A 72,089-nucleotide genomic window follows, 5' to 3' on the forward strand; every position below is an offset into this window, starting at 1 on the left:
AAGGAGTATAGTTTCTGACCGAGATACTAAATTTGTGGGGTATTTCTGGAGGACATTGTGGAAGAAGTTGAGAATAGACTTGAAATTCAGTTCCACGCATCACCCACAGACTGATGGCCAAATAGAAGTGGTAAATAGAAGTCTGGGCAATTTGCTGAGATGTTTAGTTGGAGATAAGCCTAAGGGATGGGATTTGATTCTACCACAGGCAGAGTTTTCTTATAATAACTCTGTAAATAGGAGTACTGGAAAATCACCATTTCAAATTGTATATGGAAATAGCCCAAGGACTGCACCAGAATTGAGGAAGATAGAACAAGGGGAGAGAACAAGTGCTGAAGCTGAGGAATTTGCTGAACACATCAAGCGTCTACATGAGGAGGTTCAAGCACACATTATCAAGATGAATCAAGAGTATAAAGCTAGGGCTGATGCAAGGAGAAGACATAAGGAATTCCAAGTAGGGGATCTTGTCATGGTACACTTAAGAAAAGAAAGATTTCCAGTTGGTACTTACAACAAGCTGAAAATGAAGAAATTTGGCCCTTGCAAAATTTTGAAGAAACATAACTCAGGAAATGCATATGAGGTGGAGCTGCCAGATGGTATTCACATTTCTCCCATTTTCAACATTGCAGATTTGACAGAGTATCATGATGATGGTGCTGATGAGGAGCTGGCTTTAGAGCCATGTCCAATTCCTGCTTCTAAGAAGGAGGAGATAGAAGACATTCTAGATCATCGTGTGGGTAGGAGTACCAGAAACAGGCAGTATGAAGAGTATTTGGTCAAATGGAAAGGACGACCAATTGAGGACTCAACTTTGATTTTAGCAGCTGAGGTTTCCCATTTGGGATTTCCTCTACCATCCATAAAGTGACAGGGTCACTTTTCAATCTACCCTGGGTGTCTGATGCAGGAGCATCCAGAGGTATAAGGGCAATCCTGTGTCACCCAAAAAATGTACTTAGACTTAGTTTCTATTTTATGTCTTTGCATTTTTGGATACCCATTTGGCTCAAATAAAGGTTCCAACTCTCATAGTTCAACTATCAGTGCATTTAAAAATCCTGAAAAAATAGGAGCATGCAATTTGACCATCATTTTGGTGACCTAGAAGGTGTGAGTTGGCCAGATGAATGTAATCGAGATTTAGAGCATTCCAGAAAAAGAATCAGGTCAAAAGGCCCCACGGTTTGAAAGTTATTACAGTTTTTCGGGTTTTGGAGACCCCCTAAGAATGCTTCAAAGTCAGGTTTGGGGCATTAAATGACCTCAAAAAGGGTCGAAAAATGGGGGACAAGCTAAGCTTGTCCATAGGGCTATAGAGCGCTTCGAGAGCTTTCCGAAAATGTAAACGGTTCATCAATTGGAGTTACGGTTCAAAAGTTATGCCTCCCGGAAGTTCGGCTACCGTTTCTGGAGTCTTCTAGAATTGCACCGACTTCTAACGCAGCTTCCGGAACCTTCTATTTTGTCGGTGGATGCCTACTAGAACTTTCTAGAATGTACTCCTAGTCCTTAACCCTCCGGGGTCTATTTAAGGAGATTTCTGGCATTGTAAAAGGCAGTTCGGATTGGAGCTTGAGAGGAGGTGCTAAAAGGAGAAATATTCTCCAGATTTATGCTATTGTAAGCCCGCAGGGCATGTTTTGAGTTTATTTTCTCTGCACTGTTTGTACCAGCTTATTTTCTTAGTTAATATAATTCCCCTTTCTATTGTGTCTATTCTGGTTGTTGGGTTGTGTCCCCATCACATGTTTCTCATCTCAAGTTGATGCTACACCTCCCACACAATCAGCTCTAAGGAGTGTGATTGAAGACTCTTCATGGCTATGGCACCTCAAGTATGGTCATCTTGGCTATGCTAGTTTAAATTTGTTGTCAAATAAAAGAATGGTAGAAGGTTTGCCATGAATAGGAAATTCATGTGACAAGTGTGAGGCTTGTATTTTGGGTAAGCAACATAGGCTTCCCTTTAATTCTAGAAATTTTAGGAGGGCTAGATATCCATTAGAGTTAGTGCATATTGACCTAGTCGGTCCTATGCAAGCTAATTCCATTGGGGGGAGTACTTATTTCATGACATTTATTGATGATTTTAGTCATAATACATGGTTTTATTTTTTAAAATCTAAATCTGAAGTATTTGATAAGTTTTTGAGTTCAAAGCCTAGGCTAAAAGAGAATGTGGACACTATATCAAGGTCCTAAGATCAAATAGAGGAGGGGAGTATACCTCCAATTCTTTTGTAATTTTTTGCAGGAAACATGGCATAAAGAAAGAGCTCACAGCCAGCTATACACCACCACAGAATGGAGTGGCTGAAAGAAAGAATAGGACCATTGTTGAAATGGAAAGGAGCATGATGAAAGAGAAAGGTCTCCCAACTAAATTTTGGGGAGAGGCTATGGCAACAGCAGTTTAACTAATTAATAGGTGTCCTAAAAAGGTAGTCTATGATAGAATTTCAATGGAAGCATGGTCATGAGGAAGATGGATAGTTGAACACCTAAGGGTGTTTGGATGTGTTGCATATGCGCATGTGCCTAAAGAGCAAAGGTAGAAATTGGATGAAAAAGGTGTGAAGTGCATCTTCACAGGGTACAACTCAGAATAAAAGGCATATAGATTGTATGACCCATTGAACAACAAGATGATTCTCTCAAGAGATGTGTAATTTCTTGAAAATCAGTCATGGTATGGACTAACTGATGAATCACCAAGAACCTCAAGTAAAGTGCTAATTATGAGTGAAGAGGATGTTGATGAATAGCAAGAAGGAGTAGATAGAAGAAAAAGCAAGCAACTTCAGTCATTGTCGAGCTCCTCTAGGCATGACCGAGTGTCAGTGCCAAGTAATAGTGAAGACCGAGCTGGTCGTCAAAGCAGCAATAGTGAATATTTTGATCCCACACTCTCCTCACTATTACCAAGAAAGACCAAAAGTCTTAGGGAGATATAAAAAGATGAAAGGTATGAAAATTATGATGAGAGTGTTAATTTTGCATTATTTTCTTATAGTGATCCAATATATTTTGAAGAAGCTATTAAGGAGAAGAAATGGTGTAAGGCCATGGATGAGGAGATAGATACTATAGAAAGGAATGAGACATGGAAGCTAACTGAATTTCCTCCCAAAAAGAAATTGATTAGAGTGAAATGGGTCTGCAAGACCAAATGCAATACTGAAGGTAAGATCGATAGGCATAAGGCAAGGTTGGTAGTCAAAGGCTACAAACATCAGTATGGTAGAGATTATGTGAGAGATATGCCTCAGTTGCAAGAATGAAAATTGTGCATGAAACTCATAGCAATTGCAGCTCAGCACAAATGGAAAGTATTTCAAATGGATGTGAAGTCTGCTTTCTTGAATGGTGTATTAAAGGAAGAAGTCTATTTGGAGAAGCCACCTAGTTATAAAATTGTAGGTGAAGAACAAAAAGTATATAGATTGAAGAGAGCTCTTTATGGGCTCAAGCAAGCTCCAAGGGCATGGTATAGTAGGATTGACTAATATTTGATGAGCAATGGCTTTAGCAAAAGTAATGGTGAGTCTACTCTCTACATCAAAGTAGCAAATACAAATGTGTTGATTGTTGTCTTGTATGTAGATGATTTGATTTTTACTAGTAATGGCAGGGCTCTAATTGGTGAGTTCAAATAGGCCATAAAAAATGAATTTGAGATGACATACCTTTTTCTACTGAAGTACTTTCTAGGCATAGAAGTAAAACAAAGGCATGATGACATCTTCATCTCTCAAGAAAAATATGCAGGGCAGATCTTGGAGAGATTCAAAATGCAAAACAATAAGCCAACCCCCACACCAATAGCAATAGGTCTAAAGTTGAGCAAGGAAGACTCTAGCAAGAGAGTGGATCCAACACTAGATACAAGAGTATGGTTGGAAGTTTAATGTATTTGACTACAACTCTGCTAAACTTGATGCATGTAGTAAGTTTGATTTTTAGATTTATGGAAACACCAAAGTATTCCCATTGGCAAGCGAGAAAGAGGATCCTAAAGTATGTGAAAGGTACCAAGAGATTTGAAATTTTTTATACTGCAGCAAATGAATTCAAGTTGGTAGGTTATACAAATAGTGATTGGGCTGGAAGTATAGATGATAGGAAGAGCACTTTTGGATATGTATTTCATATGGGATCAGGTGCAATTTCATGGGCATCCAAGAAGCAACCTATTGTTGCTCAATCTACAGTAGAGGGTGAATACATAGCAGCAAATGCAGCAGCATGTCAAGCTATTTGGTTAAGAAGGATCTTGATAGATTTGAATGAAAGGCAAGAGGATGGAACCACAATTTATTGTAACCACATTTCCTCAATTGCCTTTTCCAAGAATCTAGTCTTCCATGGAAGAAGCAAGCATATAGAGATCAGATATCACTTCATCAGAGAGTTGGTGGAGAATGGGGATATCAAAATAGAATTTTGTAAGTCTGAGCAGCAGCTAGGAGACATCTTCACAAAGCCATTAGGCATTGGACCTTTTGTACACCTAAGAGAGAGTCTTGGTATAGTTGATTTGGATCAAGTGTAATCCTAGTTCGTGGGTCTCAAGACAAAGGGGGGGTGTTGGAAATTCGCATAGACTACAAGTTGTCCTCGAGCCCCACGCCCAGCTACCCTATCAGGTTGTTTCTTGCAAGCACCCATGGATGGCAGGCATTTATGTTTGGTAGGTGAATTTGAATTTTTGAACATTGAGAGGGAAAATGGCATACAACCATCAGGAATGGTTCATTCCAAGAGCTGGATTAGTTGCAATAGATTGATAGAGCAGACTTGAAGGAAGAAAAGTTTCAGTGTTCAACAGAACAAAAGGAAGAAGCACGAAGTGTGCAAATCATTTTTGCAAGCAGACAAAAAGGAAGTTCTATAAGTTCATAGTTTTTGGATTTTTCTTATTGAAGCAGTGATTGCTCTAGGCATTGTAGTATGTAGCCATTAGAGCTACAAGTTTGAAGTTTGAAGTTTTAGGTTTTCAAAGTTTACAAGATTCTAGGGTTTTCTAGTTGAAGTGAAATGCTCCTAGATTTTTTTTGTAATAGTTTATAATATTTCAATAGCAAGCAAGAAGGCATAAATATTATTATTTTTCTTCTCCTATCCATCATTGCATATTTTGCAGTTGAAAAGTTCTTTGTTGAATGCTTGGCTTCCTGGTTTTTAATTGTGAAGAAATTTGTATTGGAAGTTTAGCTTATAGGTTCACTTGGCACTTCCTTTGATTGCCAAGCTTACTCAGCTTCCACTTGCTATTGAGCATTGTAATTGATGTTGAGCCTACTCATCTTTGCTTGTGCCAAGCTGCCCTTTGAGAGTCGAGCTCACTCAGCTTCCTCTTGTGCCAAGTTACTCGACACCCTCCTATCACTCAGCTTCCTCTTGTGCCAAGTTACTCGACACCCTCCTATCACTCAGCTTCTATTGGTGCAAAGAAAAATTTTACTCGACACCTTCATGAGAAGAGAAAATTTTTAGGGTTGAGTTTTTAATTTTATTTTATTTCTCTAACATTCACTGTCCTTGGTGTAAGAGTGGATATGACGAATCTAGAGTGTGGTCAACGTTGTCCGATGTGTGTCTTATCTTATGCACTAAACCTGGGAGAGAAGTGTGAGAAGGAGATCGTGAGTCATCCAACTCACCTGCATGTGTGTTGGTATTGACAACAATATCACCTAATTCATACCTAATTAGAGATGTGTGGCAATGATGCACCTATGGCTAAGTATTAGAAGGACCTTGATCAAAGAGACCATGGTGTAAGGAGCTGATACCACAACATTCACCATTGTCTCTATGTGAATCACTATTTTGAGCACGCTATGAATTTTACAAGGAGTTTGGCATCCTTTCTCCAAATGGCACTGCTCTAATGTCTTGACCATTCTGATCTCCTATATTTGATTCTGCAAAGAGGAACAGGTTGGAGAAGTTATGTGCCATAGGAGTATGAATATACATATTATTATTGGTGTAAGCATGCTCTTCACCATGTGTAACAGTTTGTCGAATGTGATTGGAAATTTGCATACTATCATGCGTAGTTTTAGAAATCTTTGTGCCTCCATACTAAAACAAAGAGTTATTATCTTTGTTTTGATTTAAATTTGAGATTGGAGCTTCATGACTGTGATTTCTTAATTCATCAATACTCTATTCACCAATAGTATTAGAGTGACTCCACATGCTGGTAGATGAAGTAGATGGAGAAGCTGGTGCTAAGATAGAAGTAGGTGAAAGAATATTTGGAGAAGTAATGTTCTGAATTCTACTAGCATTAATATTGTTATTGTTTAAAATAGAGAAAGGGACATGTTCACATACCGATTTTTCTTCCGTATTAAAGGTTGGAAATACCTTTTCATTGAAGACTACATTTCTAATCCAGATTATCTTCTTTTCAATTAGATTCCAAATTTTGAAACCAAATTGATCTTCTCCATAACCCTCAAAGACCCTCTTTTTGATTTTGGATCAAGCTTTGTTCTTTTCTCCTTCAGAACATGTGCATAAGCTTCATTGCCAAACACAAGAATGTGAGAATATGATATTCTTTTTACCAACCACTCTTTCTCTGATATGCCAAAGTTCAACTGAGATGATGGACTTTGATTGATCAAATAGATTGCTCTGTTACAAGTCTCTGCCCAAAATTCTTTGCCAAAACCAGCATTAAAGAGCATACATCGAGTTGTCTCAAGGATTGTTTGATTCATCCTCTTCACTACTCTATTTTCTTGGGGGTGAAAGGAGCAATCTTGATTCTACGGATGCCATTATCCACACAAAATGAATCAAATTCCAATGAGCAAAACTTTATACCATTATCTATTTGCAAGCACTTTATTTTCTGGCCAATATGATTCTCAACTAAAGCCTTAAAAACTTTAAACTTGCTAAAAACATTTGATTTCTTATGCAACATGTAAATCCATACATTTCTTGTGCAATCATCAACAAAAGTGAGAAAGTAGTTTTCTCCTCCAATGTACCTTTCCTCAATGGGTTTGAATACGTTGGAATAGACTAGTGCCAAAGGGGTGCCTTTCTTTTCGTGTCTTGTCCTCATGAAGCTAAGCCTTTGATGCCACAATTTTGAATTACTATCTTCAACTACCATGGCTGCCCCCACTTCACTAATATTTTCTACAATAAATAAAGTCTCAATCTTTTCTCCTTTCACAACTAGCATGGACCCTTTTGTGACTTTCCATGAATTGGTTAGAGAAGTTAGAAAACCTTGTGCATATGACTGACTTACGGAAATCAAATTTATTTTTAGTTGTATGCACATCTTTTAATAGTCATTTAACACCTCCTTTCAAGGATAATAAAATATCTCATTTGTCTACTATTTCACATGCATTATTATCACCTAAATATACTTCATGGAGCTTACCTTCTTGATAATTTGAGAAGAATTTTGTACATGGAGAGGCATGCAATTACGTGCCAGAATCCAAAACCCATGAGGCTGAAGTAGTCTTGGTTGTAGATAAAATCAATACACCATCACCTTTGTCATAGATGATGTTGGATTCACTTTCCTGCACTCATTCTTGTTCTCTTTAATAACATCTACAATCTTTCTTCACGTGGCCCATTTTGCCACAAAACCAATAGTCTCTACCTTTCCTTTCCTTTGACTTTGAGTGCCTAGCTGATTTTGATATTCTATGATGGTTGTTTTTTCATTCCTCCACATGATGCAGGAGTCCTGAGTGTTGGCGATAAGTCACAAAAAGTATTAATGTTATTTTATATATTTCAATATTTACCAAATCATGATATATGCCATATGATTTATATTTATCTTATTATTTTTATTTAATATTTATAGATTAATATTAATTATTAATATTACTTTGATTTATATCAAGATTAGTATTAGTAATATCATATTTATTAATTAACAATAGTATTAAGATATTTAAATAATGTGTATGTATTTTTTAAATATATTTGTATATATATATAAAAAGAACAAGCAAACAAATGGTGCCAAATCAAAAGATTGAGTAGAGAAACAAAAATAAATTCCCCAACCTTCTGTGTAATATGAAGGGATAGGAATAGCGATTTCATGGCCATGTCCAAAATTGGGGTAGCATTGGGAAGGGTTATAAACTACATTGAGTACCATGTGGGTTATTTTCTTAGACAAGTGAACAACTCTTTAAAATAATTGGATTAAATGAAATTATTTTTTTGGATAATTGACAAATTTTGATATTGTGGTGAGTAAATTAGTTTTTGTGTTTGCCTTTTTCTCTAACTACTAAAGTGTTGTATTAACATTCATTTTAAACTAAAAGAGGGGTAAAAAATTTATTGACTACCAAAGAGAGCAGAACAACACGGGAAATAAAGGGAACTATAAAGCTTTATCCTGGTCCACAAGTTGAACCAGCATCTGATATAAATCAAGGGGAAGCATCTGATGATCAATAATATTCCAAGCCGACCCTTACTAGAGGCCCATTTAGCCAGACAATCAGCCATACCATTCCACTCACAAGGGATATGCATAAAAGACACAGAATCTAGAGAATTGCATAACTGAATGATTTGCTAAATAACTAGAGCCAAATGCCAATCCATTTGAACAAAGTTTCTTCTATTCAATAAATTCACAACCACTTGCGAGTCAGTCTCATAGATGATTATTTTCCAACCACGTTAACAACACTATTCCAGTGAAACCAAGATAGCCAGGGCTTCCATGAGGTTATTAGTGTAGTAACCCTTGTATATAGAAAACAAAAAATGAATATCACTAGAACTATCATGCCCAACTCCCCCTATACCAGCCAGACCAAGATTTCCACAAGAAGAACCATCAGTGTTGATTTTAAGAATGCTCGCCTCAGGAGGAGACCAATGCCCCTCATGATTAACACGCTAAGAGTGTTGCTTAGCTCTATTCCCAAAATGGGCATGGGGAACTGATGAAGTATAGCCCTGAAGAGGAAAGGAGAGGTGAGAGAAAATACCAACAGTTCCAGGATCAAAACCTCCACCAATGTCACATTTAGCTAGGAGAGTTTCATGAAGAGAATTAACAATTTTCCCTCACAAGTGCCCAATCTCAAATTGCAAATGAAGAAAGATCCTCCTATTCCTCTCAAGCCAAACATGCCATAAAATAAGGGAAGGTTCGATAAACCAAGCAACCAGAATTCAAACAAAGAGTAAACATGCTAGCATGTGCATCCTCGCACACTCCACCAGAAGCACCAAATCTGTTTGGTAAAGGAGCACTTGAAAAAAAGGTGAGATATAGTCTCTTCACTATTGCAACAGAAAACATAGAAGGAAGGACCCTAGAAGCCTCGCTTGCAGAGATTATCCCAAGTAAGACACCAATTGTAAACCAGAATCCAAAGGAAAAAGTTACACTTAGGCCATGAAAAACTATTGCAAACTTTCTTCCACCAAGGGACCTCCAAAAATAATAATATTGCCAGAGATCAAAATTATAAACCTTTGTTGTCCAAAAATATCATATATAGAATTTTAAAATCAGTAAGTTATCTGTATGTTGTATCTAGAGTCAATTGTAGAAACATTTTTCTACATTAACATTTGGGATCACATTTCCGTGATTCATCATACGGATGATAGAGAGCATAAGAAGAAAACTATAATGGATCATAGAGTTTGATTTGGAATATTGATGTTATAAAGAAAAAACTGCTCACACAAATAAATTCAAAAACAATATACAGAACTCATTAGGAATCAAGTCTTATTGGATACAAAACTCTGATATTATAATGAATGGGGTTGAAGTTATTTTACAAAATGAGTACTTTTCCTTCATAGAACTAAAGAAATTCAGCATAAGGCTCTTCTCTTTACTACCAAAACAATTTTATTAAAAAAAAATCCTCTATTACAAATGGTATTTCAGAAACCTAAATTATTTTTTTGAGAGTTATGTATGTTTAAGGCTTCCCAACTACTCTTGTTGTGGGCAATTCCTAATTTGACCTTGAATAAACATATTCTTCACTCATCGTAGTTTTGTTACTAAATCAACTTCCTTTAATAGTCAATAGTTTTATGTATTGCTAACCATCATTAACGGTGCCATCTAATGCAAGGAATTCCCACCTACAACAGAAATAAATCACTGCTTTTGTAATCAAACCATCACAAGAACCATTAGATGAGGAATATTGATTTCATGACTCCATCACCATGGCTGCAATCTCTAGAGGGAAAGCATGTTCTGATAACAGGTGGATCAAGTGGGATTGGACTTGCCATTACCAAAGAGGCTCTCTCTCAAGGAGCATTCATCACTCTTTTAGCCAGAAGCTCCACTAAATTGGAGAAAGCAGAGCAAACTCTTGCCAAAGATGGTGTTACCAAACATAAAATATAAACCAAGAATTTTCTTCATTCCTTCATTTTAAGCTTATCTAAAAACCAAGAAATCTTTATGTCTCATCTAATTATTAATTTTTGAATAGGTTGCAGATGTGGGTGTGTATGAAACATTGGCAAAGGCAATAAAAGAGTCATTTGAGTGGAGGTTTGTTGATGTGCTGGTCTGCAATGTAGGTGTGGCAAAAACTGCACTTCTAGGTGAGGGCAGGATTGAAGATATGCATGCCATCATTCAGACTAACTTGATAGGGGTTGTCAATACTTTGCATGTTGGGATCCCATTGATGAAGCAGAGGTTGAATCCCCACACACCCATGTCCATTGTTCTCATGAACTCCCAGTCAAGAATGGTATGGTATTGCTAATACTAACTATTTGCTTTAACATTTTTATAATTCTATGCTTTAGAATAATGATTTTTTGGGTTGTGCTACTCTTTTTACAGTATCCTTTGTATGGTAACTCTGTGTATGGTGCAACCAAATATGGTCTAAGAGGGCTTGGAGAAACTCTCAAGCTTGAATTGATGGCTTATAATATTCGAATAGGCATTGTCTTTGCTGGATATGTGGAAACCCCTGTTGGGATGAAAAATTGCTTGCTTCATTTTTTAGTCCCATTTTAAAATTTTGAGAAATCAAGCCCCATAAATGCTTGTGTACCCGACTATACATGTAAAGCCCCAGAGGTGTTCAATGTTTCTAATACCTTTCATTCAGTCTGTCTAAGTGTTCCATGGAGTTAAACTAACATTCTGAGTTGTTTTGTGAAGTCTCGTTTTGAGAAAATTTTAAATCTACATTTTCACCTAAGTATCAAACAGCGACAGGAGGCTGTGTTTGTGATTGAATATCTCGAACCCAAAAATGTTTTGTGATTCACCACTTTGAGATTGTCTAGTGTCCATACCTAAGAACCTATGTTTCAGATTTTGAGTCGTTTCAAGTCCATTTGACTAGGTTTTGAATCCCTCAAAGTTGGTCAGTTTCTATTTTCATGCTTTTGCACTTTGCACCTAATTTTGGGAAGCCCTATTTGACAAGTTATAACTTTTGACCAGTTGACCAAATTGTTGAAATTATTTTTACATTGCGTTATAGATGTCAGAGACTTGTCATGTTTCAAGTTTCAACTCGTGACGAATCCGTTTGATGAATTTTCAAATGTGATTCCAAATGGAATTTCTAAAGTTTTACTAGTGACAGTATTTGTAGATTGATTGGAACCCCAAGTCCTGACACCATAACTCAAAATCCATGATTGGCTAGATCAAATGAATTGTACCACTATGATTTACTCCAAAAATACTTTAAGTGTGCCAGTTTGAACATCTTGACGAATCCATTTGCACACTTTTCCAGGTCAATTCCATTTGTAAAAAATTACTTTCTGCCATTTGTTTCAATCTGAAAATCCAAGTAGCCCACTTTGATTGATCGCCATTTGTGCCCTGTTATTCGTCATGAGCCTAAATCGTAGATCTATAATGTCCTCATGATAGAGAAACTACACCCCAATTTTTGTCTTCCCAAGTGTCCATTTGCCCAGTTTTCAAAATCAAATCTGAACCCAATTTATTGCTTTCTGACATGTTTACATGCAGGTAATTCTAAGAGGCAATTTTGATGGTTAATATCTTCTGACCTTGAATTCGTTATGAGACAAGATTTGACAAGTTAAGAGTATGCAGAACAGAGAATCAGTAGGCCAAATTCCAAAGCTTGATCAGGTGTTTGGGTTAGTTTTTAAGGCCAGTCAAAGGACCTCCTGAAGCAAAATTGATAGTTTGAAAAAGAGAGTTAAAATGAGTTTTAATGGATGGTTCAGTGATCGAACTCGATTTTAATCAATTTAAGGTGGTTGATGGATCAGTTTTGCAATTCAGTTGCTCAGAAACAAAAAAAATTTTTAACCGGACCCACTTTCGGGTCCGACTTATTTTATCAAATTGACGGAACTCCAGAGAAGTGAAAATGTTTTCAAGAGGGGACTAGTCAGAGAAGTCTTTTGGAAATAATGGCAAAATTTCCATCAACGAAGCCACCTCTTGGTGTTTTCTTTGCAGCAAACACCCCTCTTTTACAACCCTGCTATTGTTCTATTTCTTCCTCTCCAAGGTTTCTACCCTCTAGGATACATGTTACATGTGCTCTGGTTTGTGGACCCACTCCAATTGGTAGAATTCATAAAGGTTTTTATTCTAACTGGATGAAGAATTCAATATGCGCTGAAGAAAATAATGACTGTAGCTGGGCGCCAGTTTTTGTCGTGCAGTCAAATTTCAAATTGCCTGCAGATTCTTCTATTCCTATTGTTATGGTTGTATATGAGCAATGTTAGTATGCTAATAGAAGCCAAATTTAAATAAAGCTTCTAAAAACTAAACAAAATTCATAAACTTCAAGATAGACTAAGATGAACTCTCAATTGAGAATATGAGCCATTAATGGGCTCTCTCAATGAGAAGCTCTCTTGTTGAGTAGCTTTGTCTAAATAGATAGAATGTATGCTCAAGCTTATGCTTCAAAAAGGGCTTCAAATGGAGTTGGAATTTGGGTGTGAGTGTATGGTTTTTATGTAAAATGGCTTCTCAAAATGGCATTATGACTTTACTTCATGGATTGTGTTATTTTGCAAAGAGGAAGGATCCAATTTATAGGCAAGAGGCTTGAGGGATTGAGGGCTAAGATGCAAGGATGGGAAAAAGCTCATGGAGGGCTCAGATTGCATGAGAGGAGAGCACATGGATTGTGCTTCCTTACAGCCAATCAAGGAGTGACATATGTCACATGGTGAGAAGATGGAGGAAAGGGGAAGGATGAGTCAACAAAGGAGGCTCAAGGGATAAAATCTTCATAAAGACCCTCATAATGACTTGTAAGAGCAATAAAAGGGCTTGGAAGAGTCATTTATGGCCTAGTGGGCTTCATAAAGTTTTATGGTTGAGATATTTTGAGGGAGATGAGAGAAATTTCGACTTGGGCTTTATTAGGAGGGTTTTAATCTTGCTTAGGCTTGTGCAAATGATTAGAGGATGGATTAGGATGGTTTAGGATTAGCTTAGGGATAGGCAAGTGGATGGCATTTAATGAGGGTGGGTGAAGGAGGAGATATTTGTTAACTTTGGCTTGGGTTAGTAATTCTTAACCCATGTTTAGGGAATGTGACAAGGTTAGGAGGGGATTAGGATTAGGTTTAAAGACATCTTCTAGAAGAGTCTAAGCTTTGGATGAGGATAAAGACTTTCTAGAATAGTCTAGAATTTCCTAGGATGAGGATGAAGACTTTCTAGAAGAGTCTAGAACTTCTTAGGATGAGGATAAATTAGATTTTTAGGAAATAAATAAAGTTTTATTTATTTCAAGGGTTTGGGTTGAGGAGATATTTATTAAAACTTTTTTAATAAACATGAGGATTAATATTTAATCTTAATTAAATATTTTGAGTTGGGATTAGGGGTAGGAAATGATGGGATTAGCCTTTAATTAAAATTAAAGAAGGATTAGAAGATTTTGGAAGAGGTTAGTGGTCTTAAAGAAATTGGCCAAGTTTTGGGCAAAAAATAAATTTTTTATTTATTTTGGGTTTTTTGGTCAATTTATTAATTAAATAATTAATAAATAAGGAAATAATGTTTAAATAAGATTTAAACATTTTTGGGAGGGATTCCTTAATTAACTATTTTTAATTAAGATAAAGGGATTTAATGGCATAAAAATAAATTAATTAATTAATAAATGATGATGTCATCAGGACTTTTTCAAAAAATAAAAATACTTTATATTCTAAAGGTTTTTAGGTGTCTACATTTTTCCCCTCTTTGATGTGATGCCGCAAGTGGCATGGCATCAAAGATAAGAAAATAAGATGCCCAAGGCTAGAGCAGAAGAGGAGAGAATGGACTATGAGATGCCCCCTCAAGAAGGCAGTGGGGAGAGAAAGCGAGGCTCGATGGCTTCTTGAAAAGTACAAAAATTTTGGATGAGCAAGGAAACTCAGATTGGCAAAGAGAAGGGGCTAAATTAGCTCAAACTCTCACTATGGGAGAATGATAAAGGAGAATCAGATGCACAAGAGGAAGCAAGCTTAAGACTTTAGGGAAGGTGGAGGATGAAGGAGCAGAGCACTATAAAAAGGAATCCAGGATAGGGAGATGGATGAGGGGATTATAAAGCTGATGCAATAGGATTTCAAAGAGTCATATTGGTGGAAGATGGGTTTCGGAGATCCCTAGGACTAGGATTGTGGATCTTGAAAGATGAGGCTTGGTGGATTGATTTGGATTGGTGGATCCCTAAGACTAGGATTGTGGATCCCTAAACCTAAGAGTGATGAGTGATTCAAAGAGATACTGATGCATAAGCTGGGGTAGGAGAGACAGATGCTGGATATGGATGGGGGATAATGGAGATGAAGGAAAACCATTGAAGCTTTTTGAGCGGGGGGATACTTCAAAGAGAAGTATCACCATGTAGCTGAGCACTAGATTTGCTATAGGACTATTGGTTAATTGCCAAGGTTACCAAGAACATCAAGGCCTTTTCACCAACCGTCCAAAGGACTGATGAACTAACTCAAAGCAAACACGCAAGGATTTCCCCAGCATCACACATGAATCCTAGAGGAAGTAGCATCGAAACAGCACTGGAGAACCCATAAGCAGAAAAGAAAAACAAACGAAAGACTTGATCAAGACCTTACACTCTAATTGCCCCATTCGCAGCATACCATGATATGGAAGATCGTGGCAACCTTGAGGAGGGAACAAGGAGATTGCTTGGAAAAGATACTTCAAGACCCAAAAGGGAAGATCCCAAATCAAAAGAAAGTGAAAATCCAAAAGAGAGTCATTCGCCAACGAGATGGGTAGGACAAGGTACTAACGGACCAAGATCAGACATGAGGAAAGCTATATCCTGCAAGGACCTATCGGAGAGCACCGAAGCAAGTGGATTTGGATGAGTGATGCGTCTGGCAAGCTGAACTAAGAAAGATAACACTTTGGTGATAAGAAATCTAGCTAAAGGATGTGTTGGAATAGCTAACCAAGATGTGTGATGGGTGCAAGATGCTGATCAAGGACGAACTAACATGAACGTTGGATAGATACAATGGTACTAAGCTAAAGAGGATGTACAAGCTGATGGACCAAGATATGTTACAAATGTACAAGTTTGTTCATGTTTTGGTTTTTGTGAGATGGAAATGTTTGTGAAGGATGGGATGTCTATAATAGGTGATAGGTGGATAGGTAGATGGTTTGCGAAAAGCTTAAGTGAAAATGGGGTTTTGTGTGTGCACATGATAGTATACAAGCTAGGATACAAGATTATTTATAGGCTGGAATATGGTACAAACTTTGGACAAGATTCAGATAGACAAGGTATGGTACAAGATTTACAAGGTATAATACAAGCTTTGGTACAAGATTTACAAGCTGTACAGGAGGTATTTACAAGCTTCATCAGATTTTGGATATTTGGTTGGAACACCAAGGGAACAAGAAAGTGTGTCTTATGGGATGGTGGGTGAATGGATGAGGGATAGGATAGTGATAGATAATGGATTAGTCTTTAGTACACAAGGTGCCTGAATTACCAAGTTTTCACCAAGGTACCTATCCAAGGCGCTTGAATTGCCAAGTTTTCACCATTGGACACTTATTTCTCTTTACTATTTTTTTTTGTATTTTTCAAAAGCTAGTTATACCAAGGATCTTCAAGCATAGAACTTCTTGAGATGAATGATGTTAGTAGGATCATTGAAGAGTTATCCTTCCAGTGTAGATAGCTGATAGGCTCCGGAGCCAAAGGAAGCAGTGACAACATAAGGACTAAGCCATGTAGGTTCAAACTTGCCTTTCTTTTCTCGATCTGCTTGGACTTTCATGTTTTCTTTAAGGACCATGTCACCTGGCTGAAAGTGTCATGGAAGCACCTTCTTGTTGAAATTCCTTTTGAGACAAGTTTGATAGACTGTGAGATGATCATAGGCTTGTTGTCGCTTCTTGTCTAAGAAATCTAGCTGGGTGAGCCGAGCTACTCTATATTCTTCATCTGATATTTTCCCTTGCAAAGATATGCACAAGGAGGGAAGTTCAACCTCTATAGGTAGTATCGCCTTGACACCATAGACTAGGGAGTATGGAGTTGTGCTTGTGGATGTACAGAAGGAAGTTCGATAGGCCCATAGGGCTCGATTTATTTGTAGGTGCCAATCACGGCTGAAATCATTAAAAACTTTCTTTAGGATTTTGAGGAGGGTTTTGTTAGTTGCCTCTGCCTGGCCGTTACCTTGTGGGAAATATGGGCTAGAAAAGTGATGATGGATGCAGAGGGAAGTGCATAATTCTTCCATGTTGAGATTTTCAAAGTTACCTCTGTGGTCGGTGAAGATGGTGGATGGGATGCGAAAGTGGCAAACAATGTGGTACAAGATGAACTTAGAGACCTGAACTCCTGTAGCTGAGACTAGGGGGACTACTTCCACCCATTTAGTGAAATAGTCTATAGCTGTTATTATCCATTTATGTCCATCAGATGAGAGGGGTGTGATAGTTCCAACTAGATCAAGGCCCCAACAAGCGAAAGGCCAAGGTGGTGCAATAGGCTGTAGATCTTGTGCTGGAGCGTGCACAAGATTTGCATGTTGCTGACATGGGAGACACTTTCTGACAAAGTCACAGGAATCTTCTTCAATGGTAGGCCAATAGTAGCCTTCTCTAAGGATTTTTTGCGCTAGGAAAATACCACTTGTGTGGGCACCGCAAAGTCCAGAGTGTACTTCCTTTAACACCATCACGGCCTCATTTTGGTCTAAACATCAAGAGAGAGTATCATGATAACCCTGACGATATAGGGTATTGGCTATGATAACATAGCGGGATGATTTTCAGATGAGGTTCTAGCGTTGGGTACGTCTGAGGTGAGGGGATATGATACCATCATTAAGGTAAGCATGAATCTCATGGTACTAAGGGGATCGGGGACTAACCAAGATACAAACACGGTTTGAATCCTCATTCACATAGGCGGGTGTGAGGAGCTGCACCACTAAAAACTCATACTGTGTAGCTACTTGGGGAATTTCCAAGAGCGAGCTTATAGTAGCCATAGCATCTGCTGCTTTGTTCTTTATTCGAGGCACTTGTGTAAACTAAAGATTTGTAAAATGTTGGGTTAGTTGATCAACTAGCTCTTTGTAGGGTAATAGCTTTTCATCTTTGGTTTGATATTCATTTAGGGCTTGCTTGATGATGAGCTAAGAATCGCCAAAGATTTGTAGATCAGCAATGTTCCATTCTGCAGCTATCTTTAATCCTGCTATGAGGGCCTCATATTCAGCTATATTGTTGGTGTTAGGGAATTGTAGCTTGAAGGCTTTTGGAATGTAATATCCTTGAGGTGTGACCAACAATATTCCTGCCCCTGATCCATGAGATGTGTATGAGCCATCAAAACAAAGTTTCCATGGGGGTTGTTCTTCAATTAGACATATATGCTCATCTGGAAATTTTTTGATCAACGGATAAGCATCTATTAGAGGTGCATCAGCTAGGTGATCTACTATAGCTTTCCCTTTGATTGCCTTTCTATCCACATACTGGATGTCAAATTCACTAAGGAGCATAACCCATTTGGCCAAACGGCCTGTAAGTGTTGTTCTAGAGAGCATATACTTGAGAGGGTCAATCTTGGAGACTAGTTGGATGGTATGACTTAGTATGTAATGGCAAAGCTTTTGAGTTGAGAAAACAATTTCCAAACAAGCTTTTTCCATAGGAGTGTAATTGAGTTCATAACCAACTAGGGTTCTACTGATGTAGTAGGTGGCTCTTTCTCTGCTGTAGTCATCAAGCTGTGCTAGAAGTGCCCCTAGAGCAGTAGGTGTTGCTGATATGTACAAAATTAGGGGACGACCAAGAACTGGTGGAACCGAGATAGGGGGATTGATGAGATACTGCTTGAGATGGTCGAAGCTGCGCTAACATAAAGGATCCCACTTGAAGTTCTCATCCTTCTTCAGTAAATGTGAAAATGGTGTACACTTATCTGCAAGCTGGGAGATGAAGCGCCGAATAGATTGGAGCTTTCCTTGAAGAGAGTGAAGCTATCGCAGTGTCTGGGGAGGAGGCATGTCTAAGATAGCCTTGACCTTCTTGGGTTTGATCTCTATACCTCATTTAGAAACTATGAAGCCTAGAAGCTTGCCAGATGTGACCCCAAAGACACATTTCTTGGGATTCAGCATGAGATGATATTTGGCTAACCTATCAAAGACTTTCTCTAGGTCAGCAAGATGATCCATGAAGGTATGAGACTTGACCAAGATATTATCCACATAATCCTCCAAAATGCTATGGATGAGATCATGAAAAATGGTTGTCATAGCTCTTCGATAGGTAGCCCCAGCATTCTTTAGGCAAAAAGGCATCATGTTGTAGCAAAAGGTTCCCCAAGGGGTAGGGAATGATGTCTTATGCTGATCCTCTTCTGCAATCTTGATTTGATTATACCCAGAAAATCCATCCATGAGGGACAAAATTTCATGTCCAGCTGTAAGATCTACAATCATATCTATGTTGGGCAAGGGAAAATCATCTTTTGGACAAGCTTTGTTAAGATCTCTAAAATCAGTGCAGATTCTGATGTCACCAAAAGGCTTAGTGACGGGGACCATGTTGGAGATCCACTCTGAATAGTCGATAGGTCGGATAACCTTAGCAGCTAACATTCTTTCTAATTCAGCTTTGACCAATAATGCCACCTTGGGGTGCATTTTTCTAAGCTTTTGTCTGACGGGCTTGATCTTTGGATCGACTACAAGATTATGAACTACAAGCTTTGGGTCAAGCCCTGGCATCTCCTAATATGACCATGCAAATTGACCAATGTTTTCTCTTAAGACTTCAACGAGGAGATTAGCTTGGTCTTGTGATAGGGATGCAGCAATGTGAACAAGTCTGGGGATCTCTGAAGAACCAATGTTGACTTCTCGAGTATCCTCAATTAGAATAGAAGACACCTCTGGTCGATTATCTTGAGGAGGCAATGCTAAATCCTCATGTTCTTCTTGTGGCTCTAGATTTTCTTGCTGAGGGGTTCCCTTCGCTGCCTTAGCTAGTCTTAGATTCACCTTAGTTCCAATTTTGGGTGTATCGGAACTAGGTTGGGGATTTTCTCCAAAATACCCCTTGGGATCTAGCTTGTAGATATAGGCAAAATCTGGCTTTGTTTTCTTGTGAGGTGTTTTAGCTCCCATGAAATTCAGAAGTGCTTCCTCTGATGTGAACTCATCAATGTGTATGATGCTTGGTTGGTCCCAATCTATGAGTTGTGGATGGGTGATGATATCATCGTAGGCTCTCTTTTCAACTTCCTCAGGAATGTCTTCGATTTCGACAAGGTTGTGGTGAATGTTCAAAAAAGAGTGACCATTTGTATTGGTGCCCTCAGTTGTGGGTATGCCAAAGCCAAGACCTGATTTCGATTCCCACTTGTGTGTGTCGATGGGGCACTGCATGCCTCTTTCTTCTGGTCCTAGACCACCACCTTGATAGTTCCATTTGTCAGTGATGAGCTTATGTTCTTGGGGATACTTTTGGCTGAATTGATCAAGGCGTGCTTGATTTCTTTGAGGTGGATCCTTATGTAACCATTTGTTGATATCTGGAGTGAGCTCCTCATGAAGAGGGATTTTCGAGGATACAAAGGTTGTTGGGCCAAACTGTTTGTATTGAGGAGGTGGAATCTCCTTAGCTTTGTGATATGTCGATCGTCCATGGGCATGTGGATCAAGTGAGAGTGCCCCGGCAACAAATGCATCTGACAGACTATACTCTCCACAACCCTTGTTATTGATCTTCATGGTAGATAGGGTAGAGACGAGGATGGTTTCTGGGTCATTACAAGTGTGGGATGAGCTAGCGATGGATGTGCCGATATCAATTTCAGGGCAATGGTTTGTATATGAAGCTTCAACTGCACCTTGATGCAAAAATTTGATGCACTGATGGTAAGTGGATGGAACGGCTTTCATGACATGAATCCATGGGCGATCGAGGAGGATGTTGAATGGTAGGTTTAGATCAATAACATGGCAAAGTGTTTCTTGGATGACTGGCCCAACCTTGATTGGCAGCAAAATAGTTCCTTCTGTGGTTCTTTCCAAGTTGTCATAAGCTTTGATGGTGATAACATCACTAATGATATCTGCCTCAGTATACCCAACTTTTTTTATGAATTTTAGGGTGCAAATATTCAAGGCTGATCCATTATCTATCATTACTCTTTTCACGGAAAAATTGGATACCATGATGGCTATGCGAAGCAGAAGGGTGTGATCTGGCTCGACCATGAGTATGTTGGTGGGTTTGAAAGATAGGGCACATGAGGAGGATAGGTGTCCAACAAGATTACGAAAATCAGTAGCATTGATATCTGAAGGGACACGGGATTTTATGAGAGCACTGTCGAGGATGTTCTTGTACACAGGACTAGTGCGAAGAAGGTCTAAAATTGAGATTTGGGCTGGCATGTTCCCAAGGTGTTCCAAGATATTGTACTGGCTTTTTGATGGAGCTGATGGTGCTGCTGGAACAGGTGGGCCTGCGATGTTAAATCGCGCTCTTCGAGTGGTGACTACACACTCATTGTTTGGTCCTTGGATATTGATAACATTGACAGAAGGCTCTTTCTCGGATATACAACCTATAAGGCTACCATAGTCTATATAGGATGAAGTGTGGTTATTGTTCTTCCCATGATGTTGGTTTGGCTGACAGTTGTTGGTGTTTTTGTTGTTGGTTTGGATAGGTGCTTTTCTAGGATTTTGGTTGTGGTGTGGAGGAAAAGCATTTTGATAGATCTGTAAGCTTGCATTGGGAGAGGTTTGGGCACCAACAATGATTTCCTTCCGATCAATGAGGTCCTGCACATAGTCTTTCAGTTTCATGCATCTGAGGGTAGTGTGACCTTTTACCCTATGAAATTTGAGGTACTCATTATCTTTGTACCATGCAGCTTTGGATTGGCTTGGGTCAATTTGCTGGGTAGGAGGAAATTTTATGAGGTTTTCCTTGACTAATTTCTCAAAAATGACATCCAATGGCTCACCAAGGGGTGTATAGTTTCTAGGTGTAGGTTGGAATCTGGGCTTTTGTCCTGTAGCTACATTGATGGCATTAGCTTGATTGCTAGACCCTTGAAAGTTGGGTCTTGGATTATGGTTTTGATAGCTTTGGTGATTATGCTGTTGGTAATTGATAGCTTGTTGATTGTTTGGTTGATATGGTGGGTTGGACAGGTTTTGAGAAGGACCAACAATATTCACATGTCTGGTGTCAGTGACGCCATCTGTTGCAATGTACTTTTTTTTTTCCAATACCTAGACTTGTCATTGGAATGTGATTGATTTTGGTTGGCTTCCTTGTAAATCTTGACCACACCATCTTTAATGAGTCCTTGCTCAAGGATCATTCCTTTCTCTTTGATATCTTTGTAGGTCTGCAAACAGTTCATGGTCATGTGGTGAGCCAAGCTAGGATGGGCATTATCAATAAACATTTTCACCACATGGCACTCTGGCAAGGTGCAGGATATGCAGGTGGTAAGGGTTTGCCATCTTTGCAGGTATTCAGCAAGGCTTTCTCCACCTTTTTGCTTAGTGTGGACAAGGTCAACTATTGATAGCTCTGTTTCAACAAGATGGGCATATTGGGCTACGAATGCCTTAGATAATTCCGCAAAGTTTTTAATTGTGCCATAGGGGATTCTATAAAACCATTCAAGAGCTGGTCCAGCCAAGCTTTTGGGAAAAAGGCGCAAGAGGAAGACATCATTGTATGCTATGTCCTGGTAGTGCATGTAAAATTCTTTGATATGTGTGACAGGGTCTCCTTTTCCTCTGAATTTGTCAAATTTGGGTACCTCAAAGTGTTTGGGAAATGGTGTCATGGTAATGGATCTGTCAAATGGGTAAGGACACACATTCTCAAACTTGAATGTCTTCAGATCATTCCCTTCTTGGATGGCTTCCAGAGCTATCTTCATTTGCTCCCATTCTGAATTGATAGGTGATGGTTGGGGTGCCCCCAATGTAGGAGTTCCTTGAGGTAGGTATGCGCTAGATGGGACCACTGAATATGGATCGCTGTGAGGGATTTGTTGATAGGGATTGTACATTTTTTGGGCAGCTGCATGGTGGATGACGGGTTGTTGAGGGGGAGGTGGTGCATATTGTTGCATGTGCTGTGAGGCTTGCTGTTGATATGGGATTTGAGGTTGGGATTGAGGAACATAAGCTGGCTATGGGATAAATGAATGGCTTTGTGGAGGTAAGGTATAAGATGGCTATGAAGCTTGGGGAAAGGATCGGGGGGCTTGTGGGGTTTGACCAAGGTATGTGGGTTGTGCCCCCATTTGGGATGGTACCTGCAAATAATTGGTGGTTGGCTGGATTGGTGGATTACCTCCTAGAAGTGGAATTGAAAAGTAGTTGGTAATAGGAGGTAATGGATTAGTTGGTGGTGGAGGTGGTGGGAATTCAAAGCTTGAGAATGGAACTGATGGGGTTTGATAGCTCGGTGGTTGGATTTGAAAGCTTGGTAGAGTGGTGGCGGGAGCTGGGGTTACTTGGGAGATTGGTAGAAAATCGGTAGTAGCTTGTGGGGTTTGATAGCTATGTGGAGTGAGGGTAGTAGCTTGTGGATTTGTGGCTGATGGCACTGAGCTCCCAAGACCTAATGAAAATGATGGGATTGTGCTTTGGGCTGTAGTGAACAAGCTGGGGGTGATGAAAGGTTGATTACTTGGCCCCATGGGTGGCATCCCTATTGTATATTGTTGAGGTTGGCCAAAGATGCTATCACTGATTTGGGAGATGGGTGGATTTAGAAGGATGAGTTGGGGAGCAGTAGCAGCAATAGTGAAGGGGGTGAACGGTGAGGTGTTTTGGGTAAAGGGGGTTTGGAGTGGAGAGGTATGAACCAAGGATGGAGTGGTGGTGGCTTGGTTGGCTTGCAGCATGGAGATTTCAACTTGGGTGGATGATGGTATGTTTGGGTCTGTTGGATCATATGGATTGGCTAGAGGCTCTTCTTTTGCATATATTGAGGATAATTTGTATCATAAGAGCCTATGGGTGGTGGTAGCTACCCAAACAATGGGTGAGATGGATCTGATAATGGAGGGGGTCTTCCAAAGTCAAAGGTTCCTACATTGTCCCTTTGAAAATTAGCCATGATTGTCTCTTTGTTCTTGTCTATAATGGCATTTACCAATACTGCATTTCCTAGTTGGTTCATGAAAGCTTCAATGTCAGTAGATGATGGCATAGCTTTCTCTGGGTTGAAGGATGGCTGAGTGCTCAAGGGGGCTGAGGTTGTTCGATCCAAATGATAGGGCTCCATTGTTTCTTTCTTCTTGGCTAAGCGAGTGATGGGTGGCATGAAAAATGCTCCTAGGGATAAGATGCAATAATGCTGATGGATGCAAAAGGGGGAAGGCTTCTCTATGCAAATGATTTCCTTGGTTAAGGCAAAGCTATATGAAAAAACCTAAGGAGGATTGGGTTGGAGATTCTAACTTCAAAGATATGTTGCCAAAGCACGAAAGGTCTGCTTTCCTATGTGCAAGCTTGGTGGTGATTGTGTCAACTTAAGGATAGACTGATGATCCTTTAGGAAGAACACGAGATTGACCACTTGTGGATCCCAACCTTTAGCTCAAGGTGATGAGGGATAACAAGTGACAAAGCTGGATTACCCTAGACAAAGCTCTGTCAAAGGGATAACCTTGGTGAGATTGATGGATTTGGAAGATTTTAGGAGTGGCAAAATTTTGGCAAAAGTGACAACAATTTTGAAGGCTTGGATGTGAGGTTTTGATTAGTGGCTAGATGGTTTGGTTCTACATGAGATGAATGGGCTAATAATGATTAAGGGGATAACCTAAAATGGCTGGCTTTTCTACAAAGATGACTCTAAATTGAAGCTTATCCAAGAAGATGTGGAGAAACAAGGGGGTCTAATCATAGAAATCATGTCTAGTTGGTAAGGCATAAGCAGGATTAACTCCTAGATTTTGGCTAAATTTGATGGTGCGCTCTAACCAAGCCTCTTGAAGTGCTTTTTCGGTAGCTTTGTCCTCTACTTTGTGGAGTTTGGCAATTCGAGGACTTGGTGTTAGTTCCCTTCTCTTGGCTGAAAGTTCTTGGTATGCCTGAGATGGTTTGAGTTTAACTTTGTGGAACTTCTGTTTGGGTTTGGGTTGCTCTGACATCAATTCTTGAATCTGCTTGGCTTTGAGAGACCTCAGTTATTTTGCTTCAACTTGTTCAACTTCTGGGATAGGCAGTGACTACACTAAGTGTGCCCTAAGCTAGGATTGACCAAGTTTGGCAAACATGCATTCAATAAGTAAAAGACCAAGGAATAGATAGAAACAACCAGATAGAAGTTTTGATTCCCAGAATGTGATACTGGCGCCAAGGAGTGTGTGTGTTCTACAAATGTTTCAATCATTCACTTCAAACACATTAACATCCTAGATGGTTGTCTACAAGGCTGACAGTTGGTTTAGCTAGGGAGTCCTCGATATACCCAAAGGTACGTGAGGCCCAAATTCGTAGATGAAACCAAAAATATGTCACATAGCTGAGAGGAGCGGTAACCCACTTCTCCTCTTTCACTTCTCAAGGGTATAAAGTTCTTTGAGGCTTAGCTTGAGTGACAAAAATCTTGATTCCAAGAGAGGTGTCTTTGGATTCACCTCCCGATCTTTATACTCCGTCAGAATGCTGGAGTTGAGGTCATCCCAAGGGGTGATGAAATCCCCAAGTAGGTCTCCTAAAAAGAAACTAGGTTTTGGATCCTAATGTTGGAAATATTCAAGATATGATAAGTTACTGAGAGGGGAGGGGTGAATCAATAACTTTTAAAATTTCAAACAATAAAATTGCATACTGATATATTCACCATTCATCCAAGTAACCTACTGTAAGCATGAAACAAAATCATTTGCAACACTTGAACACACAGATTTGGTGACCCAGAAACCTTCCAAATAGAAAGTAAAACTGGGGTGGGGATGAAACCCACAAAGCTTCGTTACTGTAGTATGAAGTTGGTCGGTTAAGGCTTACAATGACCACTTCTGGTGATCTGCCCTGTTAGGAGCACAAAGGATTGCTAGATCCACCTTGTTAGAGAATTTACAAACATACAATAAAGTATGCACTCTGTTAGGAGATTTACAAAGGACTGTTAAGTCTACCTTGTTAAAGGATTTACAAAAACTGATTCACCTGTTAGAATGAAATAGTGGATCTGATTACAACTGATTGCTGATAAGATCCACTATGCTCTGATTCACCTTGATGTGATAGATAAAACTTTTCTGCTCCAAAACTTGACCTTGCTGAATACCTTCACAACTCAGCACACATACTTTCGCACACATGTATTTCTTTCACACTTTCACATTTTCATTCATTACCATTACATTTGAATGATACAATACATTGCATATATATACCATCCAAATAAACAATACATGCAAGGTTGGCCAAAACAACAAGTGCAAATCTCTATACAAAGTCGGCCCAAGGTAAAAACTCGGGTTCACTGAACTGACTCGGTGTCCTTCTGATACTTGGCGTCCACTACGTTACTCGGCATCGTCATGCACTCGGTAGAAGTGAAGGCACGGTCCATACTAAACACTTCGAGTAGTTCTGAACTCGGTAACCACTAGAGACTCGGTAGAAGAGATGTCACTTGGTGAACACTTCTATCTGAACTGTAGTTTGGTGATCAAAGGAAACACTCGATAGAACCTTGTGACTCGGTGATAGTTAGTTTCCTTGATAACCGTCTGAGATCGGTAAAATTAATTTCCTTGATAACCTCAGGAGCTCGGTTATCACAAAGTTCTTAGTCAATACTAAGTACATCTTCACTCGGTCAAAACTAATTCCTTTCTTTACCTCAAACACTCGGTAAACACTGAGAACTAGGTAAAGCTTGGCTTACAAAGGAATGTCCGGTGAGAGCCCGGTAAGCATTCAGAATCCAATAAGTGTTGTAACTAATGAAAAAAATGTATCATAATGCCAACAATCTCCCCCTTTGGCATTAGTGACAAAAACACTTATGAGACAAAATTTATCTGACATGCTGATGACTGATTTTGAATATACATAGCTTCGTTATATACAACTCCCCCATAGAATGTACATACAGTATTTACATGAGCTGTATATCTCTTCCTTTGTACAATTTTTCTGAAAACACTTATTCACCCATAGTATACATATCCAACAATAATCTCCCCCTTTTTGACAATAATGCCAAAGAATAAAAGAATATATATACTTATATAGAAACACCAAAATGAGAGATGAACTCTGAATGTACCTGAAGAATAAGCTGGAGAGTCTTATCCCAATTCTCTTGCAAAATTTTGCAGGTGGAAAGAGCTACTTGAACTTCAGCCGAAAGTTCAATCACATGGTCTGCAATGGAGAAGTTATTATCATGGATTAATGTCTTTGAATGTGCAATGTGCTTCTGCATTGAATCCATGATGGGAAGGATCATGTTTTGGATATCTATCAATGTAGATCGAATCCTTGCCTCTTCTCTCAATAGCTCTACCTGCTTCTCTGACAAAAATTTGATCCTGAGGTGATGAGATGAGCTTGAGCTGGGGTCAAGCTTCAAGTTCTGTGCACTCACCTTCAGATCCTCATCAATTTTATTTAGTTTCTCTCTTATTCCCTTAGTGTACTCGGTAACATCACAAAGCTTAGCAAAAAAAGATGTTACATTATTAAAAGAATTTTCCATATCTGCCAAAACTGAGGTTAATGCAACCTAATTTATTGCAATGTTCTGGGCAATGTGCCCCAACACCTTATTATCAAATTTCTTTTCTACACGCTCAATCAGCTTTTCTTGTCCGGAGGCATCTTCATTGAATTTATTAACTGCCTCTTCCAATTGAATCAAAATGTGTTGAGAAGTATCAACATCAACACCTATAGCCTCAGTAATTATGTTCCGGGCATCCTCAATTATCCTGTATTCCTTATCCCTTTCCGATCTTAACTGCATTTGAGTAGCCTTTTTCTCAATAAGTTGACTAGCATACCTCATTTCTTCAATGGTAGCATTATCAAAGTCAATCTTTGGAATTACTATCTCTGTGTCCAAGTCAATGTCTTCAGGAATTTCCTTTCCAGTGATCATAAGTCTTAATGGTTGCTTTTGTTTGACTTCTGAGATGACTGGTTTGACCTTTGGAATAGACACAACAGTAGAGACAGAAGGACTAGCAGTAAAAACTGGGATGCTTGAGGGTTGAGTTCCAATAGGAGTATGTACAGGGTCAAAAATTTGAGTACTGGCCAAAAATGGTGATACACTCGGTAATATAGTATCTAAGCTCACTGTGCCTGAAGTAGATGGCGACAAAATTGTAGAACAAATTGGAGTAGTCAAAATTGGAGAACTCACAGCAATACCAACTGATGATGATGGAGTCGAGGAGGCCAACTCGATAGATGAAGAGGGGTGCAGCTCGGTAGACGAAGAGGGATGCAGCTCGATAGATGAAGTGGTAGTCACTTCCACTGATGATACCTGGAGCTGAGATATGGCAGGTGTAGATGGTAAATCTGGTGTAGATGAACCTACTGAAGTTGACTCCAACCTTGATGATGTCACAAGTTTAGCTGGGGAGTGAGGAAGGGATGCAATAACTGCTGCTGCAATTTTTACCGGATCATCCTCCTCATCTTCCTATTCAGCTTCTTCCTCTTTGTCTTCTTCCTCTTTCTCTTCCATCATTGCATGCAACTCTCCTGGTGTAACTGTGATGGATGGAGCGCTATCTGATTCATCACTGCTACTTCTACTATCATCATCCTTTATTTCTACTGGGTCTACACTGGGCTTATGTAGATGATAGATGTTTTTTCACATGTTTGTAGCATCATTTACAACATGCTCTATATCTTTGATCAAAATCAAACAAGTGCGGAATCTGATCATCATTTTACCTTCATAGGTTTTCAATTCAGATTTTACCTCTACTCCAGTGAGACTAGGTCGAAGATTCTTCAGGGATTGCTCATATATATCTTTTACCGTCTTGGTGGCTAACTCCCATCTTGACTGTACTCTCTCCAGTAGTTCTTTAGAGATATGAGGAGCAATCTAGTCCAGGGAGTATTTCCATTTTCCCATTTTGTTAAGTACCAGTTCCTCAATCTGCATTTTCTCTGCATCAGTCCTTGTCTCAAATTTCAATACCTTGAAATTTGTGATGCCAGCTCCTTCTTCCAATGATTTGAGCCTTTGCTCGAATGTAGGTGCAGGCTTGACCAATACAGGTTCCTGAATACCTTTTCTTGTCCTCTGAGTAAGTACTGCAGTAGGCTGCTTCTTGGGCTTGGTAATGATTACCTTGCCTTTCTTCTTTGCCGGTTGCTCTTCTTCTGATTCTTCTTCTCCTTCTTCTTCTTCTTCACTTTCTTTATCTTCACCTTTTCCCTCGATGAGCATAAGAGGACCCATTGCAGTTTTCAGTTTGGCCACTTTCCTCTTACCTTTGCTGATGGCCTGTGGAATTTTGATTTCCAGTTCAATTCTGGCCTTTGCTTCATCATAAGTACCAAAAATCCATTGCCTTGGGTCTACTAGCTCATTTACCAGTGCTTCAATGATATCCCTTGTTTCATCAATATTTACCTCATATGGAAGAGGTTTCACCCATGCAACTTGGGGTCTAACTGCCTGTATGTACACCTTGTCACAGTCAACCATAAAACATACGTCATCTTTATATTCTTCAACAAGCCTAGGAGGAATTCTAAATCGGTTATTCATCCTCTCCTTAAAGTTTTCAAAATAGTTATCCATGATACTATCAAAATTTTCTCCCATATCTACTATAAACTCTTTAATCTGATACAAAATTGGGACATCTTTTCTCCATTCTACGGTTCCCTTTGATGGAAAGAATTTTTGTACATAAAATAGTAAACATATTAACAGAGATCCAAATTTACAGGGGTTATTCTTCGATGTCCTTATACTGTCCATGTTCTTGTTTAACTGCTTCAACATTACTTCTGACAGATCAAACTCAAGATTCTTCTTTACAATTTTCAGGGCCAAATCCACAGCTTCACACGGTACACTATTTAACCTGCTGGAACTATATAACTTATATGCAATAATATGTATGCCAAATCTTAGTTCCGGATCTGTTACAGTGTTAACCTTCAAACCTCTACTATCCCACTCAGCTAGGGTTTGCCTCTGTAACTCATCCCATCCTAGGGTTTTGGTGGTTTTGGCTTTGCTGAGCATCGGGAGACCCGTGATTTTGTGAATCATCTTCTTGGTTATCAAAATGGGTTGTTCCAACCACAACTGACCATTATGCACTCGACTCAAGATATACCTAATCCATTTGGTTTGGAAGTTTCTAGGCATATGTGCGATGTGAGTCAAACCTTTAGTTTCCAAATGCTTGTGCTCGATTTTGAGAGAAACATTTACACATAACTCCGCTAGGGCATTATCAATGTCCAATGTCCCTATTTCTTGAATAGCACACTTAAAATGAGTGCGAATGTCGTTCACGAGGAGTACCTTGGGTGGAATCTGTGATTGAGCTCCATTGGGATTGAGCGATTCAGCGATGGCAAGAACGAGCTTGAACGTAGGTGCCTTCCATTCCGTTCCCTTCACAAGCATTTCGGAACCCTTCTTCGCCTTGCTACTGCTAGTGCTTGCGGATGCCATTGCTGCTCGGTGAGTGAAAAGGTTTTGTAAGAATACTTCTCTGAAAAATCTCTTCAAATCGCTTGAACTTGCTTGAAAGCTTTTTTTTTGTGTAAATCTCGAATTCGCGGTGAAAAATGAGGTCAAAATCTGCCCTTTTGATGAAAATTTTGCCATTAATGTTCAGTATGGAGGTAGCTACGATCGACAGACTGTCATCCACTAGCTCGGCTTAAACTTTGCAACTCGGTGACCAAAAGAAAATAGGTTAAACCGACCTTAACTTGGTAAGAGAAGAACCAACCATGCTCGATAAGTGCAACTTGGTGAAAGAAGCCTTATTGCACCTGACTGAGCTCGGTAAGGTCATGTACCGAACATGATCCTGATGTATCTGAAATACTGATTTGATCATATTTTCATTCTAGGACTGCTTAGGATATTGCTTTGTAGATACAGTCCTGGTCTTATCCTGATGAGTCTTAATTGGAAATGGTAGAGTCACTCACTTCTTGAGTGACCATTCCATCACTTGAATTATCTGGCTCGGTAGACTTAGGAATCCATTGCTGCTTCATTTGCTTCCGAATATTGTCTACTTTGATTTTCTTCTCATCCTTGACTTTCTTTATGTTCATGCAGTTTTTAGATATATGACCAAGTTCTGTACATGTATAACATCTTACAGTGGTATCCCTTTTTCTTAGGTGATGCCTTGCACAGTTTATGCCAGTATGACCATATTCTCCACAATAATGACATCTGCACCAAGTGTTGTAGTCCCAACCAAATATTGCTTTGACAAGTTGTTCAGCTGGATTAAATGATTTGGATTTGCATTGTGATGCCTTATGACCTTGCTTTTGGCATTTGTGACATTTACCTTCAAATTTTGGTTTCTCTTTGCATTCATTGGCTTTGTGTCCATGCTGATTGCAATTGTAGCACTTTCCATTAAATTTGCCTTTTCCATTGCTCCAACATCTGTTAGATGTATGACCTAACTTACCACAGTGGCTGCAAGTAGGTCTTTGATTCTTTTGAGTACCCTGTTTGGAGGATTCACCTTCTTCCTTGTATCCAAGGCCTGCTTTACCATTTTGTTTATGAAAGTTTTCTTCATTTTGCAGATTCAATTGATCCATGTCCTTTTGAGATTTTACCATTCTCTCGTTGACTTGTTTTTCAGAGATTAGATCACTTTGTAAGCTTGCATTGATTTGCCTTTCAGTAATTAAGTCATTTCTCAAATTCTCTTTCTCAGATCTTAGATTCATAATTTCTTCATTTGCATTAGATAATTGAGTTACAAAATTTTCAAGCTGAGAGGATTGATTATTCCTTACCTCTAAGTCTTCAGCTGCCTTGTTCCTTTGCTCCAAGATTTCACATAACCTGATGGACTGGATTTCTTGTTCCCTTTTGAGCTTTCTTACTTCTTCCTGCAGAGATCCATTCTTTTCTAAAAGTTCTTTGATTGCTTTGTCAGCTTCATCTGAACTACTTGATGGTGAGATATCTTCAATCTTTTCTTCAACATACTAATGGTCATTCATTTGCCTTGCAAGTTCTTTTCTTCTTTTCAAGGATTGTGAAAGATGCTCTTTTGCTTCATTGAGTTGAGCCATGGCCATTTTCAGATCTAGCTTTTCATTCTCAATAGTTTTGTCAAGTCTGAATATCTCCATTGTCCTTGATCTTTGCTCAAGCTGTAAAACTTTTATCTTGAGAACCTTATTGCTCTAATACCAATTGTTGGAAATATTCAAGATATGACAAGTTACTGAGAGGGGAGGGGTGAATCAGTAACTTTTAAAATTTCAAACAATAAAACTGCATACTGATATATTCACCATTCATCCAAGTAACCTACTGTAAGCATGAAACAAAATCATTTGCAACACTTGAACACACAGATTTGGTGACCCAGAAACCTTCCAAATAGAAAGTAAAACTGGGGTGGGGATGAAACCCACAAAGCTTCGTTACTGCAGTATGAAGTAAGCCGCAATCCACCTTGTTAGAGGATTTACAAACATACAATAAAGTATGCACTCTGTTAGGAGATTTACAAAAGACTGTTAAGTCTACCTTGTTAAAGGATTTACAAAAACTGATTCACCTGTTAGAATGAAATAGTGGATCTGATTACAACTGATTGCTGATAAGATCCGCTATGCTCTGATTCACCTTGATGTGATAGATAAAAATTTTCTGCTCCAAAACTTGACCTTGCTGAATACCTTCACAACTCAGCACACATACTTTCGCACACATGTATTTCTTTCACACTTTCACATTTTCATTCATTACCATTACATTTGAATGATACAATACATTGCATATATATACCATCCAAATAAACAATACATGCAAGGTCGGCCAAAACAACAAGTGCAAATCTCTATACAAAGTCGGCCCAAGGTAAAAACTCGGGTTCACTGAACTGACTCGGTGTCCTTCTGATACTTGGCGTCCACTGCATTAGTCGGCATCGTCATGCACTCGGTAGAAGTGAAGGCACGGTCCATACTAAACACTTCGAGTAGTTCTAAACTCGGTAACCACTGGAGACTCGGTAGAAGAGATGTCACTCGGTGAACACTTCTATCTGAACTATAGCTCGGTGATCAAAAGAAACACTCGATAGAACCTTGTGACTCGGTGATAGTTAGTTTCCTTGATAACCGTCTGAGCTCGGTAAAATTAATTTCCTTGATAACCTCAGGAGCTCGATTATCACAAAGTTCTCGGTCAATACTAAGTACATCTTCACTCGGTCAAAACTGATTCCTTTCTTTACCTCGAACACTCGGTAAACACTGAGAACTAGGTAAAGCTTGGCTTACAAAGGAATGTCTGGTGAGAGCTCGGTAAGCATTCAGAATCCAATAAGTGTTGTAACTAATGACAAAAATGTATCATAATGCCAACACCTAATCTTATGCACCCAAGATGGCCTCGAAAGATGATAAGGGGAGAGAAAACTTGGATGACCTTGGGCTAAAAAAAATGCTTGTTCTTTTACCAACTAACTCTTATGTATGTTGATCTAGACTTTGCAAGCACTCATGTTTAAGAGACAATATTCAATTCCAACTTGAAGTGCCAACAAAACAAAATCGAGCAAAGAATGAATACAAGAAGAAGAGTTAGGGTCAACAAAAAAGTAAACCCGCGCGCCCAGAGGCCTTCCACATCAAGTATCGATTAATTTTGTTTTAAAGCATTTAAGAGTTGGTGTGATTTTGTTTTAAAGCCCAAAGCAAAGATGTGTGAGACTCGATTTGTCAATCGCGCGCCCAGAGGCCCTCCACGTCAATAGTTGTTCAATTTTATTGCCCAAACTTGAAGTGTGATCGATTTAATCTAGAGTTTTGATCATTTAAGAATTTTGATAAAGTTAAAGCAAACTTTCAAAGACCAAGTGAGTGAGTTATATTGTGGAACATTTAACACCTTTTTCAAGTAGACCCATCCCCATAAATGGTGCTGAGATTGCAACCAATGGTTGAATTGATGGGTGATTAGAAAAGAGGTGAGTCCAAGGAACTACTCAAGTTGATTTTTGCAAATTTGTATTTAACTTAACAAAGTTTCTTAAATGTCCAAAAATCACACTTTACCTAGATTGCATGTGGAAAAGAGATTTGTTTTGTTCAATTTTAGAAGCTCCAAATGAAGTGTTTGATATTGCAATGGTTAATTGATCATTGGCATTCAAGATTGGATTTGTTGTTTTAATCATGCATTCAAAGAAAATTTGATTTTAATCCATGGCATTCAAGAGTGATTTTAGCAACATGCATTCAAAGACAAGTGGTTAAACATTCAAATTTTTTCCTTTGAGCATTCAAGATTGAGATTTTGTGTGTTGTTTTAAGAACTTTGAAGTGCTTTGTTTTAACCTTAGATCATTCAAGATTTTTTTGGACTCAAAAGTGAAAATGACTCTTTGGACTTTGGTTTTCATTCAAGATTTTGTGTTATAGTTTGCATATTTTAAGCCTAAAAATGATATTCCTAGATTGTTTTGATGCATGAAAAACCTAAGAAACATTCAAGATTTTGCAACAAGACATTTGTTTGGAACAAATAACAAAGCTTTTTAAGACAATTTTGGCAACCATTTAGGACTCTTAGTTTTCATGAGATTTTTAAAAGAACTTTAAAATATTTGCAAATGAGGTTCATTTTATCCTTGATTGATGCTTTGAGTTTGATTTAGATTTTAGTGTGCACTTAGTGTTGATTTTGAACCTTTTGAAATGGAAACTTGAAGTTCTTTTTAAATTTCCAAAAATGAAGTGTTCCTAACTTTGCATGAATGCATCTAAAACCTTGATGTTGCAAGGATGCAAATGATTGGATTGGTATAGTTTCACTTGTTAAAAGATTTTTTTTTTTTGGCAAATTTTTAGTTTTTAATGGATTTAAGTATGATTTGGGGGTTCATTTTAAGCACTAAAAAGAAGTGTGTATGATTTTGCTTCCTTAAAAAAAAATGGCCAAGATCTCCCACAAGAAGAAGAAGAAGAAGTAGATGGAATAAGAAGAATATAGACAAGAAGAGGAAGAAGAATTCCAAGTTCTTTGTCCACCTATAAGCTTGAAAAATCTGCAAACACTATGAGATATACTATGAGTTCCTTTGTCTTCTTCATGCTCATGTGGACCTACAAAACTAATTTATACAATCTTACCAATCACAAAAACAAGCAAAATTAGCCAAAATCAGAAAATGACATACAAAACTTGACTAAAAAAGCTAATGAAGATGACCCATGCGGGGTCCCACCGGGCGTGCCAAAATGTATATGAGCAATGTTAGTATGCTAATTGAAACCAAATTTAAATAAAACTTCTACAAACTAAACAAAATTCATAAACTTCAAGATAGACTAAGATGAACTCTCAATTGAGAATATGAGCCATTAATGGGCTCTCTCAATGAGAAGCTCTCTTGTTGAGTAGCTTTGTCTAAATAGATAGGATGTATGCTCAAGCTTATGCTTCAAAAAGGGCTTCAAATGGATTTGGAATTTGGGTGTGAGTGTATGGTTTTGATATAAAATGGCTTCTCAAAATGGCATTATGACTTTACTTCATGGATTGTGTTATTTTGCAAAGGGGAAGGATCCAATTTATAGGCAAGAGGCTTGAGGGATTGAGGGCTAAGATGCAAGGATGGAAAAAAGCTCATGGAGGGCTCAAATTGCATGAGAGGAGAGCACATGGATTGTGCTTCCTTACAGCCAATCAAGGAGTGACACATCTCACATGGTGAGAGGATGGAGGAAAGGGGAAGGATGAGTCAACAAAGGAGGCTCAAGGGATAAAATCTTCATAAAGACCCTCATAATGACTTGTAAGAGAAATAAAAGGGCTTGGAAGAGTCATTTATGGCCTAGTGGGCTTCATAAAGTTTTATGGTTGAGATATTTTGAGGGAGATGAGAGAAATTTTGACTTGGGCTTGATTAGGAGGGTTTTAAGCTTGCTTAGGCTTGTGCAAATGATTAGAGGATGGATTAGGATGGTTTAGGATTAGCTTAGGGATAGGCAAGTGGATGACATTTAATGAGGGTGGGTGAAGGAGGAGATATTTGTTAACTTTGGCTTGGGTTAGTAATTCTTAACCCATGTTTAGGGAATGTGACAAGGTTAGGAGGGGATTAGGATTAGGTTTAAAGACATCTTCTAGAAGAGTCTAGCCTTTGGATGAGGATAAAGACTTTCTAGAATAGTCTAGAATTTCCTAAGATGAGGATGAAGACTTTCTAGAAGAGTCTAGAACTTCTTAGGATGAGGATAAATTAGATTTTTAGGAAATAAATAAAGTTTTATTTATTTCAAGGGTTTGGGTTGAGGAGATATTTATTAAAACTTTTTTAATAAACATGAGGATTAATATTTAATCTTAATTAAATATTTTGAGTTGGGATTAGGGGTAGGAAATGTTTGGATTAGCCTTTAATTAAAATTAAAGAAGGATTAGAAGATTTTGGAAGAGGTTAGTGGTCTTAAGGAAATTGGCCAAGTTTTGGGGAAAAAATAAATTTTTTATTTATTTTGGATTTTTTGGTCAATATATTAATTAAATAATTAATAAATAAGGAAATAATGTTTAAATAAGATTTAAACATTTTTGGGAGGGATTCCTTAATTAAATATTTTTAATTAAGATAAAGGGATTTAATGGCATAAAAATTAATTAATTAATTAATTAATGATGATGTCATCATAACTTTTTCAAAAAATAAAAATACTTTATTTTCTAAAGGTTTTTAGGTGTCTACAATGGTCAGTCCTGGCTGAAGGAAGGAGGCGGCTAAAAAAATGCAAGAAATCATCAGAAATAACCCGCATGAGCAAGAAGACCACAAAGAAGATCACGCCTTGTTTAAAAGTGACCCACTGCGCATAGAAGATAAAGCCGCTAGTCTGAGAAAATAACTACCCACACTGGAGGTTAAGAGAGGCTCTGCATTTGAGGAGCAGTCAAAGAAGCTTCACGTTTTGAAGAAAAGATACCCACATTTTTTATAACGCATTGGGCAGAACATGCCAAGAGTAGACAGCATATAAGATAAACTTGAAGGAGATGCTGATAACAGAGAAATCAAGCACAAAAAGGATCCCATGCATGAAACTTGAAAGGAAGTTTGTAGACAATCAATGAAGAAGACACACCAGTTAGTGGTAGTTAAACAGAGGAAAAATTAGCCATTTTTTGTTAATGAAATAAGCCGCGATTTTAAGATTAGTCACCACAGCAATAGTAAATAAAAAGCCACATGCAAAGAAGTCAAAGGAGGAAGACGCCATTACAAAGAAGGACCCTGTAGGAGAGCAAGCCTTCATGCTTGCAAAGCAAGGTCACAAACAGCCGCCAATGACAGGGATCCATGTCTCATGCAAAAAGCAATGCAGGAATGTGCAAAGAAAAATTTATGCGCTCCATATCTATGTTTGATGTTAAAACACTCACAATAGTAGAGGTGTCCACATTCGTATGGTATCAAGCCGCAGTAAGAATAGGGGAAGAATGTGAAAAGGCAGTAACATGAGATTCAAAGGGAGCTCGGAGCATGGGAAAGCACAAAATTGAAAAACACGTAGTCAACGCATTTGAAGAGGTTGTCCATGCATGAAAGATGTCGTCCAAGGAAGGTAAGTGCAGCAACAAGAATATCAGGTCGTAGGCAGAGTCAATGTAAAGGAAACATACAAAAATCCATGCAAGAAGAGAAGTATAAAACAAAGAAAAGTCGCAGGACTTTAACTAAGTTTCTACTTCTATTGTCCATGTGGGAGAGTTTTAAAGTATTTAAATACTTCTCCATGCATAGTGTGTTGTGTCTTTGAAGACAACACCCTTTCAAAGGGCAGCACTCATGTGCGTGGGGCTTGTTGTGGCCAGGTGGCAATAACCCACAAATTTTGACTAGATGACATCAGTGGAGGGGGCAAGGCATTAATTTTATGTAAAGATTCCTGTGAGATGATGTGGCACCAAAGAGGGAGAGTAAATAGGATGCCGACATGTGGCTTGATCCAACGAACGACCCTTCCCTGCAATATGAAGTTGCGGGGTAGATAAAAATTGCAGGAATGTAGATTTTTGCCATGTGGCAGTTGTATGCCTAAAATGTGAGCACACTTCTATGAATCATTATATTCGATATTACTCAAGAATGAGGTCTCAAATGGCGACTCATAGCTCTCTAGTCATGGTGTGCAAGGGTTTTGCAATGGAGGCCCTCAGTTTGACCTAGTTCATGCCCATGCAAGCACACCATGAAATGAGAGATTCAAAGATCCAAAATGCATGCAAATGGAGATGAAAACTAATCTATATGATAACAATACAAGAACAATGCAAAATTTAATCTATGAAAGCAAGATCTAATCTTATGAAATAAAATATGACTCTAAACTAACATGCAAATGCAATGATAAAATCCCATGATGAAAGCCATGGGTGCAAGAGAGAATGAGACAAGAAGATAGAAGTTCTCCACAAAAAGCTTTAGCATTCAAAAATGCTTTCTTCAAAAATTGCTCTCCAAACCTACAGCATAACAATAACATCATCCCTCCTCTAAAATGAGGAGAGGGCTCTCCCTTATAAAGGAAATTATGGAGGTGAGAGGCTTCTCACAACCAATATGGGATAATATAGTTTAATCCATGTGAGACGAAATTCCACCAATGAGAAAAGAGGAGTGGTTGAGAAGAAAGTGAAAAGATAAGTCCCACTTAGAAATATGTGCATTTAAGTGTAGAAATTAAATAAAAGAATTTATTTTATTTCCCTTTCATCAACAAGAGATATTTAAGTGGGATTTTCATTTAATTAAAAGGGAGCAAGTTCTTTTAATTAAATAGGAGATATTTAATTAAATTAAAAGAGGGGTTTTTCTCTTAATTAATTAAATGTGGATGAATTATTTAATTAAAAAAGAGGTTTCCTTTTAATTAAATGGGGACTTATTTTATTTAATTAAAAGAGGAGATTTTCTTTTAATTAAATAAGAATTAGGATAAAATGATCAACCTTAGAAATAAAATAATCGAATTTGATCAAGGAAATTGATTTGAATTGATTTAATAAAATATTGCAAACCATTGATTCAAAAAATTTGATAAATTGATAAATTGAATAATGGGGGGCCATAGTTTAGGCGACCATTTTAGGGTGTATACAGCAGCACAAGCCCAGTCGATGATGAGGTGGTGCAGAAGATCAGTTCAGATGTGATGCACAGGATGCTACCACATCACAGATCCGACAGATGGCGCATTTTCACAAAACAAAAATGCGCATCGGTTAAGTAATGCGAGAAAGTGAGATTTCGCATGCCACTGGGCCCAGAGTAGATGGTGATGTGGTAGATGTATAGATGGTGAGCCAATCACAAAGTGCCATGTGGCATCAGTCAACGGAGGGTTGACCTCGAATTTAGGGGATAAGCAACAGTTTGGAAATAGTAAAATACAATATTTTATTATTTTTTGCAAATAGATGCACGTGAGACCTTTTAAATCAAAAGGGGCTTATAGTCTAAATTTTCAACTTTAGAGATTTTTAATTTTATGAAATTTAAAAATCTAAGTTGCAGACCTCAATTTCATAGCAAAGGAGGACATTTTTCAAATCAAGATTTTGGGTGTTTCCGGAAGGCAAAGTATGCCTTATCATATACCATTGGAATCGTGTGAATCTAAAATTTTTGATTCTACAGTTAGTTTTTACACAGAACATAGTATGTTCCTGCTATAGGGGGTTTTCTATAAGAGGTCGGTTGGCATATTTTATCAGGTGTTTTGAATCACCAGTTGCAGGATTCAGTGAAAAGACGCCTAAAATACATTCGGTAACTTTTGTATCTGATTATTTTGTACCTTCATGGTGTTTTGGCTAAAATTTGATCAATTAGCATGTGTTCAGATTTAGTTATTAGATTTCATCATTTAGCTGAGATATTTAGAAGTCAGTTACAGTGTAATGATGAAACAAAAATCAGATCAGATGGGTAGAGAGAGGAAAGAGGTTTTGCAACTGAACAAGATGAAATTCCAAGTGGACATGCGTCATTCTGAGATTCAATCTGGGAACTCATCTTCATCCTATATTATTCTTTCTTTCTTCCATTTGAAGGGTTCCAATTTTTGTTCCTGAGAAACCATAGGTTGGCAGTTTTCTCTGGGTAATACTAGCAGGGTTCCATTGATTTACTATGAAACCACATTTCTTTTAGCATATTCTCTCTTGTATGAACAACAGTAGGAAGAATAATACAACAAGTTCTGATATGTTAGGTTTCTCTATGTTTTCATTTCATGCATATGGTTGTATTTTTCAAAGAGATTAATATAATGAACAGCAGGATTTTATCAGTACCATCTTGAATCTTGTCTCCTTTTTTAGTAAGCTTCAATGTTTTACGATCTTTGAACAAAGAGCCTAGGTCATAGTTACAGTCTCTTAAGGCTGTATGATGTTTTATTGTTGCTTATAACTCAAGGGGTTGTGTAAATGCTTCAATAAATCAACAGGGTTGCAAGTTTATTAATGGGGATATCAGGTAAGAATGAGGTTTAGATTGAGCACAAATGTCTATTTACAAATTGAATAGATAGATCATATGTCTGAATATACGTATAAGTATCAGATATCCATATGTATGCATTCGATTCATGGATTTGCCAAATGGATTAGGCACTGATCAACTACAGGATCATTAAGTCTTACTGCTGCATATCTGAGGGTTTGTTGAATTCAACATTATAAATCAAACGATCTTTACATTTTATGTTGAAGAGCTATAATGTTATACCCTCACTCAGTTTGTGAATATTCTAGATTTCCAATTTGCTACTGTAGATCTGTGTCATTTCATGAGTTATTAGGAGATATAAGGGTTTCATCTGCTTAATAGATTCAGCGATATGTTTTTGCATTAGTACGGTATCATTTGAATCTCAGGTCTACTCGCCTAAATTTAGTAGAGCCTGAAGAAGAAGAAGGGTGAAGCCTTATAGTTGGCCCTGTGTCTGAAGTGATATGTTGATAATGGGAGTTAGCTGCCCCTAGATGTGTCATATTCTCATGGGGATAATTGAAAACCCTCCAGCGTTTTCAAACACCAACAACCCCCATGCTTGACTACAGTAAGTAGGCTCTAATTTTCCTTCCAGTTAGAATAAGATTGAGTGTACTTATTATTATTTAAAACTTGTATTAGATATAAACAAGGAAATTTCTTCATAAAAAGAGATGCCTATTTCATAACCTCTATTTGCTTAGGTTTTCTTTCTTTTGAGATTGGTGTCCAAAAGAGTGGAAAAAGTTTCTTGAACAACTAGACTTTTAGTATATTTTCGAAATTCATAGATATGAATGTATTGGATCAGATGATAAGGGTAATGATTAATATTAGTATATTTTTGCAATTTATGAATGTTTGATGTTTCCTTTGATATAGTATTACATGATTTATATATCATTAGGAAGTTTGGGAGAAAAAGTAAAAAGATAATAATGAATTGTATTGCATGTTCATGTAAAAACAATCATACTATCAAATTCAAAAATCATGATAGTAATGTTTTTTTTATTACAGATAGAAACTCCCAGATCTGTACACTAATCCTTATGAAAATTCAAATGATATAGCAGAATAACATCTATGTAATGATAGTAATGTTTTTTTATTACAAATAGAAACTCCCCGATCTGTAAACTGATCCTCATGAAAATCCAAATGATATAGCAGAATAACATCTATGTAACAGCCAAATGAATAATACATATTTTCTTAAGTTCTCTTAGTACTAAACTATGTATATATCACTTTTGAGATTATTTAAAAACATCTTGGTCATGTTCACAGTCAAACAAATCATGAAGGATTGTTTATGATTTCATTATTCTCCATCATTGTTAATGCATTCTTAATTTAGGGAGTCTGATCTAAATGTGTTCTTACGTTCCCAAAATTTTACTAGGTGGCTTGGAAGATAACAAAAATATCTTGGAGATATTAAAGATTTCAAATTTTTATGATCGAAGTCACGACCAAATTCAATGGCCTTCTGTTATCAACATTATATATTCCCATTAGAATCTTCACCTTCTTTGCAGCTTGTTATATGTATTATGTTATAAAAGATAGGAATCGGAAGAAATGAAAAGGCAGAGTTAGAGATTGTTTTAAGAAGAGAATAAAAATCTGATCTGTACATGTGTTTTCATATTGTGAAGGCAGGTATTAAAGAGTGTTTATAAGATTGTAATGAGTTTATTTTTATTTTTAATGGAGGAGGAGAAAGTTTAATTAAAGATAGTAAATGTGGGTTGTTAAAGTTTTAAATGGAGAGCTATAATTCATTTAGTTTATCAATGGCAAATGTGGATTGTTAAAGTTTTACATAGAGAGTTATAAATCATTTAGTGCTTAAGTCTAAAGATATGATATAATTTAGATAAAATAAAAATATATTTAAATTATTATATTTATTTCTGTTTTTCAATTTCTGATGTTTTATAATGATTCTGGAAATATCTTTTTATTTAAAATAAATTATTTATTTAATTAGAAATTATTTAAGTCAAATTGTCTTGGAAGGTTATGAAGGTAATTTTGGATACACGATTGTTTATAAGAATTAAAAAAATTCTTTTAAGAATAATTTATTTCTATTTTGCCAAATGTACACTATGAAGAAAATTAATGACTGTAAATCGTACAAGCAATTCTACAGAGTTTCATAATAGCTGACATAATAAAAAACAAAAAAAGACAAATTTGAGGAATTGTCAAATTAATGAAAGGTTCCAAACCTACGTATATGCGCTATTATGAACAGTAAATACATGAGCTGTTATAAACAACCATAAAATACAGTTTTTATCAACAAGTAAAAGTAAAGCTATGCTATACTGCATTGATGATAGTAATAAAGACAGAGCAAGTTGTTGAAATTAGAGAGGGAGTGAACAAAGAGTGGGGGCCATGAAAGGCCAAGTTCCGTGTTTCTTGTTGGGGTTAAATTTCTTTTATTTTAAATTAATTTACTTCATACTTGAGTTCAATAAGGATTCATTTTTTCCTCTGGTTAGAAATGAGTGTTTGATAATAATAGGCTGTAAGAATTGACAATTTGATGAGATGCTTAATTCTGGTTTGCACTAGTTGGTATGAGAGTGTAGAGTTTACGGTAAGACCTCTTGACTAAAGTATTAGAGGCAAGGAAAATGTTGAAGAAAGTATTTTTGAAGGCCTAAATAGAGAAGCAAGAGCCCATTCAAAAGGTCAATGTATTTCAAACTGTTTGCAAACTCGGTGGAAAGTATTGTACATTTGTTATCCACAGCAGTAGGAAAGAAGATGATTTGTTGTTGTCATGACCTGTCTTGCAATTTTTATTGTTTTGGCTATGTGGCAATCTTGTTGATTTCAACTTCATCAAATTTTGTTTTAGCTTGGATTAAGTAATGATTAAGTTGACTACGGTTTTATGATGAGATTATTAGTATGATTTAATAGATAATAAAGGTATTGGAAAATAATGGTTACATCATTCATAATGTTTTATATTATGATGAATTTCATTTAAAATGATAATGTAATGACTTATGTTACATAATGAATTTCATTTCTATTATTTCTTCCATCATTATTCCTTCTAGTTTGGTCTTGGAAATTTTGTTGATAAGGGTTATTGAATTTGGGAAGCTATCTCTTCCTGGCAATAAGCTTATTTAACAATTTTTGAATCATTTCCTTTGAAGAGGTAGTACTAATAGTACTCACCTTAGTTTGTATCTTACATTTCCATCTTCCCATCGAAATCATATCATCTTCTAATTCCATAGCCAATCTTTGTGTCGCTTCCAAATCAATAGGATAGGCCATTCTTAAATTAAAGTTGATATCAAGTGGCATGTCACTTATGAAGAAGATTTTCAAGTTTATTACAATAGGCCTATCATCCATAGGAATCTTGTTACTGATTTTTTTAAAGTTAGAAACAAAACCTCTCATGCTTAAAGAGGGTTTTTTATTGATGGATGTTAGTTGTGCCAGCAACACATGTTCATCTTTAGCCATTTTGAACCTTGCTTCGAAGGTTGTTCTTATTGTCGCACAACTTGTAATTGTAGCATCACCTAAATGATAGAACCAATTACCCACAGTTTTGACCAGGGTTTTAACAAATAATTTGATAGTCACATCTTCATGTCCAACTCCTAGAATATGAGTTGTTGCAAAGAAATCCTTGATATGCTCATACATAGAAGTTTTCTTGAAAATATGGCAAAATTCTTCCTAGAAGCCTTTCATGACTATTTGTGTAAGGTATTGTGGAAAATTAATAATAGGAGGAGAAACTACTCTGATTAGGGTCAATCCTTGACAAGTGGTAGATAATGGAGATTTTTTCTTGGGAGGCAAAGGTGATCTACTTCTGCTCTTCCTATCACTTCTTTGATGGGGTACTTCTAATATGGAGAAGCTAAGTTCTACAAGCCTTTCGAATACAAGATCTTGCCCACCCTGCTCTTAGGTACTCCTAAGAAATCTTCCTTGATCCAAAGTGTTAGATTAATTCTATTGTTGAGCTTTGTATTCTTCTCTTCAGAGTTCTCTCCTTTGGATTGCTCTTTCTTGTGCTTCAACTATAGCTTCTTCTTGTTCAAGCACTTGACTAGTGTTTGTGTAGTGCTCAATATTTCTTCTATATCTCTAGACAAATGTGCTTAGGGAAGAAATGATATCTTCTTGGTCATCTTGGAATCTAGGATTATGTTGAAGTGTATGAAATACATTCTCATCAGGTAGCACCATTTTTCCTAATGTTAAATATTTTTTCTGGTCTAGTGACTATTCAATCTCCCTAGTAGAGTGGCCAAAAATATGTTGGTAAACATATTGTTCTTTCTTATAATAACTCTCAAAGCACCCAAATGTATAAAGAACAATTGAATGTACAATAGTTTGGAAAAAAATATTGGATAACTAATTTCCCTCTGAATTATAGGTATAGCTCCCTTACTTATGATTTTCAAAGAATTTATTTATTTCTAATTCTAGTATGGTATGTTCTTGACCATAGAACAAAAGAGGTAAACCAAGCTAGATCTAGGAAGAACTAACTCATGAAATTGATTGGTCTTGGGATGAGATCAAGTCTAGAAATTCACACATCTTATGAATCTACATAATTGATAATGTAATTGTGAAAACTTGTAATATGAATAAAATGTAGGATGAAATGATTTGAAGCTAAGATGTGAGACTATAATTTGCACATCACTACAAAAGTATTTCTTATAACTTTAGTAATTCTTTAATTAATTGTTAGTTTTTAAAATTGAAACAAGAAACAAAACTCTAATTATCTTTAGATTTCTAATCTAACTTGAAAGAAATAGATAGAATAACCTATGCATGGAAAATAAAGAAATGATATTAAAAACTTCCTTTCTTGTTTGTATGACAAAGAGTATTTCACACCAAAAAATTTTGACCTTTCCATTAACATAGAAAATATCATATATAGGCCCCCTGATAGGATTCTAAGCCAGTTATAAATTCATCAGTTACATTAACAAAGCACTTGAATTGCTCAGCAATCGAACAATCATCGATTACAATTTAATACATAAGAGAAAGAAAGCAAAAATGATTAGAAACCTTCAAAATGGTTCATATTCCTCTTTGATCTGTAATAGTCATCTTGGTGCCAAAACTTGTATTTACTCAATGATCACAATAGGTTTGAATTCTTGTCATTGCTCTCAAATTAATTATCACAATTAATTGTTTATGACTTCTTCCATGGGTCCCTTTGTCCACAATTTTCTAGGTATCACTTTCCTATATTGGTTATTCTTCTAGCAATGACTAAAATAATTAACCATGTCGCAGCTTTGCAACCACCAGATACAAATTGATTCATCTCTTAACTACTTGCAATGATGCAAAAGCTCAAGTCTTAACTATTGTGGTTAGCTCTTTATTGCTTTATCAAAAAACTAGATGTTGCTTATTTCGATCACTGAACTAATCCGATTATTGAATTCCTTATCATCTTTGGAAACTTAACATGTCTCGATCCTAGTAACCATAATGAAGTAGCAAAGACTACACACTAACCATAATTGTGCTCTCAAAACATCAAAATTAATTGTTATTTCAAACCTGTGAAGTAGCAAAACCTTTGAATATGACTGCATCACCTCTTCACAACTGTTAATCAATTAACACCTTTATATCTTGTCATGATGCGATGATCGTTTGACTTAACCATTATTGTCTCTTGTAGTTTCATAGCCTTATTTGAAGTTCAACATTAACATGGTGTGTAGATGTGATTTATGTACTTTCACCATTTCACAACTTAATACAAAATTTTAGTTGATTGTATGTGATGTGGGCATATGCACCGAGTTGTGGTGCCAAAAAGGTGACAAGGAATTTTTTTTTTCCTATTTTACAAAGCACGTACGCGCTATAGCGCATATGCACTATAGTGCGCACGCGTTATGGCTTGGGCAACCTAAGCCATAGTGCGTATGCGCTATAGCGCGTACGTGCTTTTTAAAAAATAAAAAGTATATATGATGGGTTGCAGACCCACAGCCCATCATTTTCATCAGTATTTTCTTCTACTCCTACAGCGAGTAGCGCATACGCGAGTTGAAGACTTAACATTTTCACCACCATTTGCCAAAATGCCTCCTCGTCGATGAAATCCAAGACCACAAGCGCACCCACAACGACGCCGTAAGTGATATAAACCTAACTTTGCATTGTTTGATATATTTTTCATATTGTTTTGTAAGTTTTTTATATTCTTTTGTAGGTTTTTTACAAATTTCATTTAGATTTGTTTATTTATTTGGATTTCAATTGATTTTTTATCAGGAAATGTTCATAATCAACCAGAAAATCCACAAGAACATCAAAACCCTCAAGAACCCCAAAACCAAAACCCTCCTCAAGAAGAACAACAAATTCCACAACCTGAACCAATTGCAAGACCTTCACCAGGCACACAAGAAAATATAATGAATGAAATAGTGAGAGGCAAAATTGAATTAGAAAAACTCATTGCTCGGTTGAAAGAATCCGGACAAACCAATCCAATGAGGGCTCAATTGACATCATCTCTCAAATCCATTAACACCTAGATAGCCTCAGTTAGTGGTCAGTTAGATATTTGGTGGGTTAAGAGGGATGAACAAAAAAGATTTTATGCAAATAAATTGTCATATGAAGATGTTAAAAAAAAAGAAATACCAAAAGGTAGTATATGTGCATTATTTAGAAAACTCGGTGAGCAAAATAATGTTAGAGAGGGTACTAAATGATTCCCCATCCATTGGTGCATACACGATGCTATTAGAAATAATTTTTGGGATAGATGGTAGATGGTTTTGGATGCCCCTCCTTGAAACAATCACAAGGTCCCCATGTATTTTTTGAAGAAATTATATTGTGAGTTTTTCCTTAGGGAGATCCCCAATTATTTTGATATATTAGACTCCTAGGGTAGAGGTGGGGGGTCATAATTTGAGAGGTCGGGAGCACATCGTGACCCTAATGTAGTTAGGGCACCTGTGGTCAAGCCACAGTGCAAGCATGTGACTATTCCTTCAGTTGTGAAGGAAAATGTAGAGGCCAACACTCTAGGGACCATTAATGCTTTGACGCAGACCCTCATCCATTCCATGAGCCCATTAGTTGAGGGGGAGCCTTATGTGCATTGTGGTCACATGTGCACTTCATGTGGATCCCTATGCACATTTGGCACTCATGTTGGAGATGGTGCAGATGATGGGCTTGTCACCGATCAGTTCCTGAATGAGACATTTGGCATTGACACACAGGTAAATTACAATTATAATTTACTAATTTGATCACATTTCATATGTATAGTGAATGACTAATTAATTAGCTTCTATTGACATTGTTCAAAATTCAGGGTCAGAGTGTTGATGGGCCTAGCAGCGATCCTCCAGGCCCATTTTTTGTCCCTTCCACGAGTCTTGAGGTATGTATTGATTTAATCATTTTTATTAATACATACATTTATTATGTAATCATATTAAGGATTAACAAAAAAAAATTATGCATGTGCATCAGTTCTCCACAAGACCCTCAACCTTTACCACAGACTTGGAGCATAGACATTATACGAGCTTCACACAGGTACAGTTGTTTCATGTTAATTTAATTCATTTGATTATATTTATTTTATGTTTCATGTTAGATGTAACGTGTATTGTATGACATGCAGCTCATGATGTCGGACACACCTCCTCATCTGCGATAGTCTATTGATAGTGGAGTGGCCACAGCTTTAGCTAGCTCATAGCCACTGACAGAGGTATGAAAGAATTTTTTTCATTTTAGTTGTTGTTTATAATAGTTTTAAAATCTCAAAATTTCTAATGTTAACCTTTGTTTATATATTGCTATAGCTTTTATGGTTTTTACACAAGCAGTATGTATGTTAGGCCTACTGATACTCTTTTAATTATGGATTGAAACCTTGTTTTTGTTTTACTAAGTGGTAAGGGGTAGTTTTGTCTAATGGTTATCTGCTAATAGTAGGTTAGTTTGTTGCTAAAGGGTCATCCCCCTAGTTTTGGCTACTTTTAATTCAAAAACTAATAGTGAAGATAGAAGTGGCAATGAAAGAATTAGATAAAGAAGAACTAGGAGCACATATTGAAGTTAGAAGTAGAGAAGAAGTAGGAAAATCAAATAAAGGTATGAGGACTAAGAGTAGAAGATAATGAAATTAAAAGTAAAGATAGGAATAGAAGATTAGTTGTATTCCAAGTTGATTGCAACTAGGAGTAGGACCTAAAAGATGGAAGTTATATGTTTTCTATAAATAATAGTCAAGTTTAAAGATATAATTGGTGATTAGATATACTCACCTTGGTCTAGTAGAGTCATAAGTGCAAGAGAATTTGTGTTTTAAATTAATATTATTCATAGGCCAAAGTCAAATGTTGAACTTGATAATAGAACTAGGCATATCCTTATGATTCAAAGAAACTATAGTTTTTGGAATCAACACCATCAACTCTCCTTCACTATTTCTTTGGGATGAATGGAACTAGCATAACAAAATTCTACATTCTTTCATTCTCGTCCTCTCCTCCTCTCATACAAAATAAACTTGGATAAGATAACTTACTAGACTTTTGGATTCATGGCCCTTCTCTCTTCTTTTCATATTCTTATAGCTATGCTAGTGGGATAAATCATTGAGTATTTTCTTATCTTTTATTTTTGCTCTTTCTTTTCTCAAGTGACCACTTGAGCTTTTTCTATAGCTTTTACAACACGATTCTTGAGATTGAGACATTTTTTTGAGTGAGGTCTCTTCAACTAGTTGACTAGGAATCTTAGTAAGCTTTAGGATTTTGTTGTTCTTTTATGTATCCTTTCAAATGAATGTAATAGTTAATATTCTTGGTTTGGGAGCTTTTGTCCTTCAGCTTGGTGATGTTTAATCTCCTTGTAGTTTTCCCAAAATCTTTACCCCTTTCTCTTTTTTTCTTCTACTTTATTGTGTGCATGAGGTGGACACATGCTTCCAATAAAGTGGGGACTACATGTATCATTTGAAAAAGTAAGAACACTTATTTGGTATTATTTTTAGCCCCATTTTAATATACATTATGGGTTCCTACATTGATTTCACACTTTCTTTTAAACACTCATTGGACCTTCAAATTATTATTTAAGTCCTATATTGATTCATTTTCTTTAAAAACTCAAGGTTACCCTTATCTATAAGTGTGCTTCTCTATTTCAACTTCAATCAAATAATTCCTTTCATTTATTGGACCTTATCTTACCATTTATGACATGTATTTTCTCTCTAAACCCAAAAATAAGTTGTTAGATCAAATTTCACACGTTCTAAATATCTTGGACCCACAATCAAAACTTGGATTGGAATTGGTGGGTATAAGATGAATTTGGTGATATTTACTTGGGTACAATATTTTTGTTGGTGATATGTGTATTTATAAGTGATTATATTTATTGAATTGTTGTAGGGTCTCGTCACGCCTGACCGTCCACGAGCATTTGAGGTGAACTTACAAAGTGACTATTTGTTGGTGGTAAGAAAATAATTGATTTTGTTTGTACATATATTTGATTTCAATGTATAATAAATATTGATTCATATCTACTTTCTTTGTATCATTTGAAGCTGGAGAAGAGCCTCAACAAGAGGTCGAGTGAGCATGTCAAGAGGGCCCCGTCATCTCCACTATCTCCCTCCACATGGTGGCAAAGGACATCGAGAGACTTGTTTCCTTCCCCTCGTGGGAAGGAAAAGATGTAGTTGATCTAGGCATATATATATATATATATATATATATATATATAGGCATCAATGGACATATTCGATACACATTTGATGTATATGACATTCTATATTTGATGTATGACATTATTCGACTTATGACATTATTGGTTGATATATGATATGTTTGTTCATGTTTGTTCATGTATGACATTAAATTAGATATGTGCATACATATGAAATTAAATTCAATACCTAATCTATTCAAAAATTTGATAGAATATTGATTAACAATAAACTTTATCATTGTTTAAGCATAAGTTAAGCATTTGCAATATGTCATCATCATATGATTTATGATCTTGTTCATGTTTAAAGTTTTCCTTCTCTATCATTTGTTTATCAAGTTTAATTCAATACCTAATTAGTTTGAATTTTTGATACAATATTGATTGGCAATAGAATTTATTAGGCAATATTCGTGGACCTCCTGGCAATTGGTCACCTAAATGAGAACCTTGAGATTTATTAGGAACTCCATTAAAGAAATCAGTAGTTTGAAATTACTCTATCCAACAAAATAGTGGTCTACAAATATTAGAGAGATAGACTTAATATTTACCAAGTGGTCATCCAATGCCAAGTGTTGTGGATGTATCTCCATTCAAAGTTCAATCACATGTTAAATAATAGACATTTTAGGAGTAATAATAAGTTATCTAACCTTATTAACATTCTTTTGTATGAGTTCCAAGTAAGGTATCAAGTGTGCTTGAAATTCAAGACTTTGTCTTCTCATCTTGTCCATGTCTTTACTTAAATCAACTTGGATTAACTAAGGTACCTCAATTAACTTAAAAACACTATTCTTTAAATCCTCATCAATATTTTTCAACTTTCTTTAAAATATACTGTGTCAAATGTAGTACATCACATAACTATTGGAGTAGGTGGATTATCTCCTTAAGAATATTTTCTAGCTTGGTTGTAATACCACCAAGTTCAACTTGTTGAGCAGTAATGGACTCATTTAGTTTCTCCATAATCTTCTTCTCTATTCTTTTCTCTTCTAATTGTATCAAATTTTCATTAACATCAACATCAGGTGCATTTACCTATTTTACAAGTAAACTTAATTGATCAATCATTGGAGGTTTGTCATTGGCTAGTGCATCTAGAACAATTTGTAATAAGATGTCATTTACATCTTATAATACTTGTTTGTACTTCACTTCCTATTTTTCTCTTTTGCATCTTTCCCCTTCACAATTCTCCATAATTTATCATAGCATTAGAATCCAATTTTGTATGATCATAAATTGAAAGTATGATAGCTTCATCTAATATTACCTTATCTCTTCTACTCTTTTTCATCTTTTTGTTGTCTTGTAATGTGATTGATCTTGTACTTGGTGATATAATTGGTTGCACTAAAGCCATCTCCTCCTTAGATTTCTTATTTTTCTCATCAATTAAAGGTTTGTCTTACTTTACCCACTTTTTGTTGTGAAAATATTAGGCTATTTAGCTAGTGTCCCCATAACAACATTTGAAACAACAATTTTGTTTAGTTTTCGCTATGTGTATACAACAATGTTCATTATTATTTAGGGGAATAGTGATAGTTACTAATCCATGTAACCCCAATAATGTTTCCTTGTATTCATTACAGTCCTATAATAGTTGATAATTTCTATAAGGATTTAACTAATTCTGACTTGGTTGTGCATAAGGTACCTATTAGTAAGTCATATTTTGCGAATAAGGACTCTAAGAAGAATTTTGATCCTTTGCAAAGCTATTCTCCACATCAAACTCCCATGTTTGATTCAATTCAAGTGTCTACTTGTAAGAGACAACAAAGCAAACCTAATGCTTAAAAGATTAAGGAGAAAATTGACCTTGGTATTCAAGCTACTCTAGAAAAAAATTTAATAGATAGAAAAAGGAAAAGGAGTGCAAAAGGCACTCCTTAGAAGAATGAGGGACCTTTTGTGAAGTGTCAGACAAAAGATGTGCTCTCTAATCTAACTTGATGCGGGTGGTGCTGATGTAATTTTGCTTGAAAAAAAAAAATTGTCTCAATAATCATATTCTTCTATAATTGAAAAGTTGACTAAGTGGAACTCATTTCATGTTCACGTTGCAGGTGCTTCGGGTGGTTCATGTATTCTTTGGAACCATAAATCTTGCACTGCTATATATTCAGTCTTTTCCTAACTAGTGGCAAGTAGTTGTTACTAATTTTGGTATGTCATTCATAGTGCTCAATATATATGGCCCTACTTCTAATGTGATGATAAGACAGAACTTTTGGATTCCTATTCTTAGGCTATTTCCAACATTCAAGATGATAAATTTATTGTGCCTAGGGATTTCAATGGCATTCTATCTTAGGATGAGAAAATTGAAGGTATATTCCCCCTCTTCATAAAATGATAAATTTTATGATTTTGTGAATAATAAAACCCTCATTCATATCCCTCCTTCTAAAGGGGCATTTACATGGACCAATAAGGGACAAGAATTTCACCAAATTACTAGAGACTTGATAGGTTTCTTATTTCTCATTATTGATTCCTCTCAAATATTAATATTAATTCAAAAATCCTCACTTTGGTTGCTTCAGATCATTTTTTCATTTCTCTATGTATTGAATCTAAGGGGAGTCCCAGTGGTAGTAAAAAAAATTTTAAGTTTAAGCATATGTGGTTTAGGCACTTGGATTTCTTGTCACTACTCAACCAATGTTGTTTGCTCCTTTTGTCAAGGAATCTAGAATGTATCAGCTTCACATGAAGCTTAGATAAGGTTTACCCAGCTACCTAGAGCTAATGGAGTAGAAAATTTGATCCCGCAACGAAAGGTGAGAGAGATTTTGCAGTTGGCAACTTTGTACTAGCCAAAACTGCAAGTTTTAGCATCACCCAAGATGGCATTGTAAAATGAAAATGGAATGTGATCTCCAAAAAGAGAGAGAGGTTATTGTAGGTCTCTACAACATGGTCATGTAAGACCTAGAATTGCATCCATACCTTGCACGACCTCCGAGATCTACCCCATCAAAGATCACAATCCTATGGGATTTAGTGACCCTTGGGGACATTTTGGTTTGGCATGCCTGAGAATGTTTGAGCGCTGAAGGGGATAGGAAAAGCTTGAGGATAGGGTTTACCTAGCTAGCCAGAGCTAATAGAGCAGATAGTTTGATCCCACGATGAAAGGTGAGAGAGATTTGGCAGTTGGCAACTTTGTACTAGCCAACACTGCAAGTTTCAGCATCACCCGAGATGGTGTTGTAAAATGAAAATGGAATGTGATCTCCAAAAAGTGAGAGAGTTTATTGTAGGTCTCTACAACACAGTCTTGTAGGAACTAGAATCGTATCTATACCTCACACGAGCTCTGAGATATGCCCCATCAAAGATCATAGCCCTATGTGATTTAGTGACCCTTCGGGACATTTTGGTTCGGCGTGCCCAAGAATTTTTGAGCGTTGAAGGGGGTAGGAAAAGGTTGAGGATAGGGTTTACCCAACCACCTAAAGCTAACGGGGCAGACAGTTCAATCCCACGACGAAATGTGAGAGAGATTTGGCAGTTGACAACTTTATACTAGCCAACACTGGAAGTTTCAGCATCACCTGAGATGGCATTGTAAAATGAAAATAGAATGCGATCTCCAAAAAGAGAGAGAGGTTATTGTAGGTCACTAAAACATAGTCCTGTAGGAACTAGAATCACATCCATACCTCGCACGAGCTCCAAAATATGCCCCGTCAAAGATCGCAGCCCTATGGGATTTAGTGACCCTTGGGGACATTTTGGTTCGGCGTGCCCGAGAATTTTCAAGCGCTGAAGGGGGTAGGAAAAGGTTGAGGATAGGGTTTACCCGGCCACTCGGAGCTAATGGAGTAGACAGTTTGATCCCACGATGAAAGGTGAGAGAGATTTGGCAGTTGGCAACTTTGTACTAACCAACACTGCAAGTTTTAGCATCACCTGAGATGGCGTTGTAAAATGAAAACAGAATGTGATCTCCAAAAAGTGAGAGAGGTTATTGTAGGTCTCTGCAACACAGTCTTGTAGGAACTAGAATCACATCCATACCTCGCACGAGCTCTGAGATATGCCCCATCAAAGATCATAGCCCTATGGGATTTAGTGACCCTTGGGGACATTCCGGTTCGACGTGCCTGAGAATGTTTGAGCACTGAAGCAGATTGGACAAGGTTGATGATAGGGTTTACCTCACCACTCGGAGCTAACAGAGCAGACAGTTCAATCCCACGACCTTTTTCCCACTAAGTTGCAAATTTGAGCAACTTTTACAACTTTCAACAATGCAACTTTGCACAAAAAGTGCAATTTTTACATTTTTCACTTGATTCCAATTCTATGACTTAGAAAAGGTTCAGAAATAGTAAAACCTCAAAGGAATATAGGAATATAGATAGTTTTATGGTTATTTCCTAAAAGTTGCTAAATTGTTGCAAAAGTTGCTAATGCAACTTTGCAATTTTTGCATTGACAACATTTGGGTGAATTATGCATTTTGGCTTGGAGGGTATCGAAACTAAAAGGTGTTGATGGGAACATGCTAGATAGGGTAGAAAAAACCTATTAAAGCCTAAAAACATCTTATATTTGATTGTTTGTAGGATTTTCCCATCAGGAACTAGAAGGGTCACTTGGCACATTGTTATAAATTTGCTCATTTTGGGTTGTTACTTGGGTCCATCACCCTATCCTCTACATCAAGATTGATCCTAGGTTAGGGGTGGATAGAAAAGACCTATAAAGGTATTAAATAATTTAATAAGGCTACCGAAGCCTCTAAAAGATGTAAAAGGCACTAAAAGTGCAATATTTTGTAAAATTGATAAGCCAAAATGGGCTTAATCAAGTCATGTAAAGGATCCAAAGGGAGGTTTCATTTGGTTTTGAGATTCTAAATGAGTTTAAAACCTCATTCCCATGTGTGGGATTTAATTTTGGGTAGTCGAAATTGATTGCTCCAAAGGTGGATTTAGTGTTTTCTCTAAACAAGAGTTTCATTTTACATTGGAAGTCATCTAATATAACCAAAGTGAAGGTGTTTGAACCATTTTGGGATTCTAGAGACATTGCAAAGTAAGATTTCTAGAAAGCCCTAGGGTAAAGGGGCTAGAAAGGAGGGTATGCAAACTCTCCTAGGGCTAGATTTCTATGCTCCTTTCAAACACTTATTTGCTGATTTCATTGCCTAGCCGGGTATTCAAACTCGCCTAGGGCTTCTTGGGATTAAAAAAAACCTCTGCAAAACAAGACCAAAATACATATTTACATTTTTTATACAATATATTACTTGATTCCAAAAGGCCATCATTGTTCCACCATTGGAATTCAATTTATAGAGGTTTCTTTGCTGATTGCTTTTTACAGACCAGCGAACTGGCAACTTTAAAAATATTTTTCAAACTAGTAAAGAAACTGATCAAAAAAACTCCTAATATTTACCAAAGCATTTGCATTCCATACACTATCAAACCACATGAAAAAAAAAACCCTATCAATCCATTAAAGGTGTGGATGAAGGGTGAAATCATAAAATTGTCATCAAAATGCTTAGTTTGCTCTTCATTCCAATGCCAAAATTTGTACAAAAGCATGTGCCAACCCTCAAACTGACTTGGACTTGGATGTGCTTATTTAGTTTAGTGGTTTGAATCTATTCTTGAAACAATTCATTTGCTGAATGTTTATTACTTCTTGGGGATCTAGTTTGACTCCTCAAATCATTGGTATCAAATCTATTAGATCTATTGAGGGGTGCAAAATTAGTTACTTGCCTTGTAGATTGTTATATTGAGAAGATGCCTCCAAAAAAAATATACAGAAGGAGATACAAGAGCTGATATAAGCTACTAAAATAATGGATAGAGAGTTGAGGAAACAAAAAGACTAAGATGCAATAAGGTAAAGAGAAGTGAGACAAGTAAGCAAGTAAAATGCAACCATCTCGGAAATCTTGGAAGCTTTGGAAAGGATTCCTATGAGGGATGTGCATGAAGAACAAGAAAGTGATGCTTAAGCACTTGAGAATCCTCATGGAGAGGAAGGAGGGGACTTATATCTTGAAGAAAGAAGTATGATAAGGTTGTTGAAGATATTTCAATGTCATAGAAGAAAGACAATAATTGATTTCCATATCTATCATGGCAAGATAGATAGTGAAGAGGTTTTGCGGTTGATAGATTCCCAAGAGAACTATTATAATTATGGAGATATAAGTGAAGTAAAATAAGTTAAAGCTATACAAAAAATAGCTAAGAGGGATAACATTGACATGGTGGAGTAGTGTAATGGAAAAGAGGTTTTGTAAGGGTGGAACAAACATGACCAAATGGTGAAGGATGTGCCTCTTCCATCAAATAATACATTCCAAAAATAGAGGATAAGGAACAACTTGAAAGAAAAGGAGATGGGTTTGATGACCTACATAGAGGAATTTCACAAGTTGAGCGTAAGAGGTGGATTAGAGAATAAAGATGAAAATGTTGCAAGGTATCTTAATGGGCTCATATAAAACTTGCAAAATGGGATTACCTTGATTTTTCCTAAGACGCTTAGAGATAGTTTCCAATTGGCTATAAGTGCATAAGATATGGTCAATAGGAAGAAAGAGAGACAAGAAGGTGGTAGAGGAAATGCAAATAGAGGAAGGGTAAGAAAAACCAATAATATGGGAAGAAATGATAGTTTAGTTTCATATGAAATGGTGAACAATTTATATTTGGAATTGTCACCACAAAATAGGCCGTATAGAGCATCACATTTAAGTAGTGATGATTTTCTTAAAAGATAGATGACTATGAGCATCACATGTATAGACCATCTCCATTAAAATATGTTTTCTGGTGTAAACCTGTGAGGAATAGTTGGTCCCAATTCAGTTGTATGTCAATATTAGGAATGTGACCAATTAATGTGACAACCTCATCATATGTCACCATAGTCAAAGTATTGAAAACCCATAGGAACTCAACCTTTGAACATCCCATCTGTAAATGACCTCATAAAGAAAGTTCAATAAACCCACATGAAACAGTGAAAAAAAAGTTGCATACTTGTGAAGATGATTAGACTGCAGGTGATCAATATGTCTCAAATCTATATTTAGTTCTTTTACTATACATATAAATGGTTTGTTATATAAAAGACTTATATCCACTAGATAAATAATCACTTTCTTACTATGCTATCCTTATCCTTGGTTGATCTCTAGTAGACCATTTCTTAACCATCCTCCTTCGATCTATAGGTCACTATATTAATCCGGTTCATCTTGTCTCTACTCGAATTAATAAGAATTGGCAATCTCAGGGATTGCCAAAAGAGGAATGGGTCCAAGTGGAAGATAGGATTTAGAAGTGAGTTTAATTAAAACATAATAAATAGTGTATTAAAAAAAGGAGAATGGTATGTTCTTCACAATCTACTCCCTTATACATTCTATCAATGTTCCACATTGAACCTGATAGAGAACATCACAACACATAACTAGCAACATAGAACATACCTCCTAGCCACCTCAAGAACATAAAATTTCAAAAATATTTGAATTCACAGTGTTTAATGAGAATATAGTTGAGGCTTGCTTTACTTTTCTATGTTAAGTTTGGCTTTCAATTTTGGAGGAATGAATCAACCTTGATGATAGAGGTAAATGCTGAATAATATTTATTTAATCACATTGTTTGAAAAAACTTTAATGACCTTTAAATACAATTGAAAGAAATGGAATTGATCTCCCTTACTCATGTAGATGAATAAAATTGGAATTTAAAAAAGAGAGGGACATCCACCATAAAACCATGCAATCATGCACTTCTTGATGGGAGTATCATAAGTTCATTGTTAGATGGATATGCCAAATGTGGAAGAATTAAAAGGAATATATGTTGATTGATTGAATATAAAATGAAACATGTGGAATATGATTATACAAATTACAAATTATAAGACTATGCCTTTCATGATAGTCGCATTTTCATATTGGCAAATGAAGAATGACTTTTGGAACAAACATAATAAATACTTCCAAATACAAATGAAACCAATGTATTGTATTATAAGCTCGAATGGTAAAGACCAAGCCCAAACATTTATTAAGGTGTAGCATTTATAATTGTCAGGTTCATGTGAAGAAGTCATCGCTCATATTCTAATTGTTGTGTAATTTGATGATAAGAAGAATACAATGATATAAAGGTTGATAGTGACTTAAAACTTTACAAAATGCAATCAATGAGAATTTTACGTTTAGGGGGGAGTAATAATCAATTTTTCATTCTCCTTGTTTGAAAAACTCTTATATTAAGAGGGAGTAGATAGATGATATGGTTTAGTCTTCTTCCAAGAATCTTAGTCTACAATTTCAGGCATAAGATGATTAGCATACAATGGTACTTGAACCAAGAACACTAATAACTATTGAGGATGTGAATTGATAATACCATTTCGCAGATGATTTTGGCATCTCACCCTTTATCACTTGTGCGTCAACTTTATTAACCCTCTTCTTTGGTGACCTACAAATGAAGAATTAGCATAGTAAAAAATCTAAGATAAGATTAAAAAAATGGGTCCTATTAAAGAATCTAATATAAATTCAAATAATGTATCTAGATTCTAAAAAAATAAAAACTAAATCTCATCACTTACACATCATAACAATACGGTCCACCTTAGTCATGTGATAGTCTTGGGGAAGAGGTTGTAACATTGTATTTGGATCCAATTGATCACTTTTTCTCTCTCTCCCAATTCAATCTAATGAGCCAACTGGATCTGCTCGACATTTTAATGTCTCAAGTATTGCCTCATGGTCTGACTCGCAAACTTTCCAAAGAATCTTATTATGTGGTTTTGCACCATATTTTATCAAGTGGACATTTGATGTGACAACAAGGTTTGAATAATGAAGAATCTTCCTCTCTATTTTCCAATCCTCAAATAACCACAAGTTAGGATTCTTCATAGGGTATCATCTAAGCCATGTACTTGTTACAACCACTGCACTGACATGGTACTCTAAACCTTCACCATCTATAACCGAGTGATCCAATTTTTGTTTGGCTTCAACACAATGAGACAAATAATAATCTATCCCTTCTTCATTGTCTTCGGGTGCAATAACAGAAAAAACATGGCCTGCAATGACAAATGTACAAAATGTGGTCATTATTTCAGAAAATACTTGGGTAAAAGTTATAAAGTTACATATTGAAATTTATATATATATATATATATATATATATATATATATATATATTACCAGGTTGCACTAGATCTGACAAGTGATCAAAGTCAATAGATGAATCCATCTCTACCTTTTTCAATGCTTGTGGGGGATGATAGGTGTCAATTGGGTCCAAAACCCGTATATCCCATTTGTCCACCCATTCAATTGACTCACGATCATCCCAATTTTCTTCTACACATGATGGACAATAGCATGCCATTTTTCGTGTGTGGATACTCCATGAACCTGCATCAAAGCTTCTAAAAGAGTGTAACTCACTAGATCTTGTTAGTGTGCAACAATCCTAATATGGTGCAATGTTAGTATTATCTATCAACTAAAAAAATATATGAACTATAGAATCACCTTCCTTACCTGGACCCATTGTAGCATTACACCATTGGATGATGGATTTTGCATCTATCAATATTGCTCCATCTTTGTACTTTAGTTCTTCATGAGCCAAGGCTCTTTTAATGCATGCGCCTGCACCATCGTGTTCTCCCTTACCATGACCAGCCTCTGTGAAATTCCACATATATTGAATTCTACACAACCTATGCATCCTGCTCAACCAATAGAACATCTATGCATTCTTGAATTGAGATGCACAATTGTCTGACCAAATAATGTGTTGACGATATGATATGCCCCTGTTAGCCAAATCTCTATAAAATAGTTGAAAACAACCATGTACAAACTCTGTAGAATGTGATCGATCATTGGTGATGTAAAAATGGTACTCCCTCAAAATCTTCCTATCATCCTCTGTACTTGTAGATGAATGCATGAATGTTATGTGAACAAATATGGAAACCTGTTGAGATGTATAATACTTTTCTTGCACCTCATTTTGTGGTTGTAGTGTGTAGTTCTTTGCAAAATCTACAACTAAAAAAATGGTATGCAATGGAAACATATCCTTGCACAACTTGAATTGCAAATCCAACCATCAAGCTCTATGGGTATGCCTTACATACTCGTAAATAATCTTTTCACGAAAAATATTCATGAACTCATACACTGGAATCTTTTCAATAACTAGATCACATCTTTTACCATGTTTCCCATCTTTTAGAGCATATGTCACTATCTTGAATATTCCATAATCTACTATTTCATTTCCAATTGCATGTGTACTATCCATATGTTGACAAGTTGATAAAAGTTGCAAAGAACCACAAAATAAGCACGTACCATCTAAGCATGATGTCTTGTGAAATTGTTGGCCGTCCCCTATTTCACATAAAATGTTGGATATGAATTCCCTTGAAGATCTTGGTGGCTCTTTTATGTCACAATCCTGCAAAACAAACTAAGAATCCAAAATGGTTAGAAAATTCAATATTATCCTACAACAACAAGTTGTGTGTGTGTGATTTATTTTCACATAAAAAGGTTTACCCATCTCAAAAAATCTTTGACTTATTTGAATTTGAGGATACATGCCAATAAATTTTGCAAAAAATTGTGTTTGAGTTGAGTCAAAAAAATGTTTCACATGTGGCTTGCGATTTTTGCTACCAATCCTCCTTCTTACAACATCTCTTTGATTAGGAGAAACACATGTGTTATTTTTCCAAATATCTTCTATCAATGATTTCAAGGCTTCACTAATTTCTTTATCCTTTCGCGGTAGTCTACCGCTAAATGTCCATAACTCATTTTTTGTTGGATCTTCTAATCTCTCACGCCTTAGCATGGCTCTCCTTAAGGTACCTCTACCAATTTTTAATGTTTTGCTTGTCTTTCTCATGAGTTGAGCTTTCTTCATTTGGATACTTACTATTGTCGATGTGAGTACTCGTCTTGTGATATTACTATCTTTGGTGTGTGATTTAGAACCCACTTTGTCATAAGCACTCATTAGATTCTTTACAATATTTCTTTCATTTGAATCATCCATCGTTCTTAGCCCAAGAATCTTCATGATAGGCCTAAATTTCAAATTCCTCATCATTTCAACAAATAATTGGCATTGACCTATAATATTTAATTCTTCAAAAAATAATCTCCACATATGATTAACTTTTCTTTGACAAGTACGCTTGCTAATCTTGTCAAACATTGATTCAAAATGTTAGTATCAATATCAATCAAATATTTTGGTTTTCTAAAACGAATTCTAGAAGGTGTTCTAATCTCTTAAATTCTCTCAACATTTGGAACACCAATATAAGGTTGAGTGTATTGCGTAACTTGAACCGAAGATGATGTGCCTTGGCAATAAGATGTAAAAGATGGAATATCACCTACTTGATGTGTTGATGTTGTGTTTTCAACATGACATGATGGAGTGTGTATATCATCGGATCTATAAATCAGTGTCTCTTCAACATGAGAGGATGATATGACTTCAACATTGGAAGATGGTGTAGCGGATGATATGACTCCAACATTCGAAGATGGTGTAGTGGATGATATGACTCCAACATTGGAGGATGGTGTAGCTTCACAATTCAATTGTCTTCTTGAGTGTAACAATCTCATTCATTCTCTTTGTCTTTCTAATTCTTCCTCCTTGTTTCTTTGTACTGGTGGTTCTTGATCCTCTTCGAAAGTCGATTCTTCATCATTGCTTTGCAATTTTTTTTGTTCACATAGTAATTTCATTTTATCTCTTTTAATTGTCAAATCTCTCTCCCTATCTGCATTTGTTTGAATCTTTGGTTTCTTCCTTGGCATGATGATGATTTCTACATGTCAAATTATTCAAACATCCGAATTACTTAAAATGTGTAAATTACAAATTATTCAATTACATATAAAAATTATAATTATTTGAATGAATACACAATATATATCAAATGACTTGTCAAATTTCTAACCATTTCGAAATAACATTTCATTCAAACATACAATTTTCAATGAATTCACTATATATTACATAACATATCAAATTATAATCAAATTTGTATCTATATATCAACAAACAATATTTAAAATGGATTGCAATAACCTTTTCTATTAAAGGAATATTCAAAAATTCTTCAAATCACGTATCCAATGATTGAATTTGGTGTTTGCTTGCTTCCAAAAGTGTTAAAATAGTGTTTTCTATGTTGAAACTTGTGTTTTCTGTTGGAATAATAGAGAGAATAAGAGACCAAAAGTTAAAAATAGATGAAATGGGCCCCAAGGTTGGGTTTTGACCATTTTTTGGTGATTTGAGATAGTGTGTAAACACTATAAAGCACATACGCACTATAGTGCGTATGCACTATCTCAAAACACATCACTCCCCATCCTCCCTACTCTCTATCCTCCCTACTCTCTCCCATCCCCTCCCTCTCTCTCTTCCTACTCTCTCCCATCCTTTACTCTCTCTCACTCTCCCTCTCCCACCACCTACTCTCTCACCCTCTCTCCTCTCCCATCCCCAGCTCTTTAGATCTCTCACACAAACTCTTATCCCCCCTATCTCTCTCCCTCTCCCTCTCCTACCACCTAATTTTTCTCCCCCATCCCCTACTCTCTCTCTTCTCTCCCATCCCCTACTTTGTCTCTCTTACACACATTCCCATTCCCCCTCTCTCTCTCCCTCTCCCACCGCCTACTTTCTCTCCCCCATCGTTGTGCTCTCTCTACCACCCCCTACTCTCTCTCACACTCACACTACTACTACCTACTATCTCTTGCTCTCAAGTTCTCTCTCTCCCTCTCTACTCTCTCTCTCTCTCCCATCTTGTACAAGCTCTCTCTTCCTCTCCCACTCTCTCTCCCACCGCCTACTTTATCTCCCCCATCCCCTACTCTCTCTCTCGTCTCCCTTCCCCTACTCTCTCACACTCTCCCCCATCCCCTACTCTCTCTCTCCTCTCCCATCCCCTACTCTCTCACACTCTCACTCTCTCCCATACCCTACTCTATCTCTCTTACACATACACCCCCATCCCCCCTCTCTCTTTCCCTCTCCCACCGCCTACTTTCTCTCCCCCATCATCATACTTTCTCTCTCTGCCACCCCCTACTCTCACAGTCTCTCCCATCCCCTGCTCTATCTCTCTTACACACACACTCCCTCCCCCCTCTCTCTTTTCCTCTCCCACCGCCTACTTTCTCTCCCATCATCGTACTCTCTCTCTATGCCACCCCCTACTCTCACACTCTCACACTCTCTCCCATTCCCTGCTCTGTCTCTCTTACACACACACTCCCATCCCTCCTCTCTCTTTTCCTCTCCCACCGCCTACTTTCTCTCCCCCATCATTGTACTCTCTCTACCACCCCCTACTTTCACACTTTCACACTCTCTCCCATCCCCTACTCTCTCACTTTCATAGATACACACATTCTTATCCCCCCACTCTTCTTCTTCTCTCCCATCCCCTACTCTCTACATCTATCACACACACTCCCATCCCCGCTTTTTCTCTCCCTCTCCCTCTCCCTCTCCCACTCCCTCTCCTACCGCCTACTATCTATCTCTCTCAAGTTCTCTTTCTTCCTCTCTACTCTCTCTCTCTCTCTCTCTCTCTCTCTCTCTCTCTCTCTCTCTCTCTCTCTCTCCCATCCCTTACTCTCACTCTCTCTCCCATCCCCTACTACTTTCTCTCAAACTCTCACACTCTCTCCCATCCTTTACTCTATCTCTCTTATAAATAAATACACATTCCCATTCCCCCCCTCTCTCTCTCTCTCTCGCAATCCTTGTCCCACTGCCTACTCCCTCCCATCCCCTACTCTATCTCTCTTAAATGCTTCCATTCCACCTCTCTCTCCCTCCCACTCCCTCTCCCACCACCTACTATCTCTCTCTCTCTCTCTCTCTCTCTCTCTCTCTCTCTCTCTCTCTCTCTAACTCACTCTCTCTCCCTCTCTCTCCCATCCCTCTACCATTTCCCACTCTCTCTATCTCTCTCTCCCCTCTCTCATTCTTGACTCTCTCTTTCACACACACACACCCATCCCCCCTCTCTCCTCTTCCATCCCCTACTTTTTCTCTCACTTTCTCTCCCTCTCCCACTACCTACTCTCACTCTCACTCTCACTCTCTCCCTCTCCACTCTCTCTCTCTCTCTGCTACCCTCTAGTCTCTCTTAAATTTTCACACTCTCTCCTATCCCCTACTCTCTCTCTCTCTCTCTCTCTCTCTCTCTCTCTCTCTCTCTCACACACACACACACACACATTTCTATTCCCCCCTCTCTCCCCCTCTCCCACTCCCTCTCCCATCACCTACTCTCTCTTCCATCCCCTACTCTCTCTTGAGCTACTTTGTCTTCCCCCTCTCCTATTCCATACTCTCTCTCTTTCACACACATGCACTCCCATCCTCCTCTCTCTCAAGTTCTTCCTCTCCCACTCTGTCTCCCATCGCCTACTCTCTCTCTCTCCCATCCCCTACTCTTAATCTCTCTCTCCCAACCTGTACTCTATCTCACACTTCCTTTCAAAACACATCACTCCCCATCCTCCCTACTCTCTATCCCCCCTAATCTCTCTCCCATCCCCTCCCTCTCTCTCTACCTACTCTCTCCCATCCTTTACTCTCTCTCACTCTCCCTCTCCCACCACCTTCTCTCTCTACATCTCTCACCCCCTCTCCTCTCCCATCCTTGGCTCTTTAGATCTCTCACACACACTCTTATCCCCCCTATCTCTCTCCCTCTCCCTCTCCTACCACCTAATTTCTCTCCCCCATCCCCTACTCTCTCTCTTCTCTCCCATCCCATACTTTGTCTCTCTTACACACATTCCCATTCCCCCTCTCTCTCCCTCTCCCACTGCCTACTTTCTCTCCCCCATCATCACACTCTCTCTACCACCCCTACTCTCTCTCACACTCACACTACTACTACCTACTATCTCTCTCTCCCTCTCTAATCTCTCTCTCCCATTTTGTACAAGCTCTCTCTGCCTCTCCCACTCTCTCTCCCACTGCCTAATTTCTCTCCCCCATCCCCTACTCTCTCTCTCCTCCCCATCCCCTACTCTCTCACACTCTCACTCTCTCCCATCCCCTACTCTATCTCTCTTACACATACACCCCCATCCCCCCTCTCTCTTTCCCTCTCCCATCGCCTACTTTCTCTCCCCCATCGTCGTACTCTCTCTCTCTCTGCCACCCCCTACTCTCACACTCTCACACTCTCTCCCATCCCCTGCTTTGTCTCTCTTACACACACACTCCCATCCCCCCTCTCACTTTTCCTCTCCCACCACCTACTTTCTCTCCCCCATCGTTGTACTCTCTCTCTGCCACCCCCTACTTTCACACTTTCACACTCTCCCCAATCCCCTACTCTTTCACTTTCATAGATGCACACACTCTTATCCCCCCACTCTTCTTCTTCTCTCCCATCCCCTACTCTCTACATCTGTCACACACACTACCATCCCCCTTATTTCTCTCCCTCTCCCTCTCCCTCTCCCACTCCCTCTCCTACTGCCTACTATCTATCTCTCTCTCTCTCTCTCTCTCTCTCTCTCTCTCTCTCTCTCTCTCTCTCTCTCTCTCTCTCTCTCTCTCTCTCTCTCTCTCTCCCATCCCTTACTCTCACTCTCTCTCCCATCCCCTACTACTTTCTCTCAAACTCTCACACTCTCTCCCATCCTTTACTCAGTCTCTCTTATAAATAAATACACATTCCCATTCCCCCCTCTCTCTCTCTCTCCCAGTCCTTGTCCCACTGCCTACTCTCTCCCATCCCCTACTCTATCTCTCTTAAATGCTTCCATTCCACCTCTCTCTCCGTCCCACTCCCTCTCCCACCATCTACTATCTCTCTCTCTCACACACTCTCTCCCTCTCTCTCCCATCCCTCTACCATTGCCTACTCTCTCTATCTCTCTCTCCCCTCTCTCATTCTTGACTCTCTCTCTTTCACACACACACACCCATCCCCCCTATCTCCTCTTCCATCCCCTAGTTTTTCTCTCACTTTATCTCCCTCTCCCACTACCTACTCTCTCTCTCTCTCACTCTCACTCTCTCCCTCTCCACTCTCTCTCTCTCTCTACTACCCTCTAGTCTCTCTTAAATTTTCACTCTCTCTCTCTCTCTCTCTCTCTCTCTCTCTCTCTCTCTCTCTCTCTCTCTCTCTCTCTCTCACACACACACACACACACACACACACACATTTATATTCCCCCCTCTCTCCCCCTCTCACACTCCCTCTCCCACTCCCTCTCCCATCACCTACTCTCTCTTCCATCCCCTACTCTCTCTTGAGCTACTTTGTCTTCCCCCTCTCCCATTCCATACTCTCTCTCTTTCACACACATGCACTCCCATCCTCCTCTCTCTCAAGTTCTTCCTCTCCCACTCTGCTTCCATCACCTACTCTCTCTCTCCCCCATCCCCTACTCTTAATCTCTCTCTCCCAACCTATACTCTCTCTCACACTTCCTCTCTCTCCCATCCCCTAATTTAAATCTCTTTACCCCATCTCGCACTCTCTCTTTTTCACACTTCCTCTCTTTGCCACCCCTACTCTCTCTCTCTCTCTCTCATCCTATACTCTCTTTTCCACCCCTACTCTTTCTCACTTTCTCTCTCCTATCCCCTACTTTCTCTCTATCTCTTTCATGCACACACATAGCCATTCCCCTATTGCCCCCCATGTAGTTCTCTTTTGCAACTTAGATCTTAATAGTACATGTGCACTATAGTGCGTGCGCACTATAGTGTGCATGCGCTATTTAGAACTGAGTTTTAAATAGCGCGTGCGCGCTATAGGGCATGCGCGCTATAGGGCGTACATGCTATAGGGTGCACGCGCTATTTAAACCTTAATTAAACCCAAGCCTAAGGCTTGGTTTTTCCTTGGAGATCCAACCCAAAGGTTTGGATTTGATGAATAGGCCTGAGACGTGTTTTCCAGCAAACATACAAAAAATGATTGTTTTTTCTTCTATGCTCCCCTTCAAGATTTCTCATGGTTGTGTATCGATAAGATCAAGTTACATAGTATTATAGATCTTTGTGTTAGCTATCTAACCATATAATTTATTTTTAATTTGAACTATTTCAAGCCTTTCATCTATAATTTATTTTGAATGTATGTTCATTTTTTGTCAAAAACCACCATGTACTAATTGGGCTATAGATTTTAGCTCATTTATCAAATTTTGTAATAACTTAATTTTTTAGAAACTAGACTCCATTCTACACACTTTGAAAAAAAAAAGTTTTGATTTTAGATTAGTTTTCAATTATTTCTAGGGGGAGCACACGGATATTTCACATTTTTGGGATGTGTCTAGTTAAAAAATTCATTAAAAAAAATACACATTATAAAATTACCCAAAAAATATGGGATAAACTACATAGCGTTAAGTAACTTTTGAATAGAGCGATTAAAGAATTTCAAAAAAAAAGTTAAAATTTTAGGGGGGCCAAACTTTGTACTATGTTATGTTTTTTTGGAATAAACAGTACCACTTTTTGTGGCCCCCTTTTTTGAGGACCTAAAACTAAACCATTTTGAAAAAAAATTAGTAGTTTAGAAACTAGATTCAAAGGAATACAACTTTTGTTTTTGTCATATCTGAAAATTTTGAGCGTAACTATCTTCAAATTCTTGTTGAAGTTCAAAATTTGCAGATTTCAGGAAAAAGGTGTCCACTTATACCCCCCTTTTGGCACCACAACTTTGTGCACTTACCCATGTTACAATTCCTTTTATTCACCACTTTGCAACATGAAAATGTAATTAATGTTCTCAACCTAAGACCATGTGATATCCATTTGAACTTAACTATTTTGTTCCTTTTCAATGTCCCAAATTGAAATTTTAATTCATCATTTGAACCTGGGATGGTGTCAACACCTTCATTCTGACCTTATCACCACTTTGCAACCATCAGACACTTAACTTGTTTCAACTATGTGATGTTTCACTAACTTTTCTAATTGACCACTACTTCATCTCACATCTGCAGAACCATAGAATTAAACTACCATTAATACCATGTGATGATACAAGGATAGGCTTTAACCTTAACCCTTTCTCTATTTTGCAGTTTCTCTACTTTGACCTCAAGTCAAGTTTAACCACATGTGATGATGTGATCTTCTTTGATCTTTAATTGTCATTTTCATTTTTTGCATCACCGCGACTTGAAAAGTCTTAACTATTTTACCTCTTTATCAAAATAATAGGATACTTCTTCCTTTGATCACCTTACTCATTCGATCTAGCTTTTCTTGCAACCTTGCGAATTAAAATTTTAACTCATCTATTAAGTTTGCAATGATGCAATCACATTACTTTTTCACTTCGCTACCCATACCAGATATTAGAATTAACCTTGTGTGATGTTGCAACTAATTAAAATTTGAGTGCATGGTTTCCTTTAACATTGGCTTTGTAAGCTGAAAGATTAACTATCCATTCAACCCTGCGAAGCTACAAATGCAAGCTTTCTAATATTTCACAACCTTTACCTTGAGTTAACCTTAATTGAATGCAATGATGCAATAACTATTTGACTTGACTATTTTTGCCTTTTGTGCTATCACAACTGATCACTACTTCTTTTTACTAACCAGAGTGAAGTAGAGATGAATTATTTTGTGGGTCCCTCGATGGACACATGTCAACACCTCATTTTCCTACTTTGATTAAACATCACAAAATTTTAGAAAGCAAGAAGGTGACAAACATTAATCGGTGAAAAATTGGATGACATCAAAAGGATGATGGTCCTTTATTAGAATCAACATCTATATCCAACAAAAAAATCCCATGTGGCTCCTATTTCAACACATTTATTTTCTTGCAGCCCATATCTAAGTCCAATTCTACAATCTCCACATGATAGCTCATGTTACCCACTTCAATTAAAATTTGGACACTAGCAAAATGTAGGAATACAACAAGTGTTGATCCTTCTCTCATCGACGATTAGGAACATGCATGATCTTACATCACTTAAATCAAAAAAGGAAAGAGGTCCCAACTGACATGTAAGTAGTTGATTTTTCAATTGATCAATGATGTGCATTCCTTGTTTAATTGACTCTTCCACCCATCTATCTAGTATTCATCTGATGATATGGACTTAACCTCTAAGCCATTTCGCTTGTCAACTTTGAAATGTAGATGTGTTTACTAAATAGAAACCATTGGTTGGATTTCAAAAAGAGTCATACCACCTTTGACCAAGATCTTTCACCATTTTTGAGGATTCATCTCCTTTTGCCACATTCAATCTAATTTCTCTTGCTCCTATCATGTGCCTATGAACTGTGCATTAGTCTCAAGCTTCAATCTTGATGCTTTTAGTCACCATTTTCTCTAAATCTAATGTGATCTTTCATTTTAGATATCTTTCTCCTCTAGATAGAGACCTTTGACCATGTAGGTAGAAATTCTCAAAGAACTATAATTGTTTCCTTCTCATCTGGAATGGATTGATACTTACCCTCCCATCCAAATCACCTTGCAAGACTTGAATGCACTTTGACTTGATTGATTCCCATCTAGGTAAACTTAGGGAAGAGATGAGAAAAGAAGCCCTAAATGGAAAACTATACCCAAACAAGACATCACATTGAATCAGCCCTAATCCTAGAAGTTTTAAAACTATAGGGGACTGAAATCATGGTAACAACTAGCTCTAACTAGGGACATGGATATTTCCATGTCCAACCAAGGAATATTAGATCTCTTGTTTCACTAATGAACAAGAAAAAGGGAACAACACAAACAAAAAAAAAAAGGAAAAGGAAAACAAGGAAAGTAGAAGAAAGAAAAGGAAACTAATTAGAAAAACAAAAATAGGAACTAAATGTAACTATAATACAATATAGGGGTTACCTATTTTCAATAAAAAAAACTTGGTATAACTTTCTTGCATATGTTTAACTTCTATCATTTGTATACATTATTCTTTATGATGGTGCATGTGGTAGTATAAAAATCTTTGGCATAACCATTGAAGATTGCACCAGTGTACACGTAGTTGTAGTATAACTTGGGGAAGCGAAACTTGGTAATTTGAGGAATTTTTCCACCAGAGTACTATTTGTTGTCATCACCTATTAGAACTACCAAAACCCTATCACATTTCATTTTTGCATATTTTGTGAATACCCCAAAAAGTACTTCATTGTAAAAACTTTAATAGCTCCATCATCCAATATGGCTTGAAATGAATCTGAGTAAATATGTAAGGCCCATTGTAATCATTAGAAAATAAAATCAACCACCAAGATTATCCACAATCAAGACCTAGCATTAAGGGAATGTTGAAGTCATCATATGATCCTCTAGAAAACATAGCATACTTGAGACCTTATTCAAGAGGGTATAAGGTATTTCAATATTTTGTTCTATTATTTGGTGGCTCATAAAACACACATCAATAGAAATTGGTGCTAAAAGGAGGGCATGAATTTGAACTCTGAATCATCTCAAGTGATCAAGAATAAGAAGAATCATCAAAGGTAGAAGTCATTTGAAGATGCAACCTTCATCATGGCACCAACAATAGAAATTGGTGCTAGACATAGGGGTGAAAGAAGTACATTAGTTGAATTATTGAGAGGAGTGAGCTTTCAAGTATATCTAACATATGAGCTCTCTTTAAAGGAAAAATCCAAAAGAAGTGAAAATTTAGCAAAATAACTTAAAAAATTCAAAAATCGGAAAAAGAAGAAAAGATTTCTCAATGGATAAGGTTAAGTGCACCAAGTTGTGGTGCCAAAAGGGGGGTATAAGTGGACACCTTTTTCCTAAAATCTGTAGTTTATGAACTTCAACAAGAATTTGAAGATAGTTGTGCTCAAAATTTTAAGATATGACAAAAAAAAAAGTCATAGTCCTTTGAATCTAGTTTCTAAACTACTATTTTTTTTCAAAATGGTTTAGTTTTAAGTCCTCAAAAAAGGGGGCCATAAAAAGTGGTACTATTTATTCCAAAAATATATAACACAATACAAAGTGTGGCCCCCATAAAATTTTAACTTTTTTTTGAAATTCTTTAATCGCTCTGGTCAAAAATTACTTAACACTATGTAGTTTATCCCAAAATTTTTGGGTGATTTTATATTGTGTATTTTTTCTTTATGAATTTTTTAACTAGACACATCCTAAAAATTTTAAATATATGTGTGCTCCCCCTAGAAGTAATTGAAAACTAATCTAAAATCAAAACTTTTTTTTTTCAAAGTGTGTAGAATGGAGTCTAGTTTCTAAAAAACTAAGTTGCAAAATTTGATGAATGAGCTAAAATCTATAGCCCAATTAGTACATGGTGGTTTTTGACAAAAAATGGACACACATTAGAAATTATAGATGAAAGGCTTGAAATAGTTCAAATTAAAAATAAATTATATGGTTATATATCTAACACAAAGACCTACAATGTCATGTAACCTGATCTTATCGATGCCCAACCATGAGGAATCTTGAAGGAGAGCACACAAGAAAAATCAATCATTTTTTGTATATTTGCATCAAACATGTCTCAAACCTATTTATAAACTCCAAACATTTGGGTTGGATCTCCAAGGAAAAACTAAGCCTTAGGCTTGGTTTTAATGCAAAGCTTTGAATAGCATGTATGCCCTATAGTGCGTGCACGTTATAGTGCGCACACACTATATAGATTTTGAATTTGGGTCTCCATAGCGCATGCGCACTATAGTGCACACACACTAATGAGACCTAAATAATGCATAGAGAAGGAAGAAGAGATGCAACACAAGAACAAGAGAAAGAGGGGGATGGTTGTGTGTGTGTGTGTGTGTGTGTGTGTGTGTGTGTGTGTGTGTGTGTGTGTGT

At 37.2% G+C, this 72,089-nt stretch overlaps 1 pseudogene; it reads left to right on the forward strand.

Moving 5' to 3' along the window:
* Positions 1-10,222: 10,222 nt before the first annotated feature.
* On the forward strand, positions 10,223-37,195 carry LOC149580656 (3-dehydrosphinganine reductase TSC10A-like; annotated as a pseudogene).
* Positions 37,196-72,089: the final 34,894 nt, after the last annotated feature.

Source organism: Cupressus sempervirens, chromosome 1 (genome assembly GCF_028749045.1).
Source record: "Cupressus sempervirens isolate cs-2001-9-10 chromosome 1, ASM2874904v1, whole genome shotgun sequence".
Classification (NCBI taxonomy): Eukaryota; Viridiplantae; Streptophyta; class Pinopsida; order Cupressales; family Cupressaceae; genus Cupressus; species Cupressus sempervirens.